We start from the raw sequence: 72089 nt of genomic DNA on the forward strand, positions 1-72089 counted from the left end.
ATACTTGCCGGGGTCTGGGTTGGAGACGTACGGAACGTTGCAGGTACTATTAGCCGGGGTCTGGGTTGGAGCGACGAGAATGGTCGTTGTACGGATGCCGAGGTCAGGGTTGGAGAGGTGCGGATTGTCATAGTTAGCCGGGGTCAGGAGTACAGAAGAGCGGAGTCCAAAGCAAGCCGGGTCAATAACAGAGAGCTGCGAACAAGAGGACAAGACAGGACTGCGAAGCTAGGAAGCAATTAACACAACGGCACAGTGAATTAAGTAGGAGCGAGCAACCAATGAGGAACCTGCAGTGTGGAGGTGCGTCAGCAGCAAGGAACATGGTTTGAGAATCCGGAGCAGGAATCAGGTGAGGTGAGTATTCCTGATAGTTTCCTGAGGAGGAGGGACCCGCATGCGTTGAACGCGCGCCTCGCCCCCGACGCCGGCGCGAGAATGCGAATCAGTAGTGGAAGCATAAAGCCTGGAGCGGGATGCGTGCACGCGAGTCGCCTGCGGAACAGTCCCCGACGGAGCGGCATCAGTGCCAGCGGCGGGAACGGAGAGCGGAGGTGAGTGGGGAGCGTGCTGAGGGCGGCGTGACTCCCTGATCCTTACACAGGTACAATATAGGGTGATTTTATATGCTGCGGTTTTTTAATTGTCTGTGTATTATACCTTCACTTTACAATCTCACAAGTGGTAGGTTGTTTAACCGGCAAGCTACACCTGTCCTCAGCTCAGTTACACATCTCCAGTGTTCATATATGATAGCATCTCTTTTTATACATTACATCGTTTTGCTCTGTATATTGGTCTTTAGCACTACGCAATTTTTTTTATTTAGTTCACTATATAAAAAGCATTCGTAAGAAGACACCTTGAATATGGAGTACTGTTTTGGGCACCGCTCCATAAAAAAAACATTATGGAACTAGAAAAAGTGCAGAGAAAAGCCACCAATTTAATAAAGGGGATGGAAAATCTTACTTATGCGCAGAGGCTAGCTAAGTTAGATGTATTTACATTAGAGAAGAGGCATTTAAGAGGGGATATGATAGCTATATAGAAATATATACAGGGTCAATACAAAGAGCTTTTAAAAGAACTAATCATCACAATGGCAAACGACATGGAGTTAAGGTTGGGGGAAAGGAGCAGCAACAAAGGAAAGGGTTCTTTACAGTAAGGGCAGTTACAATGTGGAATTCATTACCCATGGAGACTGTGATGGCAAATACAATAAATATCTTCAAAAAAGGTTGGACGTCTGTTTAGATAGGAAAGGTATACAGGGATATACCAAATAAGGAAACATGGGAAGGATGTTGATCCAGAGAGTAATCTGATTGCCAGTATTTGGAGTGAGGAAAGAATTTATTTTCCCCTTATGAGACATCATTGTTTGCCTTCCTCTGGATCAACATACTGTAAATACAAATATAGGATAATTATCTGTCGTCTAAATTTAGCATAGGTTGAACTCTATGGACACATGTACTGTATGTAACTATGTAACTATGTAGCTATGGATCAAGATAGCACACAAATAAGAACATACATCTTTACTCTCACTAGAAGATAATTAAGTTCAACTTTCTCATTTTCATATACACATATCCTTTTTGGGCTAATTATCAGCTTATCTGTATGAAGCTGTCAGAGCTCAAATTGCAGTGAAATATGCTTCTTTACAGTCCTTTTTCAAAACCGATGGATCAATTTACTTGTTTAAAAAAAAAATAATCTAACCTTTTTTCTCATCTTATAAAAAGTGAAACATTCTTTTTCTGTAGTGTTACAGCTGTCTTGAAATATTAGAAACAGCCTCTACTACGGTATGATGTGTTCCCAGGCATAAAATTGCCGCTTGGTCAGGCCTCGCTCGTGATGGCGTTGCAGCTTTCTATTGGTGACGCCATTGGCCACGTTTGTAGTTTTTTTTCTTAAACTACAAAAAAATAAGTCTTGCCACTCAGGAACTGTGAGGACTCCGGACATCGGGAAAGGGCAGGTGAGCCCTGTGAGACATGCTTCAGGTAAGCTTTATTTGTTTGTTTTTTACAGAGGGGGTGGGGGGCTGCTACCAATAGTACACTAAATACAGTATATACACCTGCTTCCTTCCTTATTGGGGTGTATGGACAAGACCAGCAATATACCCCTTCCTTCCACGATAAGTGAAAACTTTTGGTACTGATTTAGACTTTAAAGGAGAAATTCAAGGTGGTGATTTTTTTGGGGCGAATTTTTTTTTTTTTACCCTGGATTGAAGCTGGGGGTCTCCAAAGTTAGTGCTACTATGAGGCAGAGAATAGAAACAAAATTGATGGCCTATAATCAGTTTTTTTGGTTTTGTATCCAAAGTGGCTGCACTTGTATGAAATTTACAGTTAGGTCCGGAAATAATTGGACACTGATATAAGTTTTGTTATTTTGGCTGTGTACCAAAATAAATTCAAGTTACAGTTAAATAATGAATATGGGCTTAAAGTGCAGTCTATCAGCTTTAATTTGAGGGTATTCACATCCAAATTGGAGGAAGGGTTTAGGAATGACATCTCTTTAATATGTATAAGAGTAAACAACACTGTATAGTGCTCTAACACAGACCTGACCATTTGCTGGATAATGTATATGAAGACATAATTCCAAATCCTTGAAGTGTCCCACGATTAATAACCCTTTAAAGCATCACACCACTTCCATTGCATCAATAAGCTGGAAGAGCAACATCCCTTGATTGATGAATACTCACACTTGCTTGTGTCCAGTCTCATACATTGAATAGGATTTCTGTGGTGTGAAAGGAGCAAATCACTCACTGTTAGATGGGTCTTCTGTGGGTCTTTTCTTCCATGGACGTGTGCTGCCTGTTCTCCAGGATATTCAGAGGTTTGATGAGGAGAGATGGAGCACTACAGGAAAAAACTGCTAGAGAGTGTGTTCCCAATAAAAAGGTTTATTGGATCAGAGCATAGCACACAAAAAATGAGCCCTGGGGCCCCCACCAACGCGTTTCGAGCTTGCGCTCTTTCTCAAGGTGCACCTTGAGAAAGAGCGCAAGCTCGAAACGCGTTGGTGGGGGCCCCAGGGCTCATTTTTTGTGTGCTATGCTCTGATCCAATAAACCTTTTTATTGGGAACACACTCTCTAGCAGTTTTTTCCTGTAGTGCTCCATCTCTCCTCATCAAACCTCTCTTTAATATGTAGCCTCCTCTTTTTCAAGGGACCAAAAGTAATTGGACAATTGACTCAAAAGCTGTTTCATGGACAGGTGTGGGCTATTCCTTTGTTATTTCATCATCAATTAAGCAAGTAAAAGGTCTGGAGTTGATTCCAGGTGTGGCATTCACATTTGGAAGCTGTTGCTGTGAATCCACAACATGCGGTCAAAAGAGTTCTCAATGCAAGTGAAACAGGGCATCCTTAGGCTGCAAAAAAAAAATCCATCAGAGAGATAGCAGGAACATTAGGAGTGGCCAAATCAACAGTTTGGTACATTCTGAGAAAAAAAGAACGCACTGGTGAGCTCTGCAACACAAAAAGGCCTGGATGTCCACGGAAGACAACAGTGGTGGATGATCATAGGATGCTTTCCATGGTAAGGAAAAGCTCCTTCACAACATCCAGCCAAGTGAAGAACACTCTCCAGGAGGTAGGCATATCATTATCCAAGTCTACCATAAAGAGAAGACTTCACGAGAGCAAATACAGAGGGTTCACCACAGGGTGCAAACCATTCATAAGCCTCGAGAATAGAAAGGCCAGATTAGACTTTGCCAAACAATATCTAAAAAAGCCAGCCCAGTTCTGGAACAGCATTCTTTGGACATATGAAACTAAGATTAACCTGTACCAGAATGATGGGAAGAAAAAAGTATGGAGAAGGCTTGAAACAGCTCATGATCCGAAACATACCACATAATCTGTAAAATATGGTGGAGGCAGTGTGATAACATGGGCATGCATGGCTTACAATGGCACAGGGTCACTAGAGTTTATTGATGATGTGACAGAAGACAGAAGCAGCCGGATGAATTCTGAAGTGTATAGGGATATATTGTCTGCTCAGATTCAGCCAAATTCAGCAAAGTTAATTGGACGGCGCTTCACTTTACAGATGGACAATGACCCAAAACATACTGCGAAAGCAACCCAGGAGTTTTTTAAGGCAAAGAAGTGGAATATTCTGCAATGGCCGAGTCAATCACCTGATCTGAACCCGATCGAGCATGCATTTCACTTGCTGAAGACTAAACTTAAGGCAGAAAGACCCACGAACAAACAACAACTGAAGACAGCTGCAGTAAAGGCATGGCAAAGCATCACAAAGGAGGAAACGCAGCGTTTGGTGATGTCCATACATTCCAGACTTCATGCAGTCATTGCCTGCAAAGGATTCTCGACAAAGTATTACAAATTAACATTTTATTTATGATTGTGTTAATTTATCCAATTACATATGAGCCCCTGAAATAAGGGGACTGTGTATGAAAATGGTTGCAATTCCTAAACGTTTCATACGATATTTTTGTTCAACCCCTTGAATTAAAGCTGAAAGTCTGCACTTCTATTGCATATCGGTTGTTTAATTTCAAATCCATTGTGGTGGCGTACAGAGCCAAAATTATGAGAATTGTGTCAGTGTCCAATTATTTCCGGACCTAACTGTACATTCAGTTCCCAGTGACAGAGACGAAGCAGTAAAATAGCACTTCTAAGTGTTTAGCTTTTGTTTTTGCCCTGGAGGACAAGGGGTGGTATGAGTAATTCTGCATTTGATTGGCAGGACCATCTGTTGGAGAGGGTGCGTGAGACTGGACCTGTGATTTTGGCAGCTTAGCCCAGCACTGCCAGAAATATCTTAGATAAGGTCCCAGCAGTGGAGAGAGCTATGCCAGCCGTAGAAAATGCACAGAGATATGAAAAAGACAAGGGGCTGGGAAAACATTAGCATGGAATCTAGCACTCAACCTCACTGGGACAACTCTTGGTGACCTTTGACACGTCACCTCACACACCATTGACACAAGAGTAAACATTTAGATTTTAGGCTGCTTAGGGAAATAATTGATTATATCTGTATAATTCTGTGATGTGCATCCCTGCAGCACTATATAACTGATAACATTTCAGGTCTTGTAGATTTCAAATACCGTTCTTGTGACTTAATGATAGAGCTTGAAATAAAACTGGTGTGACTTTTCTATTGTTAAAACAAACCTGCAACATATATCAGGCTCTGGCAGGACTGACCAGTGATGGATTTCCCATTATACCCGTTAAACCCAGGCCTAGGGCGGCAAACTTTGGGGGCGGCAAAAATGTCCAACCAATATACATTTGCCGCGCTCTCGGGCCTAATGGGAATGCACTTATATGTGGTGGCCGCCTCCTGAGTGCCGCCCTCCTTCTCCATTTGAATCCCAGAGTCATAGGACGCCACAGCCGTCACCAACGTGATTTCACACGGCGTCTCGCTGCCATGGCAATGTGACATCGCGTCGTCAAATGACATCATGACGTCACCATGGCAACGCCCGCCGTCACGTTTGTGACATCCGCGGCGTCATTTGATGCTGTGATTCGAATGGAGAAGGAGGGCGGCACCAAGGAGGGGGCTGGCACATGTTATAGTGCCATAGGGCGGCGGATTTTCAAATAAGACTATTGTTTCTGAGAAGGTACAAGAGGTAGCAACATTTCTAGGTGGAAAGATATTTTAGTTATACAGTATTGAAATATACATATAAATACAGTATGGTACTTATACTTATACCAATACCAGTGCTTTTTTTGTAAGAAAATAGGTGCCGGTACCCTGGGAAAGTGCGGTGTCTCTTGTCTTCTCTTGCAGTGATGTTGCGTTGTCGTTGCGCCACGTGATTCCGCATTGTCATGGTGACACGTCAGCAGAAGGAGAACATGCATAAAGAGCAGGAAGAGAAGGTAGGAGGCACCCAGAAAATAAAAGGTTGCAGTATGCCGCACCGGCACTTACCGTCACAAAAAAAGCCCTGGTACCTGTATTCTTTATATGTGACTAGGCGGAGAAGGTGGATATATAAGCGCAGATCCCTTAGAGGGTGATAAGCTTTAGCACGTCTCAATTCCCATTAAATCAGCAGAATGTGTTTTCTTTTTAAATTGATGGGAAGCAGGGGGTCTTCGGAGCTGAACCGTATTCATTTCAGCTCCGGGGACCCCTGTATCGAGTGCTTTAGCAGCTCCGCAGGTTTAAAGCTACCAGTCAGGTGGACCAATAGGAAGCCACAAGGGATGACACCACGGCTTCCTATTGGCCCGCGTCACGTGGGAGCTTTAAATCTGTCATTTCGATAGCCCCACACAGTCCAACCAGAGCTGCTACCGGAACCCCATATGGAGGTAAATATCTCCGAAAGCAAGGGGTTCCCGGAGGTGAAATTAACATAGTTCAGCTCCAGAGCCCCCTGCTACATACCTATAATGCTAAAAACAATGAAAGCAGCATTGCTGCATTAAAATGAGCAGGAGTTAAGATGGGATTAAGTTTAGCCCCCTTCAGTGAATCTGGACCAATCCATATACCATACATCACACGTTACAAAGAGTCTGATTTCTTACAGAACTAATACAGGTATATCTAACCCCCACACTATTCATCTCACTGATGAGGTATATAAATGCACACAGGTGGACAAAATGACAAATGACAATATCTATTACTATTAGTGCTAACCATTGGGGGGAGAAATGCTGACGAAGTTGATTTATCTCATGTAATTATTGGTTAGGTAGGCAGCTCCCTTTTCAATTCTCCTTTACCCTGTAAACTCGTATATGCAGCTTCTGGAAGGATACAGCAACCCTTTTCAAGCTACTGTCCTGATTGCAATCGAAATAATGAAGACACTGCATTATCCATGACACATCATGCAGATTACCCATTGAGGACCATATTTACTAAGCAGTGCTAAGCTTTAAGACACCTTAGTGCTCATTCATGGGAGCGGTATGATTCACTATACTTACTTTATATCACCTATAAATAACTCGCACACATAAAACATACGGTGGTGGAAAGGCTGCAGCACATTTATTACGTCCGTCATTCACATGAAAACATCCACACATTGTATAAATGATGGTGTGTATAAAAGTTACACAACCCTCCACCGCACAGTGTGCAGCAAATACAAACACCACCTGTGGGCACATTCGCATGTCTCAGACAGGTCTGCGACCCTGTCTTTCCCCCATTATCTCTAAGCATACAATGTTTCCACTGCAGCCAGGGATTCTGGGTAATGACATGCAAATGAGCACAGTGTCACATTTTACATCATGTCCATTTTAACATGGACTCCTATAAGCATCTAAAACATCACATTATACAACTAACCTCTCGCCTCCCAGCCCCAGACCCATACATTTAACATAGAAAAACAATTAACTGCTCACCGAATGGAACTACTAATAGTGTTATGTGCAAATATCAACCCAATAGAAAGTGATAAAGTTAAAGTGCACTTAAAGGTTTAAGGGAACACAGACTTGTATTCCCCAAAAAAGTGATAATTAGTGAAATATAAAATATTAAAATAAGATACACAAAGCTTTAACATTCATGGCGTCTGCAGCCTGTTAGAGTGGATGGCTCAACATCACACAGGAGACATGTCAAAGAGAAAAAACACAGCGCACGACTCTCATAGTGTAAAAAAGTAATTATATTGTGACAATATTAAAGTGTAAATGATTGCACGTACAAGAAGATTTAGTCATAAAAGCAGGGCATGTTTAAGGTACATGTTACCACTCTAGAAGTTGATGACTTGCTTCGTGAGGATCCCTCAGCATACACTCCTTCTCGTCCGGGCAGGAAACCTTAACCTCAGTTGCAGCAAGAGTATCCAGTCCCGATATGTAGTAATGTACATTACATAGTACCCACAGGGTTACAATGAAGAAAGCAATGGAGCAAACTCTCCTACCCCGCTAGACCCACTCCAGCTGGGACCCGTCAATGAGCAGCAAACCTCCGCCCTGTTGCGATCGTAAATCGTGATGCTGACATCACTTCGGTAAGCCGCGAGTCCGCGACGGCCAATTCAGTGATCAGCGAAGGAGACAAGATCCCGCAGGCAGTGTATATAGGGTCAAAAGGACGGTGGTGATTGCAGGAGAGTGTCCAATATAAAACAAATAATCCTACGCATTTCGTACCGAACTACTTCGTCAGGGACGAAGTAGTTTGCTTCAAAATGCGTAGGCTTGTCAGGGATGAAGTAGTTCGCTATGAAACGCGTAGGATTGTTTGTTTTATACTGGACACTCTCCTGCAATCACCATCATGCTTTAGACCCTTTATACGCTGCCTGCGGGATCTTGTTTCCTTCGACAATCACTGATTTGGCCGTCGCGGACTCGCGGCTTACCGCAGTGACGTCAGCATCCCGATTTACGATCGCAACGGGGCGGAGGTTTGCTGTTCATTGACGGGTCCCAGCTGGAGTGGGTCTAGCGGGGTAGGAGCGTTTGCTCCATTGCTTTCTTCATTGTAATCCTGCGGGTACTATGTAACGGACAGTACTACAATCGTGACTGGATACTCTTGCTGCAACTGAGGTTAAGGTTTCCTGCCCGGACCAGAAGGAGTGTATGCTGAGGGATCCTCACGAAGCAAGCCATACATTTTACAAACTATTGCTCCGCCCCCGAGCCAGGAACCTAAAACTAACGGGGTGGGGTGGGGGGTGGGCAGTGATGTGGGGGGATGCTGCTGCTATTGAGGCTCTGCACTCTTCCCCACAAGAATTAAACCGATTGCTGGTTGAGAGCACGAGGCCTCTGTAAAGGTCTCTTACCTCCTCCTTCAGCATCGTGGCGTCATTTGGTGACGCATTGGCTGACAATGTGATGTCACTTGGCATCGCGTTATCATAGCAATGCGTCACCATGTGACATCACAACATGGCAGGAGGTGGAGGCCCGGGCCGATGGCTGTCCACAATCCGCCCCTGACAGCCTCCTTTGTTATCGCCACCTTTGATAATAATAACCCCTCCTGGGCAAAACCTTCTTGTCGATACCAATTCGCTTACTCTTAGAGCAGGAAGAAACAAAAACGTGGAAAAAACTGCTTTGAACAGAATACATTTAAAATCTGAGAAACAAACTTTGTTCATTATACCGAACATCTTCAGGATTGCATTTTAAAACTGATAGCCTTTCTTGTATCCTACTAAATATAATGCACACCAGGATCCCTTGTCTGATTTTCTCTATTTCTGCAAACACTGACTTTTAAAAATGTACCAACTGCAACATGCACAGACATAAGCTGCCAGAGAGCCTGGGATACACATCCTTGAATAAATTACCTATTGCGGGAAAATGAAATCCCACAGGAATTGGGGGCAACTGTATCACTGCTTGTCTGCCTGCAATGCTACATTCCAAAATGCTTCCCACTAAACAAGATGATTTGTCTGCTATTAGATTAGTTACCCCTGGGATAGGCTTTGCTCTGCACGACATGTTAAAGTTCAAGCATTTGAGAAGCAGATGCCTCAGCAGTCGTATCACTCATAGGAAATTGGTGGTCAAATTGTTCATTGGCATCACAACCTCCATATTGTCACAGTTGAAAAGTACCGTTTTCTCTTTCAATTGATCACACCATATCTCAAGAGATACTGTACTACAATGGGAAAGAATTCTAAAAAGAACCACATTTGTTGTAAAGCTTATCAAAATAATAAGACCACTCCCCAAACTGAAAACCCAACATACTAAAACATTCTGGGAGAATGTGAAGCAACTTAAATGCTCACTCAATGTCCACCTTTGCTAGACGTGCCCTGTGACCGCATTGCCTAACTACAGTAGAGGCAACTCTTATTCGAACAAAAACCAGTGGCAATTCCCCAAAAAACCCAGGAAACACCCAGGTACATTCTGAATACATGCCTTAAACTTTAATTAAACTAGCCCCAGCATTTCTGCATTGATTAATGACCTATCAGATTAACAGCGGGGGTCCCTGGCAGTCCCATTCAAACTGAATTGGACTGCCAGGGATCCCTGCTGTGTTAATCCTATGGGTCGTTAGTCAATGCAGAAATGCCTTAAACGTGCCTCAAACTAGCCCAGAACATACCCAGCACATACCCAGCACATACCCAGCACATACCCAGCACATACCCAGAATGTAACCCGGCTAGTTTACGGCAAATGTTAGAATAAACGTTGCCTCTACTGTAAATCAAATCGCCTGATCAAATGATGCATATGATACTAAAATTCCATATCAATGCCCTCATTCAGCGAACCTCCTGCTGGATATAACAAGTGGTGAATGAGTCAAAAAACACTAAATCCAAAGGTAACAAATGAAAATTCATAAAAGGCGGGATTTCGAATGTCCCTGCTACCCTCTCTCATATCAATTTTGTTCTCAGTTGTTTGTTTTACTATACTTTGATATTCATCCTCCAATTTAAAAAAATTCTCTACCCACTCTAAATTTCAGTGTTCCCACTGATGGAAATTAAAACCCTTCTGCAAAACCGGACCCAATTAGCCTTGCTTTCTGGCGCCGAGAGGCGGTGATCTCTTGTAACTGGGATATCCTGAGATGGACGGATCATGGAGACACCATGGGAAACCTCGCTTCGGCAGGGCCCAGTAAGCAAATAGTCCCCTGTTACACCCATTTCTTGGTACGTTCTAATCGTGTTTTTCGTCTGTGTTACTTCCTGTTGGCTCCGGTCGCAATAATTTATTTAACCTCCTTGTTCTGTCTGGTTTTTGCGATCCTGGTGGAAATCGCCTGGCCTCCCGTGACAGACACAAACACAAAATAACAAAAGAATTTCAGGAACCAGGGGGTCCTCAAAGGACGGGTGACCGCGAATCTGCAAAATTAACAGCAACAAATTATTTTGGGGGGGGGGGGGAATTGCTGCTATAACAACTGTTACTTATATTTTTATGAATCGTTTTGCAGGGTTTGGGGGGGGAAATACATAAAAGAAAAGGGAGTGCATTACTGATACTTATAATTGGGTGAAGTCACAAGAGGGGCAGGAGTTAGGGGAAGAGCGAAGGATACAGCATTTGTATGTTAAACATCAGTTTTAATATAGTATAGATCACAATGTTCGGAATATTTTAATCTAGATATGGAGATATAGCAGCGTGTAGGAGCTAAGGGGCGCAAGTCTGCGAGAACAGGGCGGTGGAACCATTTCGATAAGCAGTGTTTTTCCATGTTTACCATATGCCAAATGTTATTGTTTATTTGGTGTAGAGAGGGAGGGGCAGATTGTTTCCAAATCTTAGCAATAGTACATCTAGTGGCATTTACAATTTGGGAAAGGATTTTAGCTTCCTTTTTATTTTGATTGTCCTTAGGTTTCCCTAACAATATTATTCTGGAACCAGGGTCACGTGTAGGATGTGAATGAGGCCAGATAGCTTAACTCATCCCTCTTTGAAAGCACAACAAGTCCTTATGTATTTTCTTAACTTTATTGGAAAAGTCACAGCAAATAAAGGGTACTTGTAGATGTTGTGGAGTGGTAAGAGAGTGCTTCTCTGTGTGGAATGCTTTATATCAAGGGAAGGTAAAAACAGAATGGCCTTGCCAGGGGGTAGATAGCATGACAGGTACTCACTCAGCCTGCTTAGGATGGAAAAGGAAGTGAGTAATCTTTGTCACACAGGAATAGTGACAGGACTATGCTACCTGTGAATACAGACAGGGGAGTATGGAAAAGTCCACTTAGCCAGGGGGATTAAAGAGGTTGGCAATGCAACCAGCTACTGGCAGTGTAAGAAGGGAATGTGTAACAATAATGTATCGAATACACAGGCACTGTAACTTTTCAGAGCAGGGAAAACATGTAACTGAAATATAAAGGGCTAGCAGGCAGAGCTGCAAAGGGGGGAACAGAAATGAACAATCCTGTTCCATGACACTCCCCGTCTGGTATCTGGAGATACCACTATAACTAAATTATGTAGAACATATGTAAATACATAACAACAATGCATAACATCACATTCACATAACGATGTGATACCGGCCGGTACCACTGGCTCCAAGGTCCCCTTTGGCAAGGGATGCCGCGTGGGCGCGCCAGCCCAGGATGGCTGGGTGCTCCACAATGTCTTTTTGTGAAAGTCTCTGCAATTGTTTCTTTTTAAACGTGTGAGAGAACAGTCTTTTTGCCTCTGTAGTTTTATCTACAGGGTGCAACATTTGTAGATATGCCAGCCGGTCGTTTTACCACCTGGCGTTTGGCGGAAGGAGATGGCTATGTGTCTGAGATGCGCTACTGCTCACAAGAGGGCTATCCACATTGAGAAGCGATGGAATCGATGTGATCCAAACGCATTCCTGGGCAGTATTTTCGTGAGTAGCACGGATGCTTGAGGCCTTACCTCCGTGTCCTTTTCGGGATCTACAAGTTCAAAGTCGTCGGCTGGGGTTGACGGTGTTTCAGCGGGTTGCATGAGAAACATTGGTCCCGTAAACCACGACGTGCTCTGTAGATTAGCTACGGACACTAATCTGGTAGCATGGTCTGCAGGATTTTGGTCTGTGGGTATGTGGTGCCATTGTTCAGGTTGGGTTGATTTCCTAATTCTTTCTACTCCTTCTTGGGCCGTCCTTCTGAGCCCATAGGCGGCTACTGCAGGTGATGGGCTGTTGCAGAAGACGTGTACTTTCATTCTATACTCTATGACTTCGTCATCTGTGTCGTCATTCTGGTACCACAGGAACCTTAGGTAATTTCTGGTGTCTTCTCGCACAAGGAAGCAGTGGAACATCTGTTGGATGTCTGCTGTTATGGCAATTTGCTCCTTGCGGAAGCGGATCAACACTCCTAGAAGACTGTTTGTAAGGTCTGGTCCTGTGAGGAGGACGTCGTTTAGAGAGACTCCCTGGTGCTGAGCACTTGAATCGAACACTACCCGGATTTGATCGGGTTTCTGTGGGTGGTAGACACCAAATGATGGGAGGTACCAGCATTCTTCGCCTTCCTTCAGTGGGGGCGCCAGCTCTGCGTGACCACTAAGGAATATCTCCTGCATAAAGGCCACAAAGTGATTCTTGGTCTCCGGTTTCCTTTGTAAATTTTCGGCGAAGCAAAGTGAGCCTAGAGATGGCATGTTCTCTGTTATTTGGGAGGTACCTTGTAGGTGAACGGAATGGTAGCGGGGCCACCCAACTGCCTGATTCGTCTTTTTGGAGCTCCTTATCCATCAACCTTATGAATTCTCTGTCTTCCATTGATGGTGCTTGCTTTTTATTGTCCTTTGTCGTCAGGAACGCTGTGCACCCTAGGTCATTGTCACATTCCCCTGATGCGAAGGTGTTTTTGTTGTTCTCAGGGGTATGAGCTTGTCTCTTCTCCTCGCTAGGCCTTCCTGTCACTTGGATATGGCCAAGACATGGTTTGGAGAGGGATATGTGTCCAGGTTCCGTTACCACTGTTCTGCGGGCGTCAACATAGTCTGGCTTGTGCCCTTTGCCAATGCACACGTTGCCTACTATCACCCATCCTAAGTCAAGCTTTACACTCTTCTGCCCCTCCTTACATCTCAGCCCTAATTTCTCGTTATGCACCATCCAGACTCTTGCGTTCTTCTCAAGGATGTCTTTTTTCTACCCCCTTTGTATCTAAAGCCCTCTCCCGTCTTAAACCTTTTTCACTGACTGCCCCACACCTCTGGAATGCCCTTCTCCTCAGTACCCGACTAGCACCCTCTCTATCCACCTTTAAGACCCACCTTAAGACACACTTGCTTAAAGAAGCATACGAATAGCACTGTGAACATTCTGAACACATGATACATAAAGCTTGGCCCCCTGCAGACGCACTTACCAGAACTCCCTCCAACTGTCTCTGTACGTTCTCCCTACCTACCAATTAGACTGTAAGCTCCTCGGGGCAGGGACTCCTCTTCCTTAATGTTACTTTTATGTCTAAAGCACTTATTCCCATGATCTGTTATTTATATTATTTATATTATCTGTTATTTATTTGATTACCACATGTATTACTGCTGTGAAGCGCTATGTACATTAATGGTGCTATACAAATAAAGACATACAATACAATACAAGTCTTTGAGCAAATGGGGCATTGTGGGGTCCGTTACGCAGTTCGCAGACTTTGTGCACCCTCAGGAAGTCCCTTCCGAGCAGCAGCAAGATCTTAGCACCTTGCTCTATCGGCGGGATACGGTCGGCTATTCCCCTGAGGTGTTGGTGATGGCGTGCCACGTCTGGTGTGGGAATCTCGTTCCTGTTTGCCGCCATGTGATTACACTCTATGCGTGTAGGGAGAGTCATTTTTACTCTGTTGTGCACTGAACATATGGTGTAACCATTTGCTCTCCTCCCTGTTGCCTCAGTTAGTCCTGCGCAGGTTCTGAGTGTATAGGGTGAGGCATTGTCTTGTGCGTTGAACAAGCTGAAGAATTCCATCTTCACCAATGATCTGTTGCTTTGATCATCGATGATTGCGTACATCCTAATAGCCCTCTCAGGTTTTCCCTGGGGGTGTGCTGCGACAAGGCATATTTTGGAGCAGGACCTTTTGTCACATCCTTCTCCGCAAACCTCGGTACACTGGGACGTGACAGATGTTGGCTCTTCCTCTCCTGCTTTGCCATGGAGGAAGGGTTGTTGAGTTGGTGAAGTGTCAGCGTCTCTGGATGCAGCGATGTTACGTGCTTGTCACTGTTGTGCACTGCACATTTGATGGCTTCTCAGGAAAGGAGCTGGGTGAAGTCTCAGGATCTTCATGCTTCAACTCTAGTCAAGGCGTTCCATCGTCGTCAGCCAGAAAAACCAGGACCTGGTCGGCCCGGAGTTCGACCCTGAAGGGGAGGATACTATAAGGGATCTGTCTGAACATCCAGGAACATCCAGGAACTGACATCATCTGGTCCGAAGCTACCACGGCCATCCTGCTTCCTGGCAAATCCTGCCCTTACTCCTCTGACAGGAATCAGCCTCTCATTGCCAGTAGCTGCCTCTGGCTTTAAATAGCAGGCAGTTGCTACTAGTCTTTGCTCGTTGAAAGTACTGGTTACCGTGTCCTGTTTGAGCTCTCCCATGCCTTCATTTTGCTTTCTGCCTGCCTCGACCTCGGAACCGAACCTGACTACCCTTTGCCTGCCGCCTGCCTCGACTTCGGAACCAGACCTGACAACCCCTGGCCAGGCCAAGGTCGGTGTATTACTCCCTACCTCTGCCCTGTGGGTCCGTATCCTGTTTTGCAGTCAGCAACTTTACACCGCCACTGGAAGCCTGGTGTGATCTCTTGTTCACCTCGGTGCAGCACCTCCACCTGCGAGGGATCCCAGCGTAGTGGGATAAACCCCTCACAGGAACCAATACCAATAGTAAACACAGACATGGTGTATATATCAACTGGTTTACTAAACATAGGATACGGCAACCTGTACCACATAGTATATCACACACAATACAATAACTCAGGGTGAGTGTCCCCAAAGTACATAGGGTGCGTGGCACCAATATCCCTGGTATCCTTTCCCCAATGTCAGTCCCCACACAAAGTGTAGAGAGTAGCGCTACCCCTGTGGACCGTTGGTGCACATAGATGTGATACCTCCCCGGGCACTCTAGAAGCCGGGAACCGCCGAATAACACAAAGGATCCGTCTGATCCATCGACGGTCTGTCCACGAAGGCGTCCGCCTCTGCGTGGGGTGAACTCCCGCTAGAGGGTCTCACCGTAAAGTCTCTTAGTTCAGTGGTGGTCTAGTCCCAGACCACAGGCCGCAAGTCACCGCGCTGCGTCTTGTCGCTGATGCCTAAAACTGATAAGGCTACTGTGGAAATTTCCCTATCTGGGGGCTTTCCCTGTAGCAGCCACACACTGTAAATGGTCGGGGCATAAGTGGGGCCTAAGGGGCAAATCTAGGCCTAGTCCAGAGGAGCACTGCCCTCTGGATACTACCTCTGTCTTTGCCTTCCTCCTTCCGACTGCCCGCGAGGTGCTAGAGCGCCAAATGTAACAATCTTGCCTCAGGGGAGCCCTATTGGCTGTGCTGCGCCTCGTGATATCCCCCAGAGTACTCTGGGAAGTGTAGTTCCCCAGCGGATCCTATTATAAGATGGCCACCACAACATATGCCTTCTGTGCATGCGCACCGTATGCCACTGCCCTGCTGCAGAGCTCCTTAACGCCGCAGTAGCTGTAGCCATTGGAGGTAAGGGAGGGACAGAGGGACCTGGCTACAATATATTTGTGGCAGGGTCTACACTGGCATTGAACACAATAACCACATTTGTAATTACCTAACACTGTTGTTGCTAAGGATTGAGTTGATGCTGTTTTTTAAGTGAAACTTCTTTGCTGGCACCTACAGAGTTTTGATGGGAAAAATCTCTTGGCTGGTAATGAAAAAGCATCACGAAAGTGATGTCACGCTATTGATGGGCGTGTGGACGCGCATGCGCATAACTCACCATTCTAGGCTGCACGGAGGTTGTAGGCAGAGTATGCGCAGAAGAGGAGGTTGTAGGCCGCGTCGCACATGTGCAGAAGCCGACATTGAACACCACGCATGCGCAATACCACCTACTGCGCACAAGTACCCTCCCACCATGCGCATGCACCCAGCCGTACATCTTCACATGCGCATGCGCACATACTGTGTCCGACGAGTGCGCATGGGCCCATGCTGCCCTCGCCGTAACGGCAGCTGTCAGAGCCTGGCCATCCACCAAGTCCTCCCTCGCTACCCCCTCACATGCGCAGACACTGCCTCCTGTTTCCACACACTGTTCCCTGGTGCTCATGCTTGCACACACAGAGAGATACACAGAGACCCACAGTGACACACAGAGACACACACACAAACACACACACAAGGAATTCACAGTTAGTATAAATATAGAAGTGCAAATAGCACACGTGTTCAGACTTCTTTGCGTTTTGTCACTGAAATGGTGTTTTGATTTTTAATTAAAAACATCAATATCACAAATACAATTTCTGTGACAAAACAGTGAGCAAAGACAAAGAAGTTTCACTTAAAATGCGTGTGCACACAACCCCTTTTTTTCCCGGAGATTGAAACATGGACTGAGACAATACATCTCCCAAATTGTGACTACTATGATTTGTAAACCGTGGAAAAGAGGAAACAGCATGCTGTCATTTTGATTCCTGTTGTGAAATAAACAAAATTTTCTTGAAAATATTTTTTATAGCTTGTGAATTTCTTGAATATGTAGTGATAGAAATCAATGCGTAATGCTAAAGACCAATGCCAGAAAGAGATAATGGAGAATAAAAGATACTTGTGAAGGGACCCCCAAATAATTGCTTGATTGAAGACAGGTACTGGGTACGTGTTCCTAGATAGTGAACTCCCCACCGAAGTAGGTAAGTAAACACAACAACACCAGGAACCCAAAGCATTTAAAGTACCCTAGAGTACCAAAAGTCCTAAGATCCATAATGTGGAAAACATGTAGCAAGCAAATTACTCACTTATGAAGCTGCAACGTCCATGTGATCCTGGAATGGGGGCCCTTGCGTGTGCATCCATCCGGTGAATCAATGCAGCAAGGAGGAAGAGAAATAGTAATACAATTTATACGCTTATTGCTCTCAGACAATAAAGCAGAGCGATCAGTCTGGCAGGGAAGGTGTTAAAATGTAATGTATTACAGCTCTGGGTTTGTGTTTCCTTAGGCCTAGGACATAGTGAAATCAGCGTCGCTGAGGCGGGCTGAGCCGCGCTGAACAGATGCACAAAGCCCCTGCATCTGTAATCTGCGCGGCTATAGTTTCTCCCTCCGCATGTGTGCTGATGCGTGCGGAGGCTGAGAAAATCAGAAGAGACATGCAAGTTTGAAATTTTGCCGCTTGGGGGAGCGGAGGATCGGTCACATGACCGCTCCCATCCAATGGGCTGCAGCCTTTTTTTTCCTACTGTGTCGGTGAGATAGCAGAGCCACCAGACGAGACAGAGTACAGGCAGCACAGAGGTGTGTGTATGTGTATGGGTGTGTGTGTATGTATGTGTATGTGTGTGTGTGTATGTGTGTGTGTGTGTGTGTGTGTGTGTGTGTGTGTGTGTGTGTGTGTGTGTGTGTGTGTGTGTGTGTATGTGTGTATGTATGTGTATGTATGTGTGTATGTATGTGTGTGTGTGTTTATGTGTGTGTGTGTGTGTGTGTGTGTGTATATGTGTGGGTATGTGTGTATGTTTGTGTGAGATGTGTGTGTTTGTGTGATGTCTGTGTATGTGTGTGTGTGTGTGTGTGTGTGTGTGTGTGTGTGTGTGTGTGTGTGTGTGTGTGTGTGTGTGTGTGTGTGTGTGTATGTGTGTATGTATGTGTATGTATGTGTGTATGTATGTGTGTGTGTGTGTGTATATGTGTGTGTGTGTGTGTGTGTGTGTGTGTGTGTGTGTGTGTGTGTGTATATGTGTGGGTATGTGTGTATGTGTGTGTGAGATGTGTGTGTGTGATGTCTGTGTATGTGTGTGTGGGGGGGGATGTGTGTGTGTGTGTGTGTGGGGGGGGCGGGGGAGGGTGTGTGGGATGTGTGTGTGTGTGTGATGTGTGTGATGTGTGTGATGTGTGTGTGTGGGATGTGTGTGTGGGATGTGTGTGTGGGATGTGTGTGTGGGGTGTGTGTGGGTGTAGTATGTGTGTGTGGGATGTGTGTGTGGGATGTGTGTGTGTGTGTGTGTGTGTGGTGTGTGTGTGTGTGTGTGTGTGTGTGTGTGTGTGTGTGTGTGTGTGTGTGTGTGTGTGTGTGTGTGTGTGTGTGTGTGTGTGTGTGTGTGTGTGTAGTATGTGTGTGTAGTATGTGTGTGAATATATTTATCAAAGTTGCACAATGTTAATAAATAATTTATTCTCACAACATGTCTTTTTTTTTTTTTTTTAAATATTATATAATATACACACACACATATATACACACCCACAGGTTCCCCAGTGACACACAAACACACAGACCACTTCAAAGTGACACACACACTGACAGCTACCAAGTGACACACACACACAGTGATACCCGCCTCCCAAGCGCGCTTGCTGTCTCCTCTGCCAGGACAGCAAAAAGCTCCTGGTAGAGCGAGCGGCAGCAAGCAACAGCGAGCAGCAGCACCAAATTCTGTACTATGTCCCAGGCCTTAGAGTAAGAAAAATGTATCAAGCACTAAAATAGACAGAAACATAGTCACTGATATGGCTTCATTCTGTCCCAGACAGGCTAAATCGAGAGGTCTCAGGTGTCGTCACTAAATAGACTTGGATATTGCCGGCTGTAAGGTTTTAGCGACTGATACTCTGGGCCACGCCATTAACATTATGTTCCTGTTAGTTAAAAAATAATAATAATAACACAAACAGTTGACCCTCATTACATGAAGCATGTGTATGTCACGCTGAGCAGAGTTATGTTTAGAGAATGGTAAATAACTAATTTTAAATGCAGCTCTGTCATAGACGGCATTCTTGCAAGCTCCCACACACCCTAATTATACTGCTTGTGAGAGCCAGCACCCTTTAGGCTACGGCCCCTGTTCTCCCTGCCGCACGTGCGCCTGGCGGCACAGCGTCGCGTGCGGGGACTGCAGTCTGTAGGGGAGATCTAACATGACGGGGGGCATGGCCACGAAGGGGCATATCTGCCCTGCCATTGGTGCGCGTGGCCACGTGACCGCGTCGCAGCACGGGAAGACAGTCTCAGCACATACGTGTCCGGTATTACCTCCAATTTTATACCGGACAGGCATCAGAATTACCGGCCCGGCAGGGTGAAAACCGGACACCTGGCAACCCTAGCTGGGGGAGAGCTGCGGCCCTGCGGCAACTACTTTGTCCGGCCACCGGGCTCCCCCGCAGCCACCGGGCTCCCCCGCAGCCACCGGGCGCCCCCGCAGCCACCGGGCTCCCCCGCAGCCACCGAGCCCAGTCTGAGACCATCCGCAAGGTAAGTCTGTTTTTTTAATATGTGTTAGGGGTGTATTTCTTTTAAATGTATAGGGAGGTGGGGAGGGGGTGTATTTTTTTATATGTATTGGGGGGGGGTTTGGTATGTATTTAGGGGGTGTGTGAAGGTTTTTGTATTTGGGGGGGCGTTTGGTATGTATTTTGTGGGGGGGATTGTGTGAGTGGGGTAATTGACAGAGGGTGGGGGCGAGTGAGAGGAGAGAGGGAATGTAAGAGAGGGTGAGAGAGTGAATGAGGAAAAGAGGAAGTAGGAGTGAGACACAGGGGAGAGAAATACATGCGAGGCTGGAGGGGATTGAGTGAGAGTTGGGTATTGGATGGAGGGGGGAGAGTGAGAGGGTGTGAGTGAGGAAGAGGGAGAAATACATGGGAAGAGGGGGCGGGGGCACGTGCTCACAAGTATGGTGCTCGTGACAGATGGTATATGGGCACGGATTGGGGGGAGATATTGTTCATTTGAGGGACCTTTGTGGAAAGTGAAAGTGGGTCAGCTAGAGAGCTGTATATTGACCCTTGTCCGTATGCAGGTCACGTGCTCACAGGGGTGCCGTATGTGACACAGGTGTGTCCCACTCCTGAGGAGGGACACATCTACATATCAGAAGTACTGCATTTTTTATCTATATGTTGGAACGAGCCAGAAGAACGGATCTTGTATCCTGAAACATTGCCCCCCTTCATTTGCCTGTTAATCTGATCTTTTGCCTGATGCTTAGTACCTGCTTACGATTTTTTGATTTGTGCCCAGCGGCGGATTTCCAGCTCCGCCGCCCCTCAGCACTTACCCGGTGCCGCCTCCTCGAGCTGCCGCCCTTCGCCTTCTTCGAAATCACGAACTTCACAAATGTGACGTCACACGGCGTCTTTTTGCCGTGGCAACATGACATCATGACGCCATTTGACGCCACGACATCATGTCATTTGACGCTGCAGAAAGAAGGCAGAGGCAGCAGGTAAGGAACTTCCCACCAGGCCGAAGAGCGCCGCCTCTGTGTATGGGGGTGGGACATTTTGCTGCCCTAGGCGCGGGCCTATTGGGCCTGATGGGAAATCCACCACTGTGTGTGCCCCACTGGTTGACGTCATTTACTATATTTCTGGCATACTGCCAATGGATTTGTTCTCCTCCTGGTTATTTGTTTTTTTTCCCTCTATAGTTTCCTTTTTCTGGACATTTGACTTACCTTGTGCTCTCGGAAGGAAAGAAACATTTTTCTAAGATACCTGTTTTCCGTGCTGTCTTTTTACTAAGTTTTTCTACCTTGTATATTTTTTCTACCTTATGAGCAGTAAATTATCTCTGATTGGATTCATCCTACTGTCTTTTACAAATTTTTTTTTTACTTATGAGTGCGGGGGGACATTTGTTCAATACAGGCATACCCCGCATTAACGTACGCAATGGGACCGGAGCATGTATGTAAAGCGAAAATGTACTTAAAGTGAAGCACTCCCTTTTTCCACTTATCGATGCATGTACTGTACTGCAATCGTTATATACGTGCATAACTGATGTAAATAACGCTTTTCTAACAGGCTCTATAGTCTCCCCGCTTGCGCACAGCTTCGGTACAGGTAAGGAGCCAGTATTGCTGTTCAGGACGTGCTGACAGGCGCATGTGCGAGCTGCCGTTTGCCTATTGGGCGATATGTACTTACTCGCGAGTGTACTTAAAGTGAGTGTACTTAAAGCGGGGTATGCCTGTAAACTGTATTACAAATATAGCAGATGTTATAACCCCCATTAGCGCTGGTTAACGCAAGAAATAACGCAGAAAATATCTCCTGCGTCAGAGATAAGGCACGCGCTAATATTCTTTTCAAATGAGGGGCCGTATTTGTTGCGCCAAATATCGCAGTAGGATTAACCAATCACATTCCGTTTAATATGTGCATCTGCTTCATCTGTATTGTTTTTATTCTATTCTTGGGTAATTCTTTAGCCCACACCTCTCTCACCCCACAGGAAGAGGCCTAAAACACTGCAGCTCCCTACAACCAGAACTCGTATACCGCTGGTAACGAGAGCTCCTTGCAACCAGACCTATAGCCCCTCTTCTTGCAGCACTCTCACCCAACTCTGTGCTGCACACCCTTTATAACCACAGCCCAAACTCATTGCACAGTTTCTTGCAGCTAACACAAGCTAGCACGCTCTCTCAAATCCACGTCTCTTACACCACTTTCCATCCTGTGTCACTCCTGCAGGAAGCATTCTGCGCATGCACAGTATAAAGGAACCAGATCCCTCTGCTCTGGAGAAGGTCTCTGGGAGCAAACAACAGAGAGATTTTCACAGGGTCCCAAGCACAGTAACATTTTCCTAAGCGGCTATTTTTAACCGCTCTGGTTCTCTAAAAACTTGAGGACATGGAATTGTTGGCAGGACACCTCAGTTCTGCTGGAACTATTCCAGACAATACAGAGGAATTATTAACAAATTTGTGTGGGGTTGTTACAACAGCGGGAGGTCATCAAGTAGTCTAGTCTTGAGCTGTGCCACAAATCTTTATCTACCCTATTATATAATAAGCTTCATCTTTCAGATGGCAGAGGTGCAGCTTCAATATTATGGAGAGTGAAACCACCCTAGGACTAAAGTGGATACTACAGTGAAGGGGTTAACATTATGAAATCTGTGTCATCTCTGCAACAACTCACACCACACCTTTAACAGTAGACGTGTGCTGGTACTTCTTGGTACTGAGTATTTTCCTTTTTTTTTTAATTCCTAAACTTTTATTTCATTTTAAAAGAAAAAGATAATTTCTACTAATATAGTTATATAAAAATAGCACATCCTTTTTGGTTCTTATATCATAGATGCAGCATAAACCTTCTAAGAATACTCAAGGCTATTTATCCAATAGATTGGTAAGAACAGTGACTGAGCCACTGATTGAGATACCCGTGCTTGGCCGGTGTGTGGCCCTTGAGGACTGGAGTTGGGCACTCCTGCTGCATAGCAATCTTCTGCTATTTATGTTCACCAGGGTTGCTGTGGGTTTTGCAGGTGAAAATACCCCGGAGAGCCTCAAAATCTTTGCCTCAATAATTACAATCAAGCACAGTAACTGCACTTTTAAATGCTCTTCAAGAACTAAACACAATGGTAAGAATAAATCTATCACATATGTAGCCTAGTGCCCCTGGCTATGTGTTCCCTGGCCCTAGCATGTAAGTACAGGAAGTGCTGGGGTTAAATCCCTTTCACATGGACCTGGATGCGAGTCAGTTGGCACGCTGGATAAATTGTTGCCATAGCCAGGTGCAGCCTAGATGGCATATAAGAGGCTCCTGACACAAATTTAGAGAGATGGATTCCAGGATGTAACCTGCTCCTCAGAGTGAAGCGGCATCAGCCTTACCCCACCAGGGGGTGGAAACTAGCCTCAAGGGCCTCAAGCCCTTGGGGCGCCTGGTCAGGGAATAACAGTAATGCAAGATGCGAGGGAAGATGTTCCATGACTGTCGGGTGTAAGAAGTACCTTTTTTGCAAGAGAAAAAATCAGGTAACTGACCTGCCAAATAAAAGGTGAACCGTTCCTAGCCAGTCTTTACTGGAAAAGGGGGTTCCTGTAGGGAATACTCTGTGCCTCCGGCAGCTACCCTACAGGATGGGGGCGCTGCACTGATGAACCACCAGCCTGTCCCGTTGCTACTCCCACTACCAGCTTCTCTAAGAGGGGAAAAAGGGTGTTACATTTGGAGGCGCTGCTGAGATCAGCAATCGGGACAGCCAAAGAAGGTGACATATGCTGAAGGAGAAGCGAGGATCAGTCGCTGTATCCAAGCCACGTATTCCCACTGCTTGCAAGCGTGGTTGCTCTCTAAGGCCATACAGCCTTCACCCATGCGGAGGCGTGCGAAGGCTGTGACGTCATCCGCGTGAAGTGGGTGCGTTTTCCGTCCACGGGGCGTGCGTAGGGGCATCACAGAGCAGGTTTGCCCTCATTGGGTGAACCGCTCATGTGACCTTCCTGTCATGCCAAGAAATCAATTTCAACTGTGTCCGCGCGGTCTATGTGCGCGCACGCACACACACTGAGCACATGCTTATCGAATAACATTGATTCGATTGTGCCAACTGCGCGTCGCTGAACTGTGGCCGCAGACTTATATCCACAGGGTGGGGGTGCAGCACATATATATTATATATATATATATATATATATATATATATATACAGTGTTCGACAAACCTATACATTTGCTCGCCCCGGGCGAGTGGATTTAACCCCCGGGCGAGTAAATATTGGCCCAAGCAGCACACGTTTGGTACTAGGTGGCGAGTAGATTTTTTGGTGATTTGTCAACCACTGTATATATATATATATAAATAAATACTGTATATACTTAGGGTTATTACATACAGATTAAGGGAGTACATTAAAATGAGATTGTGCCAAAAGAACATTAGTGCACAGAAACTCATTTTCAACAAATAATATAAACAAACAGCGTACATATATGTTCATGGGTAACAGGAAAAGGGTGGGAAGACAAAAAAAAGAAATAAGAGAGGAGGAGGGAAGAAGGCGCAATGAACATAGAGGCAATTCCATTCATATAGATATTATATATAGAACATACTGTAGTTACACATTTAGGACTTTTATGTCCTGTAGTATTACTGTTTATCTTCGAATATCAGCCTAATATTTTCTATTTCCAGATTTTAAGTCAATACAGGTTCCCATATTTTATAAACAAACTCGTTTTCCCATTAAAGAAAGCCTACTGTATGACTATTACTGTATATTTTCCAGTTTTATTTTGTCTTACCCCCGTTTGTATGACATTCAAGTTGTCATGTGTGCTGGTTTATGAGTACACTTCTTTTGAATTTTTGCTAATATTAAATAAATAATACTTTCGCAAATCAGTTCAACCAGACCATGATATGCCATATCTTTCCTGCTATCCCTGCGCTCAAATGTCTTGCCACCCGTGTGTACTCTGTGCTGTGCAAGGACATCCTTCGGGGCTGAATAGGTTTTCTAAACTTGGCTGATGCTTTAAAATACATTTTCCAGAGACACAGGCTGGGCTTTTCACATAACATGCAAAGTATTTACAGGGTGCTAGTTATAGCATCTGAAGTAGGTTCTCTCTCTATTAACCTCATGCCTTCTGAAAACATTTATGCGGGTTCACATGTTCTGTGATGACAACGCTGTACTTTGTTTCTGCAACTGTATATGGTCCCCGCCGAAAAAGTCCTTACCAGTGCCTCAAAGAATTTCTTACGCGGCCCATCAATTTGGGGATTTACGCAACGGTAATCCATCTCCTGCGGTGCCTAAAAAAATGAAAATCAAATGTGCTAGATGCAGAGATGCCTGGATGACAGAACTGCCTTTGGAACAGAGCTGTGTGACTTGAAATCCCATAGGAAACGGAAACAGTTTTGAGTTTACAATTTAGTTTGCTCACAAGGGCTGGACATGAGGTTCAAAACCATCCACAGCAGCATTAAGGCCTCGTTCAGGGTGTCAGCTGCAGGACTCGGAGGGAGGGCGTGAGGGAGGCAGTGCTGCAGTTTGCTGGGCGACATGTGTTTATCCCCCAGCAGACTTTTCAGCGTTGGGGAGGGGGCGGGGTTACACACGGCAGGGTAAGTATCCAAGTTGCAGTCATGAAATCATGCTGCCTTGGTCCCTGTGACGCTGCTGCAGTTCCAAAAAACGAAATTTTCGTTTATTGAAACTGTAGTCAGCTTCAACTCCTGGCTTCGGAGACAGGGCAGTTGCTACCCTGACAACCAGTATTCAAATTGAATACTTTGTTTCTCACGGCAGCACGCACGGCAGCACGCCCTCCCTCCGAAGCCAGCACCCTGAACGAGGCCTTAGGCTTATTCGTGAGCTGCCTGTCAGGAGGAGATAGGTATAAAATAAAAAGGGGGTGGGGGGTTGTGAGTGAGCATGTGCGTCAGTTTGTAAAGCAGGTTAAGAAATGAACAACATGGCTAATGTCACTTAACCTCCTCACCCCTAGAGTACTTTGCTGGCTCCATTTTCCCAAGCCATAGCTGTTACTAAAGTGTGAGGCAAGTGGAGAGGATTAGAGAGTTGGTTGTACAGAAAGGATACTTTTTTAGATTAACGGTTCAAAAAAACGAAGAAAAACAGACATGGGTGGTCAGAGAAGCTTTACTCTTTAAATATTAGTTCTTAGACGTCATTGCTACTCACACAAGCATTTTTAATATCTATTATTATATTTTAAACAAGACAATGACAAGTGTTTATTATAAAGGAAGCATACCATGGGGATTGTATGGTAAGCCAATTTCTGCGGTACATTGTAAAAAATATAGCACTCGGAGATTAAGGGTTAAGATAAATGAATTATCTGTAAACAGAATATCTATTTCATGGCAGGGACAATTATGGTTATGTTTAGCAGTAGCCAGAAACACTTTCCTTCAGTTATTTATTGTATTGTATTGAATGTATTGTATGTCTTTATTTATATAGGGCCATTAATGTACATAGCGCTTCACAGTAGTAATACACGTGGCAATCAAATAAATAACAGATAATATAAATAACTGGTCATGGGAATAAGTGCTTCAGACATAAGAGTGACATTAAGGAAGAGGAGTCCCTGCCCCGAGGATCTTACAATCTAATTGGTAGGTAGGAAGAACGTACAGAGACAGTAGGAGGGAGTTCTGGTAAGTGCATCTGCAGGGGGCCAAGCTTTATGTATCATGTGTCCAGTATTATCCACAGTGCTATCTCGATTTATCTGAACACGTCACAAACTCTACCTATACTGTAGGTTCTGCATTTGTATCCAGTTCCCCAGTAATCCCTGATGTTTAAAGCGATGAAGAATCCTGGAATAAGACTACAATCCGATTTTATGAAACACCCCTGCAGTACGTAACTATTCACAACTGCTATTGCGTGTACACTCCGCACACCCGCACTACAGGTGTCACCTTCCGAGGCTCGGCCTGTTATAGTTCTTCTTTAGTTCGTCTTCCAACTTTGAGACCACAAATCTCATCAAAGCATATTTTGCATTTAATCCATTTGGTGACGTGAGTCGATTGCTTTGAGTTCAATGATGTGAAATGATCACAGAGCATAAAGCTTTGTCTGTTGAGTTGTTCAGAAGCAATTGCAGCAAGTTGAGCTTTTGGCAGCAACTAAATGCTTGTACTTCCTATATCATTTTATTGAGCAAACAAAGGACCCTTAAAGAGTCTTGGGGCCTTGGATGGCTGGTACCACAAACCACAATCACACTCCTCTTCAGTGTTAATACATACATGTAGCCAGGTCCCCCCTGCCTATCAGCACCCCCCTCACCTAGCTGGCGATCGCGGGTGCCGCCGAGTCCAATGGCGGCACCGCGCGGCGATCGCAGGCGTGAGGGCGGTCAGGCCCCGGCTCGGGGGTTGCCGGGGACGCGTGCGGCCGGTTGTCAAGGCCGCGATCGCGTTGCAAGACTCCCGGCGCTCCCGAAGCCGGGTGGCGAGGGCGCCGCCATCTTCTTGCATCTCACGCATGCGCAGAGTAGAGCTAGGTGCGGTGGCTAGCAGGAGAGCTCGCGCATGCGCCGTAAGACGCATGCGAACCCTAGCCTACCAGGGAAGGCTCTTGGAAGGGACTATAAGTCCCATGAGCCTCTGCAGCCCCCCCCATGACACCAGGGAGCCAATAGGGCTAGAGGATGACCCTGCAGCAGGAGATAGATACATTTCGCGGGCTTGGAGCACGCAGTTCAGTCCGACCCAGGAGCAGCCAAGGGAAGGAGGTAGGGTGCAGGAGTCAGTGACTCCCTGCACTAGGCCAGCAGCCCCCAAGGTCCAAAATAGCCCTGAGTCGCCCAGTAGAGTGAGTGTTGCCAGGGACAGCCCTCAGGATAGGGGCCCTGTCACTTACGTCAGTCAGAGCTGGGAGCGGAAGGGGAAGGAAGGGTGTAGGGAGCGAGTGAAGCTCCTGCCCCACGTAAGGTCCCCCATATCCCAGGTAGGCCCCAACTCCCCACCAGGCTAGTGGGTAATTGACAAGGGACGGCCCAAGGTTAGGGACGCTGCCCTTAGGGTCGTGAGGTGCCTTATTGTCCGGCCACAGCGGTAAGTGCTGTGAGGGCGGACAAGAGGGCCTAGTGTTAAGTTGCCGTGCGTTGAGGCCAGGGTTAGGATATGCTACCCCGTAGGCCCTAGGAGTTTTCCCTTAAGCCATTCAAGGTTGCTGTGCTGTAGGGACGGCCTATAGTACAGCGAGTGTCACGTTAGTTCACGGAGCCAGTTAGGGACTCCCTTGAGCTGCGCATCCGTGCAGAAGGTTGGGCGCAGTTCTCCGCTGCGGCTGCAGCAGTCATCCGGCTGGGATCGCCCTGGATGGTGGTTCCGGTGTCGTCGCTCATCGGATCCTTTGTGAAGCCAGTTGCAGATCCGAGCACTGGAGTGCTCGGCAGGTACTCTAAATCTACAAGTGCACCAACTGGCCCATTAGCTTTAATAGTGACTGCGCAGTCACCCATATCCTCTCTCTGCAAGAGTGCGGGACATTGGGTGGGGATCATATGGACACGGGGTGGGATCACCCGGTGTTGGGAAAGCGTCCTGCGCGGCGCCGTAGTCAGTATCGCCTCTAGAGAGGGACACCTGTTATTATGTGTATGGTATTGTGTCTTATATTCCCAAGTAAAGACCTTAGTTATTATACATAAGTGTGCAAGTTATTTTGTATGTGTCCTGAGAGCAACAATTCCTGCTCTGCTAGGAACCATCGCAGGTGGAGGCGCTGCACCGAGTACAGGGTTACTCATAATATAATTGCCCCAGGTTCCCGGTGGTGGAAGCTCAGCCCTCCTGTGAGCATAACAGGTAAAGCACCACACCTGGTAACACGGAGTTCCCCCGCACCCACACTATATCTGCGATTGGGTGGGGTGGAATACCCGTTACATACAGATGTAGCAGGGGTTACTGAACCTTCATTAGTTCCGGTCCTTTTTTGCACACGGCTAATTCATTTTCAATGGTGTCTGCTCCCAATAGCTCATTGTGTATGTCCTGCTACAACCCACTAGTGGGAGCTACATCTGTATGTCAGCTTTAGGTCCTCACTCACGAAATTGCAGAATGCTACCACGTGCTCAGCCACTGAGTTTAGTGAATGAGGATGAGGTCTTAAATGTACCAGAACATTGTTTGCACGCATTCCATTTGCTACTTTTCTGCATTGTGTACCTCTAATATTCTCCTGTCTCTCTAATGTGGCCATCGTTACAAAGCAGGGTGGTGCTATTGTAACCTCCTTTTGGGATTACTAGTGTATGATGGCCTTAAAGAGTTAATTGTGTGAGCTCACACAGAGTAACTTTACTTCCCCATTACATGGTTCTGGGTGATTAGACAGAATCATAGCCCCACCTACTTCTAGGATATATATAGGAGGGAATGGTTTCTAGAAGGTCAGGTCCCAGGAGGAGTCGCAGTTGATCTCACTGTGTATAGTGTATATGGGTTTATAATATAGATATGTCTAGTATATGGTAAAGATCCCTTTTATTATGTTATAGTTAGGGACAGTGCCCTGTTAAGATAGCATTCCCAGGAATGGCTCCACACTACTCATATGATTCCCCTAGAGGCAGTCTTTGCCCTGAGGGGGCTTCCCAAGCCACAGCCACGAGGCATAGTTGGACTAGCCCTATCGGAGGGTCCATCCAGTGACTGTCACCCAGAAGGCCACGAGGTGGCATTCAGTACACAAGACGGGGAAATTGACAACAGACAGTGAAAGAGAAGTACAAGACCCAAAAGGGGCCCAACGGAGATGGAGCACCACCGACGCTACACAGCAGAGGGGTCACTTGGGTAACAGTGATTAGTCAAGCCTCTGCACCTTGCTAGCGGGCCGAGATAGGGGGCAGCTACGGAAGGGGATACAGACAGCATACACAGAGAACAGTGATGCGACTATACACAAAGTAATGTATACTATGTAAATTAAACTTTAATGATGGTGATTAATAAAGCTCGTGTTTGTATGAAGAAAGTTGCTGGCGCCCATCATTGCATTGCCAATACCCAGCCCGCATGAATCCAGCACCCTGACAAGGTAAATAACACTGAGCAAGTCAAGTTAAGAGACGTTTGATGTAAACAACCTTGGGAAAGTTACATTTGCATTCGCACGGTTTAAGTGAATTGCAATAGCGCACTGCTTAGTAGATCTGGCCCAATGTCTGCTATCTCTACATCCCACTTACCATCAATGTCAGCCAGTCTTCACCTTTCACAGTCTTCAAACCTCCACTGACTGCACTTACACTTCCCTTCCCTGCTACTCCTAATGCACAGTATATATTGATTTGTTATTTATTTCAACATTTAAAGCAAGAGAGATAAATAGAATTACACAGCTTGTTTTCAAGTATGTCCTAAGGAAGCTTAGGGAGATACAATGATTTCAAGATTAAAGACCAACACCCTAACCGCATTAAAAGTCTCCCTTACAAGGAAGCACTTCCATAGTGTGGTTAAATGACCCCATGACCCACTGCATATGCACTTATCCTCTAAATCAGGGGTGCGCAAACTTTTCCCCGTGCGCACCCCTGCCTGCTCTCCTCGGCGCCTCGTACCCCCCCTCTCTCGACCCTGGCGTCAAAAGCCACACCGGGTCATGTGATGTCACGTCGCCATGGTAACATGACGTCATGTGACCCCCTGCGTCATTTGACGCCAGGTTACCAGGACGACGCGTCGCTGGAAGGGAAGGTTTTGTGTATTATAGAGACCTCGCACGGCCCCCCGGCATTTAATTTAAATGCCTGGGGGGAGAGCGTAGGACCTCTATAACTGCCGCCCCCCTTCCCCCCAGAAAATCCAGCATGCCCCCCAGTTTCCGAATCGCTGCTCCAAATCCCTATACTATTTGCATGTCCATGTACTCCTTTTTTCTCTCTCCCAGTCTACCAGTTAGATTGTAAGCTCTTCAGGGCATTAAGCCATATCCCCCAATGTTTATGTTCATGTATTATGCGCTTATACCTAATTGTAATATTCTCCCCTGTCTTATGTCTTGTATTGTATTGTATTGTATGTCTTTATTTATATAGCGCCATTAATGTACATAGCGCTTCACAGTAGTAATACATATCATATAAATAACAAATAATATAAATAACAGATCATGGGAATAAGTGCTTCAGACATACTGTAAAAGTAACATTAAGGAAGGAGTCCCTGCTCCGAGGAGCTTACAATCTAATTGGTAGGTAGGGAGAACGTATAGAGACAGTAGGAGGGAATTCTGGTAAGTGCGTCTGCAGGGGGCCAAGCTTTATGTATCATGTGTCCATGATTATCCAGTGCTATTCATATGCTTCTTTAAGCAGATGTGTCTTAAGGTGAGTCTTAAAGGTGGATAGCGAGGGGGCTAGTCGGGTATTGAGGGGAAGGGCATTCCAGAGGTGTGGGGCAGAAAGTGAGAAAGGTTTAAGGCGGGAGAGAGCTTTAGATACAAAGGGGGTAGAAAGAAGACATCCTTGAGAAGAACGCAAGAGTCGGGATAGTGCATAGCGAGAAATTAGGGCTGAGATGTAAGGAGGGGCAGAAGAGTGTAAAGCTTTAAAAGTGAGCAGGAGAATTGAGTGTGAGATACGGGATTTAATCGGAAGCCAGGAGAGGGATTTCAGGAGGGGAGATGCGGAGACAGATTTAGGAAAGAGTAGAGTGATTCTGGCAGCAGCGTTTAGGATAGATTGTAGGGGAGACAGGTGAGAGGCAGGAAGGCCGGACAGCAGGAAGTTGCAGTAATCGAGACGTGAGAGAATGAGGGCCTGAGTCAGAGTTTTAGCAGTTGAGTAACAGAGGAAAGGGCGTATCTTTGTTATATTGCGGAGGAAAAAGCGACAAGTTTAGAAACGTTTTGAATATGAGAGGAGAATGAGAGAGAGGAATCAAGTGTAACCCCTAGGCAGCGTGCTTGGGCTACTGGGTGAATGATCGTATTTCCAATAGCAATGTGGAAGGAGGTAGTAGGGCCAGGTTTGGGAGGAAGTATAAGGAGCTCTGTTTTTGCCATGTTAAGTTTCAGTCGGCGGATGGCCATCCAGGATGATATTCCAGAGAGGCATTCAGAAACTTTGGTCTGTATAGCAGGTTTAAGGTCAGGGGTTGAAAGGTAAATTTGTGTGTCGTCAGCATAGAGGTGATATTTAAACCCAAAAGATGTGATTAGGTCACCTAGAGAGAGTGTGTAAAGAGAAAAGAGAAGGGGTCCCAGGACAGAGCCCTGGGGTACCCCCACAGAGAGATCAATAGAGGAGGAGGAGGTGTTAGCAAAAGAGACACTGAAAGTATGATGGGAGAGGTAAGAGGAGATCCAGGATAAAGCTTTATTCCGAATACCAAGAGTATGGAGAATGTGAAGGAGAAGAGGGTGGTCCACGGTATCGAATGCTGCAGAGAGGTCGAGTAATATGAGCAGAGTGTAATGACCTCTGTCTTTGGCAGCATGGAGGTCGTCAGTTATTTTAGTGAGGGCTGTTTCAGTAGAGTGAGCAGTGCGGAAGCCAGATTGTAGAGGGTCTAGTACAGAATAGGTGTTGAGAAAGTGTAGCAATCGAGAGAATACAAGACGTTCAAGGAGTTTGGAGGCAAAAGGCAGGAGGGAGACAGGTCGATAGTTAGAAGGACAGGTAGGGTCAAGCTTGCTGTTTTTGAATAATGGTATAACGGTTGCATGCTTGAAGGAGGATGGAAAGGTACCAGAGTAGAGGGAAGAGTTAAAGATCTGTGTGAGCATAGGGATTATAGAAGGAGCAAGAGGTTTTAGGATATGGGAGGGAATGGGATCAAGAGGGCAAGTGGTAGAGGGAGAAGAGGAGATCAGCAGTGACACATCCTCCTCCGAGATAGCGGAAAAAGAGTCAAGAAAGGCAGGAGGCGAGTTGGGAAGCATTGTGGGATGGGAGGATACAGATGGGATGTTCTGCCGTATGGATTCCACCTTTTCCTTAAAAAAGTCATCAAAGTCCTGAGGTGAGATGGAGGAAGAAGAGGAGGCAGCTGAGGGTGGTCTGAGTAGAGAGTCAAAGACAGAAAAGAGACGGCATGGGTTAGACTTGTGTGTGTTGATTAGTGATGAAAAGTAAGTTTGTTTAGCCTGAGAGAGGGCAGAGTTGAAACAGGATAGCATAAATTTGTAGTGAATGAAGTCTGCGAGCGTATGAGATTTCCTCCAGAGGCGTTCAGAGGAACGAGTGGAGAAACGCAGCATGCGTGTGTGGGAGTTTAGCCAGGGTCTGGGGTTAGAAGGGCGAGGACGGCAGAGAGAAAGCGGGGCATGAAGATCAAGAGAGGAAGATAAGGCAGAGTTTGAGTTCCTGACCAGGTTGTCGGGGTCTGAAGCAGAACTGAGAGAGGAGAGGGAGGAGCGTAAAGTGGAATCAAGAGCTGGTAGGTTAATAGAGCACAGGTTTCTGCAAAAATGAGGGCGAGATGGAGATGGAGAGAAGCGAGAGAGCGAAAATGAGATGAGGTGATGGTCAGAGAGAGGAAAAGGGGAAATGGATAAATCGGAGAGAGAGAAGTTTTTAGTGAAAACCAGGTCTAGGTAGTGCCCATCCTTGTGGGTGCTGGCTTCAGTCCACTGTTGAAGGCCAAAAGAACAGGTTAGAGAAAGAAAGCGGGAAGCCCAAGGGACAGATGGGTCATCAATGTGGCAATTGAAGTCCCCAAGGAGAAGTCTGAGGAGAGAAAGAAAGAGAGCCAGGATTCAAAGTGAGAGAGAAAGGCAGAAGGGGGATGAGTAGAGGAAGGTGGGCGATAGATGACCACCACATGGACCGGGAGAGGAGAGAAGATCTGGACTGTGTGAACCTCAAAGGAGGGAAAAGCAAGAGAGGGAGGAATAGGAACGGTTCGGTAGCGGCATAGAGAGGAGAGCAGGAGCCCCACGCCTCCACCCCTGCCATCAGGGCGCAGAGTGTGGGAGAAGGAAAGGCCACCATAAGAGAAGGCAGCTTCCAGAGCAGAGTCAGACTGAGTGAACCAGGTCTCAGTTATGGTAAATAGGAGCAGAGAGTGAGAGAGAAAGAAGTCATGCACAGAGAGGAACTTGTTAGAGAGGGAGCGAGCATTCCAAAGGGTACAGGAGAAAGGGAGAGAGGAGGGAGGGTGGCAGGGGATGGGTATGAGGTTGGAGGGGTTGACACCAGAAGGAGTAGAAGTTGCATGTGGGAGGCGAGGATGAGAGCAAGTAGAAATAAGGCAGGGACCAGGATTGGGAGAGATATCCCCAGAAGCGAGGAGGAGAAGCATGGACAGAAAGAGAATGTGTGAGGATGATTTGTAGGGGTGTGTTTTAGTGCAGGAGGTATAGCTGTATGGTGACAGAGGGCACAGGTAAGAGAGGAGTTCATGTGAACTGAGAAGTGGTGAAGTAAAGAGAGATGGCGAAATATGAATAGAGTTAGAGACATGATGAGGCTGGTGGAAGGAAATGCATAATTTGAAAATAAGTGAGGTTACAGCAAATATAAAAAGTAAAGGCGGCATCACAGCAATATGTTGAGATGTGCAGTCTGGGATGATTTACTCCTTTCCAGCGTAGTTCAAATGCAGGAATCAGAAGCAGTAGATGGGGTCCACTTATTCCACTTCTTTTTGAACTTCCTTTTTTAAAATTCCACACTACTTTAAAGATTTCTACTTAGAAGCAACTGCTGCAGGCAGCAATGGCTGTTGTGAGTTTACTTATATACTCTTACACAGTCACCTGGCTGGACTAAACAACTTAATTAGCACATGTGAGGGACATTACAGCAAATGGTTTGAAAGACGAATTAAATTAAGACACAGCAGGGTATGATGATTGCAGGACAGACAGACAATTTGAGATGTTTTTACCTGAGAAAAGACAAGAGATGAGATGAGAAGCAGATCAATTGTCCCAACTTCCTGTATAACATCTCTGTAAGGATCTGAGTACACTGGCTGGCACTAGATAAATCAAAATATAATTCCACATCTCATCTAGGGCTACCGAAATGCAGACAAGTCACAAAACCTCCAACTGTACCTACTCAGCATGTACTGTACCTATTTCTATGTCCCGTACATAAGAAAACCAGTTGTACCTATATCTGCCTGTGCATTAGAGCAATATAGAGCTCTCATTGGCTGAAGCTCAGAATTTCCATCTTTAAGATCAATGAATGAATGTCTCTGTAAGTTCCCCATCAAACCTCTTAGGCTGCATCCATAGGACTGCAGCCGTGCGGAGGCGTGCGGAGGCTGAGGGAAAGCGGGTGCTTTCCCTGGCCTTGGTCCGCGCGCCGTCCGGGGGCGTGTCGGGGGTAGGGGGGCTGTGACGTCACGGAGCTGGTTCACCCTCATGTGACCGGCACTGCGCTTGCGGAAGCGTGCGCGAGCCCCTGCTAAAGCCGCTCTCATTGCGGCTGCAGGGGCTCACTGAGAAGCATCAGCGCACCTCAGCACGAGTCAGTGCCTAAGCGCTGACCCTGGATGCAGCCTTAGATTGTAAGCTCTTTGGGGCAGGGATTTCCTTTCCTATTGTCTGATTTTGCTGCACTTACTGTATTATTATAATTCCCTGTACTGTATTCTTTGTGAAGCGCTGAGTACACTTTTGGCGCTATATAAATAAAGACATACAATACAATACAATGATATGATAAATGATCAGCAGTTTATAGAGAAGTTATCCCTACTTCTGTTATGTATATATATGTAGCCCTTGTACCCCCGGAGTATAGAAACTACCTGTGCTGCTGTCACCTGTTCGGTTACCAGGAGGCCTGAGCCTCTGCCACTGGGAGCCTGGGGTATGCTTACCGTCTAAGTGCAGCGCCTCCACTGGCGAGGGATCCCAACGTGGTGGGAGGAGCCCCTCACTGGAACTAATACACACAGTGCTTACACACAGGTATATGATAACAGTATTTACTATATACACAGATTATACACCATCCACATAACACAACCCCGCAGGGTTTCACCCCACAATAACAACTCCCGGTTGGAACCCCCAGGGCACTTAACTCCTGAGTGTCCACCAGCTGTACCCTCCCCCATAGAGTGTGTGTGGGATAGCGCGTTTCCCTGATGTGTTGGGGCCCGTTGGTGCACGTGTTTAATACCTCCCTGGTCTCAGTCCAGACTAGGACAATTAGTAGAACTCCATAGATCTGTGGCGTGATTCCGTGCCGCAATCTTCCGGATGGATCCTCAGGCTGATGCTTCTGGAGGGGCCTCCAGCTGGATAGTACCCCTTTAAATAGTCTCTCTTTTTAGAGCCTTGGCTTGCTCACTGGCAACAGGCCTCACTTCTCTCCCAGTCAAGGCCCTGCAGCATATCTCTCTCTCTTACTACTGGGAAAGGGTCCCGATCTGAGGCCTTTCCCTACAGTATGCACAGCTCACAGTATCTACTGGGAATCAGGGGATCTATCTGGGACCTCGGGGGATATCTGGCCTAGTCCAAGAGAGCACTGCTCCCTGGACCCTACCTGTACCCTCTCTGTCCGGATCCCGATTGCCTCTGACCTCCCAGCGCGCAAACTGTATCTTTTCTGGAGCAAGAGGTCCTTGCAGCTCTATTGGCTGTGTGTCGTCAGCTGACTGCCTGCCCCTATGCATTATGGGGCTTGTAGTCCCCGCAGAGCCTCTATTCTATTGCAGCCGCGTGTCTACTGTATTGCGTATGCACGACACAACTCTTCTGCGCATGCGCGACCTCTGCGAGTGCGCGCGCACAACCAAACATGGCGGCGCCCTGCAGAGGGTGCCGCCGGCGAGCCCGTCGCCTCCTATACCTCCCCGCAACATCCCTCGCGGCAGCGGAGGTAATGGGGGGGAAGCGGGAGACCGGGGGACCGGGTTACATATAGTATAATGTGTATTTTATGTATATACGTAATAACCCTCCTTTGGGATTATTAGGGCCTTTAGGGGTTAACTGTGTGGGTTCACACAGAGTAATGCCCCTTGTTTATCACACGGTGCTTGGGTGACTCAGTAGAAGGTAATCCCCGCCCCTTTCTGCCTTGATACAGTGACGTCATGCTAGGCTATAAATAGATGGGGAGGAGGCTTCTGGAGTAGGTCCCTGGAGGAGCAGAAGAAGTGGGATCTCATTGTGAATAGTTATGTAAGCCCCTATGTATAGGATAGGTTCCCCATCCTCTTTATTATTTTCAGTTAGGGAAAGTACCCCGAGTAGTTGGTCCCACTAACATGGTCTGGCGTTACTCCCAAGATACGATGAGAGACACGCTATGCCAAGAGGGAGCTTCACAAGCCACAGTCCCAACGTATAGGGGGACCCACCCCACAGGTGGGTCCCTTACTGGCTGCCATTGAGAAGGCCACACAGTGGCATGCCGCTCTGATGAGAGGGGGCCCATCCCAGAGGGCATAGTACTTGGCCCGCCATGAGCTCCATGGATATGGAGCAGTACCAGTGCTATAGAGAAGAGGGATTCTACAAACAGATCACGCCATGCAAAACCTCAGCACCTTCCTAGCGGGCCAATATGGGGGCAGCTAGGGAAGCCGCGCACACAGCATAAGCCAAAGACATGTCTCTGGAAATACAAGATGACCTTTGTATATCACATGTGTGACTGTACATGCCAGATAATACACTACTGTTTGAATGAATAAAGTTCCTGGTGCCCATCATTGTGTACCAACGCCCAGCCTGCACTATCCTGCACCCTGACTAAGGTAATGCATCTTAAGTAGCACTAACACCGACATTGATGTAAACTCCCTAGGAGCCCTCTCTGGCCCAGCTCCTAGGGAGTTTTCATCAGTGTCGGTGTTAGTGCTGCTCAGGATGCATTACCGTATTTATGAGTGCAGGCCTTGTGCAGGCTGGGCGTTGCTTTACAATGATGAGCTCCAGGAACTTTATTCATTCAAACAGCAGTTTTATTATCTTGTAGGCCCAAAGTGAACTAATTATGCTGCCATGTTTAAAGGGTATCATCTGGGTAATGGATACCATTTGTAATCCAAATCTGACACCTATAAGAATTTCCAATAATGTTTTATTGTTAGACTTGGGAGTGGTGCGATTTCCTCTGGCTGCTCCCTTTGTGTGATGTCACTGTGTGTACAGCCAGAGTCCCCTCTCCCCAACACCTACACGTTATTAGTTCTCTGATAAGGACAGGGTAGGATACGGGCAGCGCTGAGCTGACACACCTTTGCTCTTAGATGTGTTTAGGGAAGCCAGTAACTCTGCTAAAAGTATGCTTTCTGGCCAACTATGTGAGATTGCACCTTTAAGTTCGGGGTAGTGCCTAACCCTGATATCCTTTTAAATACACTTACCCTTCTTTATTGATATACTTATTCTGCTGGAATTATGTGATCTTGAGGACAAAGAGTCTCAACACAAAAGCAAAACAAATGACAGTTACAGCACTCAATTGATTAAAACATCAACGTTAATACACCTTTAATACAAATCAATACAATAACGAAAGAAATATCTTAAAAATAAACACATTAGTGTTCTGCAAGATCAAAATGCACCCAACCGCCTTTGCTGACGCTACTGCTTTATCAGGGTTTCAGTGTTATTCTCAATTATTTATACCGTATTTGAAGTTTTAATTGATTGGATACTATCCCTGCTTTTTTGTTCTCCTATTAGATATGTAATTGACATCAACCAGTGTTTACGCCGATGATCATACTCTTTGGGGTCTATATGCTTAGAGGCAGTTTTAGCGTTCACACGTACATGCCACAGCACGCTTCTTTGTGACATAACATAAGCAGCGCACTTATCTCTATTTATGTTTCAATTAATAAATGCAGTCGTTACTTTTAACTGTTGCCATGAATGCAGGTGGCTAATCTGATGCATTGGGGAATATTGAACCACTATCGCCATCTCTGAGGGTGGCGGAGAAAAAAAAGGCATAAAATAGGTGTGAACGTTAACTGATTATGTAACAATTTACTATGTTGTTTTTTAATTGCTGCGACAGGGTAAAAGTGTAGACATGCCCCTTTTCCGTGATGCAAATACCTTAATGATATTAGGAGCGTTACGTGATGCAACACAAACACAGAGGTGAGTTAGAAGCAGCTTCACAAATGTTTGAAGTCAATTTCCGTCACAAAATTTGCTTTCATGTTTGGGGCACTTAGCTCTCACATGATAACTGTATTTCCTCAGTAAGTATGTTTTTTTTTTTACATGGTAAAGCTATGAAAGCACAGGAAGTAAAACAATTCACTACAAAAAGCAGGAAGTGGAATTATGGCTTACAGCAGGGGCAGTTCCCCCTGCATGGTTTATTGTATTATTTTAACCCTTTGGGTGCCCCAGGACATAGTGACTATGGCATGGGGACTTGCACTCAGGTGGCCAATGACGTAATAATTACATCATGCCCAAGGAGGGTGTTTTTCTTTAGCTTAGATCGAGTCCTGCAGGACTCGATCTAACCAGTAAGGTAATGGAGGAGAAGGATACCGCCTCCTCCGTTTCCTCCAAAAGGGCCACCTTTGTCATGTGACCGCACTGTGCCGGAAGAGTCATGGCATTCGGGCACCACAACCTCTATGTCGCTCAGAGGGTTCACTTTCTTCAGAATACTGTACAATATGGTGTCTGTTTTCACACCTAAATTAATGTGGCTGCTAAATTCCTCTCACTCATTGGCATCAGTAGACATTAAAGAAACCCCCTGACTCTGGCAGCCATACTGTTTGCCCAGTTTACCTGATGGACCCGTGGTGCACCCTGGGATAGCTAGTTTAGGCTTTGGGAACCCCCCTCCCCCTCGATTTAAGTAAGATTTAACAAATGGAATCTTTGTACCTGAAATTCGTGCTTTAGGTTACTTTACCTGATCTGTTACATTGAGATATACAGCCGAGAAGGCACAGGGAAGCTGGGTTATTGGCCAAAGAGCACACAGAAGAGTCCAGAAAAACATGCGGTGCTCAGAACTATGAGTGCCAGACATACCGTAAATGAGAAACATATAGTGGGTTGTATACAACCGTTTTTTTTAATGGGATCCAATACATTTTTCATTTTTATGGGAGCGCACCTCTCTGCATTACTTTTTCTCTACTTATTCCACTTGTAGTGCTCTGCTTATTTCATACACTTTTGAGCACAGCTTGTATATTGAAGACTAACACCATAACCACTGTGCCCTGTACGCTGCTATACTTTATAAGTGACCTACAATTAATCATTGCATTTTTCAGAGGCATACATACCCTTTTGTGTTAGTACTCCAACCATAAAAAACCTATGCCATTAAAATACTGAGGCTTCACATCAAGCATTTGCAAATTGTGGTTTTGCCGAGAAATGTAATCTGAATCAGTTCTATGTTTTGTCTCCTTGCCCCAATGTGTAAAGTCACTTCGCTGAAGAGAAACAATTTATTGTAGCAATTTATTTATATATTTTGCTTCCCTTTCTTGGAATCTATTGAATCTGTCTTGTCTGAGGTGACTTTAACTACTGCACGTAACAGACTGGGATCAGTATTTCAGTAAGCATCTTGTATAGTCGATGTTATTGCTCCTTACTGCTAGAGGACATTGGTGTACCATGTAAAGTCAGACATTTCATCCGCTTGTGGCTTGTTATTACAAACCACATGATCTATAAACACAAAGTTTAATATATGTTTCTGTACTTCTGGGTGCATTTCTTAGTAGCTATACCCCTAAAAGGAACATAGAACCAGAAAACATTGATTTGGGTAATATACTACACAGCAGTTCTGCACTATGTACTGGAAGTGATTCATGTTAAGAAGCCAAACATTAGCATTTGATATGCAATGAATCATATTTTAATCATCTGTAATGCTTTTCACTGGGATTGGGTGCCATTTGTGTATGCCTACTCTATATCACTCAAGAGATATCAGGTTGCTACTTTCTTTTTATAGATATTTCTGAGTTTATTTGCATTTGAAACAATTTTTTTGTTGTCTTTCAATTACATTTTGATTCAATACTATTTCAGACATATCCACAGCTAGGGTTATCAGGTGTCCGGTATTGAACCGGACTGTCCTGTATTTGGATACTGTCCAAAGAGGTAATACTGGACATGCATGTGTCTGGTATTACCTCTCTGGACATAGTGACCTGACAGGCTTGTGGGTCCACAGTATTTTCCCGAGCAGGGTTGTTGCTAGGGGGCTGGGCAGCTTCCTCCATTCTGACTGGATGCATTGCCCAGCAACAGCCAATCAGGAGGAGGTGTCAAGCGCCCATGGGTGGGGCCTAGATGAAGAGGTAACAACATGAAGCAGAGAGAGGTGAGTGGGGTGTGTGTCTCTCGAGCATGTCGCACCTTTCACCATTGTGTCCAGTATTTTTGGAGAAGCCACCTGGCAACCCTATCCATAGCTACCAATCCATCGCCCTGATTTTTAGCTGAAAATGTATGTTTCTGCCGTCTACCTGAAAGTGATACCCTATTACCAATGCGCGTAATTGCAAGTTTTAGAGATATATCCCACATTTGCATCGCAAATCTTCCTGGGAAAAAAAGTTTGCACGTGTTGGACAGCACGGAAATATAAATGCTCACTGATTTTGGGTCAATTTCGCTGATTTTTAGCATTAGCGTCTCATTTCTCTTCCATTGCAATATTTCGGTCACTGATTTCGGCCATGGCAGATTAATTTTGCAGTCGGTTTCCGAAATCTAAGTGTACAGTAAATAAAAACACCACTTTTTGGTGCATTTGCATGTCTCACACGGATCTGCAACCGTCTTTTCTCATTATCCCTTGGCATAAAATGTTTATACTGCAGCCAGGGATTCTGGGCAATGACAAGCAAAGGAGCCCAACAGTGGACCGGCCCTGGGCTTTCTGGGGCCCAAGGTGGCACGCTCACAGCGGGGCCCCACTGTAAAAAAGTTAAGGACACTTGCCTTACATTGACGTGACTTCATGATGGCATGTGACATCACGTTGTCATGGCAACGTGTCGTCATATGACGTCAGTCACCATAGCAATGTGACGCTTCAGGAAGAGCCCCACTCCGCAAAAGATAGGACCACCCGCACAAAGGAACACACACACCTCTCTGCCGGTCCGGGAGCCCCGCGCTTCCTCCTCCTGTCGGCGCCGGGATCCAACTAACGCCCGATCAGAGGGGGGAGCTGGAGGAGGGAGGCCCTGCGGGTCACAATGTCACCTTTTACTTCATGTACATTTTAACACAGAGCCCTATAAATGTATGCCTGCCGTATTACAGCTTTCTCGAAGCAAAACACTGAATATGCACTTTTTGATGTGCTTAGATTTCTGTTTTCTAAAACTGTTTTTAGAAGCATTGCTATTTTGAATAATTTGAAAATGGCAACACCAAGAAACGCATGTACCTATGGTACATTATCTGTATAGCTCACAGATTAGGATATTACCATATCTACATCCCGAGGGCGATCCGGACAGCCCCATATTTCATGCAGAATAAAATCCAGTGAGTCCATAACATTCCTGCAAAGGGTCTTTATTCCCAAGTAGATTGTGAATAACAAGCTACTGTATACGGTTTGCTAAAATATCGAGGCCTGAAAATCAACAGAGCCCTGATAAATTTAACCAAGATCTGCGGATTGATGTGAAAATAAGAAACCAAAACAAAGATAATTGAAAATGATGAATTTAATATCATACAAAAAAACACAAATGACAATGATTATCATGATAATTATCATGATAATTATGATAATTATGATAATAGTAACTGCTGCTGTCATGCAGGTTGATGGCCCAGTGAGTAACTAATGATGGCGCTGGTGCTGTCATATTGTGAAGTGACAGCCTCTGTATGATCTCTACCCGCACTTCCGCTCTCTGCTTCTTCCTCTCTCGGGACTCGATACTCCTCTCTCCTCTGCTGCTGCTGGACGGACAGCGCATTACTCTGCCCCTCTCCGGTTATCCCGCCCTCCAAACATGCTCTCCCGGCTGCTCAAGGAGCACCAGGCCAAGCAGAACGAGAGGAAGGAGCTGCAAGGTGAGCGCCGTCATTTTCCTCTGTCAGGCCTAGCTGGCGGGGCGAAAGCCGCGGGCTAGAGTAATTGTTCGGCCCATCGCGAGAGCTCGGCGGAGAACGGTCCCCATGGTAACGCTCGGTTGTGAGACCCCGCCCTTTGCAGCCGGGTACGGCCGCTGATTAGTTACAGGTTTGCGTAAGCAGTTGCTGGGAAGCTTTGTACCTGTGAGCAGATAATATTAGCCCATGAGTAAGAGAACTGGGATCGTGATGAGGAAGATGCGGGTTCATTCATGCCATGTCCCGCTTAGAAATATGCATATTAAAATATTAAAATAAAAAATATTAAAAAGGGTAATAAACTTAACATTTTGGTCATTTCATTTTTGTGTCTTATTATTTAAAAATGTTCCATCTGCATTTATATTTATAGATCTGTAAGCAGATGCAAATGCATCTAACTAGAAAACGCACCAACATTTGTGCACATACAAATAGTGTATCACTGTCACCCCCTCTCTACTAGTGCTGGGTGGAGGTACTTCCAGGCAATCCCTATGGCAGACCTCTAATCTAGACATTTTACCACACACAGAAAGCTTTCTGTGTAATAAGTACAGGAGTCACAATATGTATTGTAGCTGCTAAATAGGTGCAGTTGGAGTGGATGTCTGTCCAATACATAACTGCTTTTACTGTGCACTACATGAAGGCCAAACTGTAGCAAGGATTCTGCAGAAATGTCACAATTGCAGTGTTCACGGCAGTTTCTAGGTAATGATGAAGGAATCCTACGAAGCCATTAGCTTATCAAGAGCAGAAACTTCATTAGGCTAAGTCCCCGCTGGTGCTGAGTGCGCTCATGCTTGGAGAGCGCTCCAAGCATGAGCGCCGGGTGTCCTGCTTGTACACGTGAGGATGGGGGGCATTGCGGGTAGTTGAGCGCACGGGTAAGTATAGTTTTTTGTTTATCTAAGCGCCAATCGCGGCTGAGCGTGTGGGCACGCGCACGAGCGCCGCGCACTCTGCGTGAGCGGGGACTTACATATATCTATATATGTAAGTAACCGCCGCAAGCGCCGCCCGCTCAGCGTTAGCGGGGACTCAGCCTTAGGTTGCGTCCATAGGACTGCAGCCGTGCGGAGGCTGAGGGAAAGCGGGTGCTTTCCGTGGCCTTGGTCCACGCGCCGTCCTGGAGCGTGTCGGGGGGGGGGGCTGTGACGTCACGGAGCTTGTTCGCCCTTATTGGGCGAACCGCTCACGTGACCGGCCCTGCGCTCCCGTGAGCGCCAAATCTAAAAATTTAATAAGACACACGCTTCCGCATGCTTGCGGAAGCGTGCGCGAGCCCCTGCTAAAGCCACTCTCATTGCGGCTGCAGGGGCTCACTGCCGAGCAGCAGCGCGCCTCAGGCGCTGACCATGCCCGAGGCCTTATTCTGAAGTTATGTGATCAGGTTAAGAACTGAAATTCAAGGCAATTTGCAATAATTGGGACTGAGTATGTGATCATGTATGTATGTACATCCTTATTTATGTAGCGCTTCACAGCAGTAATACACGTGACATAATATTATAACACATAGTGGGAATAAGTGCTTCAGACATGAAAGGGAGTCCCTGCCCCGAAGAGTTTACAATCTAAGTGATCTTGCAACTTTAAACAGCTTTATAAACAAATACATAACTCCAGTATCTTTCAAGGGCTGAAGATAAACACTGGAAAAATATGGAGGCCCAGATGCAAAAATCTGATTTTATTGTTAGTGGTCTGGCTTAAGTGAATGGCTTAATTGAAATCCATAGTACATTTACAAAGTGCGGGGAAACAGTTTGAGGCGAGGAGAATTCTGCTTGTGCAGCCAACACAACATAGACAAACAAGTGCCTCAAAGTGCAGGTCTCCTCTAGGACAGAGGTACGAAGCAGAGTTCTACTCACAAGTTCACAATGCAATTCTTCATTTATTGTGACAGCCAAGAACAGAGGAGAAACAATGTTTCAGGTCCCATATGGACTTTTTATCAGGTGAAAGGTCCATATAGGACCAGAAATGTTGTTTCTCTGTTCTTGGCTGTCACAATAAATGAAGAATTGCATTGTGAACTTGTGAGTAGAGCAGTACTTTGTACCTCTGTCCTAGAGGAGACCTGCATTTTGAGGAATATGTTTAATTGAAATCCAGACAAAGACCTCTCCCTCATTCCCCTTCTATATGTTCATGACCTCATGTTGCACATGCCTTAGGAGAACTATACATTTGTGAGGCTTTTAATGCCAAGTATGAGATGAGGCCAGGGCCAGCTTGGAAAATTGCAGGACAGTGGTGCTGGGCCTCTTACCTTCTTCTGCGTTATCTCTTCCGGTCACTGTCCCTCCTCATGGCGTCGCATAGCCATGTCAACGTGCCGTAGCATAGTCATGCGGCGTCCCATTGTCATGGCAACATTTGACGTTGCTGCGCCATGAGGAGGGATACTGACAGCAAGAGATCGCGCAGGAGAAGGTAAGAAAGTTACAGAGGCCCCACGCTCTCCCCCGACAATCAGTTTGATTGTTGTGTTGAAAGAGAACGGGGCCTCTGTAACCGCGGGGGCTTGGTGCAGTGGCACTGATAGCACCGCCATCAGGCTGTCTATTCCAGTGAGCGGCGCTCTAAAGGAATGAGAGGTCTTTGATCCATGTAGATTAGCCCATAAAGCAGTCGCCCATGCTGATTTGCATTTCTATTTATTTAATTTAAATCTGATGCTCCATTAAGGAGATATAAGCGATTCAAATATTAAGGATGTCAAAATGAAGCTCTCCCCATAGCCCAGCGCAGTCTAAGTGTTACCTCCTTAAGCTAGAGATTAAGAAAATCATGATTGTTAATAGAAAAAATATATATATTGTTTTAAAGAGCAGGATATGCTCAAGGGGCAAGGATCTAACATTATATAAGTTAAACTCATAGGCTTCTGGGGGAGGGATTGCTGCTTTAAACGTCTGATTTAGGTACAGCAAGTGAATTATCAATGAATATTATAATTGACTCTGAAATCGCACAATGGGGATAACTCATTAAAGGCTGAGATTGCCAATCGGACATTACTGCACAGTAACGTCAATTACCTTAAATGGGAGTATGCGTGGTCGTGCCTAATCAGCGTTATCGCCCGTTAATGAATAACCCCCAATGAGCCTTGCAGACTTTACTTAATGGACCGCATTAATTGTACACTGGGGTTTTCTATGGCAGCAATATTTCACCAACTTGGTTCTTGCATGGAGTGAGATTGATAGCCATAGAAGTACATGTTGCAGTTGCATAAAGTACATTGAACTATTGGAATCTGTTCTCTGAAAAGAAAGAGACCCAGGAATTTGTATAAAATAAAAAAACAAGAGCAAGACCCGTATAAAAACACAACAGCAGTCGTGGGTAAATACCTTACATTAAATATAACTAAAACTAACAAAAAAAAACGTGCAACGACCGGCATTTCTACCTAAATGGAATAATCAATTTAAAATACTATAATCCTATATTCACTGAGGAATTCCCACAGTATTACCAAGGCTCCCAAAGTTGTATTTTTTAAGGACAAGGCCACCCTTGATATAAGCTGTAAGCTGTTCCATTACGCAGAATACCATAGTTTACGTTGTACTGTAGAATATCATTTATTCGTATTAAAATCCGTGACATTTCATAGAATCAGGTGTGACTATATCATGGGTATATCATTGCTAACAAATATGCCACATTCTTCCATGTCACTGATTTGATGGCATGACATTTTTTTCCCCCCACAGAGAAGAAAAGGAAAGATGCTATTGCTGCAGCTACAACTTTAACAGAGGCATTGGTAGATCATCTAAATGTGGGGTGAGTGACTGACGGCAGGTACGTCTGTGGAGTGAGGAGCACTGAAGATTTTTTTGTTGGACAGGAGTTTTTTTTTATTAAGTTTGACGGATATGCAGATAGTGCAAATCATGGCTTGCTACACATCTCAGTCCTGGGTGCACTGTAAAGAGAAAAATAGGGAACCTCCTATTTCGGACGAATCTCATATTGTGCATATTTGAACAAACCTCTAGTTTCTACAGTTCTGACCCTGTCCTTCAGTTTGACCGTGGGGTTGGAGCTGTGCTGATGCATCAGATTAGGTTTATTTATTTATTAAATGTTTTACCAGGAAGTAATACATCTCGTTTTCAAGTATGTCCTGGAAGAATGTTTATGATTGCTAGCACTAGATCTTCAATATGCAGCATATTTTGATGACTTCGAATTTAAATGTATGATTCATCCAGAGCTGAGGGCATCTGAGGATGAGGTGCAGTACCAGGGCTGCTCAATTCTATCAATATAAATATGCTCCATACCTGCGTTGTTGCTTCCAATTTTGCTTTTCAATCAATTGCTGAAAATGACCTCTGTAGAGAAGAAGAGAAAAAGAACTCTGAGGCACGTCTCATCCAATGCCTCATCCATACTGGATTCAATCCAGAGGATGAGTGAGACTTTAATGCCTGATGGTACCTTGGTACTTCTGGGAATGAAGTCAATAGATTTCACTTATTTCCTTCCTATGAAGAAAGGGGAGAAGTGTGTGAATTATGTTTATGTACAGTAGAGATAAGAATGAAATTCCCTTGAGAGCCCTTGTTCCTAAAGAAATGTCTGCATGGAGTTGCCTGTCTATAAGTAGATGCAGATTTCTGGTTCTAGTTGTAGCGAGTTTGCAAGATAATGTTGTACCAGTAATCACTGCAAATATATGAGCTAAATGAATGTGGAAAAAAAACTACCAATTGATATTTCTCTTTTGAACTACTTGAACCAGGACAACTGGCACTTCTGCTAAGATGAGGTTGTAGTCACCAGTGCAAAACCTCAATCAAAAGAGCAGTCTTCTTTCAAATTCCCAAAGAAAGCAGAATTAACCCCTATTACTAGCGTGGTCTGCAATACATTGTATTGTAGGTCCCCCAGACAGGAAACTGGTGAAAGAAAATGAAATGAGTGCTTTGCTTGATGACGTATTTATATTTCAGAGGATTGTGCTCTAAATTCAATATGCATTATCCAAACATGGATGCACTTAAAGGGTTACATATAGGAGGCTGGAGTCCACTCCAAACCACGATATTGCAACACGTATTTACCAAGTGAGAAGTTTGTGTAGCAATTCTTTATTGTTAAAGTAAAACATTGCAGCGAGTGGCAGGTTGCCTGATCCTCCTCCCCAGTAGGAGAAAGGGTTTTAGGAGAGCGTTGTGGACATTTCTAGTGTAACCCTTACGCACAGATGTTGATACTGAGAGTATAGTGGTGACACCCAAGTGGCAGCACATGGCACCTATTAACACAGACTGCTGCACTGCGCTCGCCTTGCAGCCTTGTGCGCACACAGTCTAACGGTTCCTGGCTTCAGCAGCCCACGCTGGCAGGACTCAGTAGTAAAAGGTGGGGCAGCTGTGTTTCTTTCCACTTGGATTCTGGTATTTTGAATAGACAAGCCTGAGCATTTGACGTTATGCACCACTCCCTCCTTCATTAGTCATTCCTTTTGCACTCCATTGATATTGAAAGAGTTTTCTGTTGAGTACAAAAAACGGTACAATACTGATACACATCGAAGACAAAACAAATACACAATCTGTAGTGTATGAAAGAGAGAGATTGGTGATAAAGCAAGAAAAGAAAGGGGGTTACTGTTCAATATTCTGTTTAATTGTAGAAAGCCTCATGTAAGAATGCATGAGTAAATCAGCTTGTGCTATAAAATTCATTTTTGTAAGAATAAATATAATCCAGAACCACTTTAGTTCTGCAATGCCTCTATAGTCATGATAATGTGATCAAACGTTATAGTATTTTGGAGTTTGGCTTTTTAAGGAGCAGCTGAGTTTTTTTCATTGCCCTTCTAAAATTGACCCATTCCAGCCACTCGTCTATGGTTGGTGTTGAGGTTTCTTTTTAGGTGTAAGTTATTATTATTTGTGACGGCAACATTATTAGTTATTCTAATGAAGACTTTAGTAGCCCTTGGGGTCTATAATGCATCATATTTTACCATCCTTTGTTTATGACTGGCTTTATGACTCCATGTATCTGTAAAGAGAGACATTGCATTTAGGTGATGGGAGGTACATCATTCTCTTTGTTTGCTCAGGTATTTAATCATTTAAGGACAGATGAGTCATTAGTGATGCTGGTTAGTAGCTGGATGTTTGTGTGTCAACAGAGAACATATATTGGGTACCACAATATTAGAGGTTTTTTTTTAAGGCCAATAGGATTTATAGCTGTTATTGTCACGATAGCTAGAACAGACCGAAGAGAAGTAGTGTATTTGATGCCAATCAAACTTCTTCAGTGCTATAAAGCTGAAATCATTTTTAAGGGCCATCACATTAAAAAAATTGACCTAGTTGTAACAAAGTTTTATAAAGGACAACACACCAAACTGAAACTGGCATGTGTTTCTTCTATTGATGGAATTTGAGAACAAACATCCAATTTGAGAATGACATCCACTGGTTCCTTACATCCTTTTAAACCAGATTAAGAATCCTTAAATTTAATACTCTCCATGTGTCACGCTTCTCTACATCCCGGATCTCCTCTCCACTTTGACCCCCAGATGAATTTGGCCTCTGTGTGCATTACGCTGTCCCTCCTGTGATCCCCCATTTATTAATCATTGTTTAATAAGCCTGCGGCCCACAACTGTAAAGAAGCCTTCCTAACACTGCCAGCCTGATCACATGGCCTGCTGTCCCATGCAGCTGACTGTAACAAGTAAACTCCTACTGCTGGCAGCTAAGGCCTCGGCCAGGGTAGCGCTGAGCGGGCGGGCTCACGCCGGCCGCTCTGAAACATATTGAGGCAATGCGTGTGGCCAGCGTGAGCGAGCACCTGCGCATGCTCTGCGCTTAGATGCTTGCAGTGCAAGCAAATTTGATTTTGCCGCTCGCAAGCGCGTCACCTGAGAGGATCCCCAATGAGGACGAACCAGCTCCGTGATGTCATGGCCGCGCCCCCAATCAAGTGTGCACCTAGCCAGCCACAAATCGCCTGGCCGAGCAGGACACAGCGCACGAGCGCCTGCGTGCACGCTCCCTGCCTGGCTGCTCCCTGCCTGGCCGCAGCCTTATTGAGCTCTCCTTGCTGTTATTGAGCTCTCCTGGTACGGGTTAGTGCAGCCGATCCAGTGTCAACTCCTATTGACTTGACTGGAGAATGGAAAACCTTTCTCTTATTTGTCTACACTTACATTTTTTTCACTGTAACTCCCTCCTGCACGGCATTTATTCCACTTGTACTACACCACTGACTGCCATCCTTCCTCATTCTGCACTGTGTTTATATGTTGCCATTTTATAGATGACAATGCCAATCATGCTTTCAGTTTCAAGTTAACAACTGCCACTTGATAAAGCAGAGCTTGCCAGCTGGTGGGTTGTACAGCCGAGGCGGACACGCAATGCTTATGGGACTTGTGCTTCTAGAGGAAAACACTCCGTTCCCCAACCGGTGTGATGTCACTGCTTCCTCCAGGAGCTCCCAGTGAAGACTAGGGGAGGAAGACATGTTTGTTTGGGTGAGACCAAATGGGAAGGAAATGAGCGGAACATATGACGCTGCCTTACTCAAATTGCTGCCCAATAATTGGCGCTGAGCTCACTTCTGGATTGGACACGCAAGCTATAACCCCTTGACTCCCAAAATATGCTTGTGTGCCCGGTTTTACACATAACGCAGAAATGTACAGAATGAACTTAAAATATTTGAATTGGGACACTACAAGGATTGAGTTTACATAAGGTATTTCATCCTCTAGGAACCAGATAAGCCAGGAACAGCGGGTTATCTGAAAGTAACGATGCGTCATGCCAGGGTTAAATGGGCTGCATACATAGCTGCGTGTTGAATATGTTGCTTGTATTTTCAGCTGTCGTTGTAAATTATGTAACCCACCCCCCTTAAAACCTCTTTGCCTTATGTTATTTCTCCATTTCCTAGCTCTCTGATCAATCCGGTGCGTGTGTTTCAGTTGACGCATCTTTCTGACATATTCGTGGTTTTACTGCTGCAATGTAGCTCGATCTTTTCATTTTGCAGGGTGGTGATTATCGCGGACACATTAACAGAGCTGTGGCCTATCAAGATCACACCTCACACAGTGCTACTCTATTGCTGTATATCATTATGCAAAGTAACAGCATGGAAAGAACACATGCCCTATAGCTCTATGAATATTCCACTAAAAATTGAGCATTGCAAGGGAACTGACCCAATATCTATTTCAATGGACTTCCCATCACACACACACACACACACACACACACACACACACACACACACACACACACACACACACACACACACACACACACACACACACACACACACACACACACACACACACACACACACACACACACACACACACACACACACACACACACACACACACACACACACACTATGGGTTCCAGCAATGTATTCCCTACCACCATAAGGGTGTTTTTCCATGTTGGGTGGATGTTACGTGTTTTATTGACGGGAAGAATAAAACATTTACTGCCAGTGCCTTTTTGTATGTCAAATCTTTCAGACTCTCTCATTGTTTTTTTTTTTCAACCCAGTGTGGCACAAGCTTATGTGAACCAAAGAAAGCTGGACCACGAGGTGAAGACCCTGCAGACCCAGGCCGCACAGTTTGCAAAGCAGACCACACAGTGGATCAGTCTGGTGGAGAACTTTAACCAGGCCCTGAAAGTGAGTTCTGTCTCCCAATGCCTTTATCCATGAGTTCCTTTATCATGGTCGGTGAACTTGTACTGGTTCTGCAACCTCTCCTCCGGGTTCTGAGGCAGACTGCGGTTTTCGGACAATTAATTTGCTGGGGCACCACAAAGAGAAGACATTTGCAGTCGTTTAATCATACCACTGCTTTAGAGTGCTGTCTTAGGGCCCCACCTGCAGGTCATTGCTAGAAATGCGTGTAGATTATTCATCACAGAGACCTACTGTACAACTTTATTTATTTATTTATAAAAAAGGGTTTACCAGGAAGTAATACATTGAGAGTTACCTCTCGTTTTCAAGTATGTCCTGGGCATAAAGTTATGATGACAAATAATACATGGTTACAAATACATAGTTACATTAAGTGAACAGGGTATACATTATATACAATACATTGCATGCACAGTTAAAGATAATATATATTATATGCGTATATAACAGTTACAGACCTGATTAAAATGTGAGAAAGCTTTAGTTTTGAAAGAACTTAGACTGGTGGCGGATGTGAGACTCTCCGGGAAATTTGTCTTGGTATAGTAATCGCTTAATTGGGAGTGAACACATTTTTCCATGACTTTGGATAGTATTGGGAGAAGAGCGATTAACCTGTAGTTTGAGACAGTATTTTTGTCCCCACTTTTGAAGATTGGGACAACTCTGGCAGTTTTCCAGATCTTAGGCATATGGCCTGCAGACAGGATAGAGTTGGCAATGGAAGCAATTGGTTTGGCAATGGCTGGGGCACCAAGTCTTAGGAACCTAGATTGCAGTAAGTCGGGTCCACATTGGCCAGTTACTTTGTAGCTTTTCCTCAAGGCATCCCTGAAATGGTAGAGCGCTTTAAGGTCAGTTGTAACCCATGGAAGGTGGGCCCCCCGTACTCTTATTCTGCGTAGTGGAGCATGAGTATCACAGAGTTTTCTGAACTCGGATTGCAAATAGTCGAGCGCAGAATCGGGGTCGGGAATTAAGTCAATTCTGTACCAAGGGCAGTTGGTAAGGTCAGCCAGAAACTCTGGTGGGTTAAAGTTTCTAAATGTTCTAGTAAGTAGAACTTTAGGGCTTGATTGGGGTTGTTTAATTTTCCTTACACAGTACACTATTGCATGAAAATGTCTGGAAGGATAACAGAGGATTGGATTCTGCTGGGATTTGGGGAGAGAATCCAGTCTAGCAAGGAATGGTTGTGAGATTTCAGGTTTGTCCGTGTGGGTTGGGAAATGAGTTGCGTTAGGTTAAGTGACTTGAGTTGTATCTGGATTTCGTGGTTTTTAGGGTCGAGCCAATTGTAGTTGAAATCCCCAAGAACTAGCAGCTCACTCTTCTCATTCAGGGAGGAAATGGAGCCAAGAAACTGGGTGATATCAGGCAGGGATTGTAGAGGAGCTTTAGGGGGGCGGTAGATGCCAGCAACCAAGATAGGCTTAGAAAATTGGAGGCGGACTTTGCCAACTAGGATTTCAAAAGAGGGTGGGCTTGGGGTGCAATTTAACAGTGTAAATTGTAAGGTGAAGAATGTAAAATGAAGAAAGTGCGCTACTAAATTAAATAAATTAAAATACAGTAACAACTGTGATGTTAACCCAAAAATCCTCAACAATCAAAAGTGCTAATACACAAATATAAATCAATGTGATGTTGAAGAAATACGTGACCTGAATAAGGTATGCAATGAGAGCATCTGCAGCTGTTTAACAAGGGGGTGGCTTAACACCTCCCAACAACTAGAGAGAAAAAAAACAAGGAAACAGCGCACAACGCTCATTGTGTAGTATTATTAATTAAATATATTGTGTAAAAAAAGGGGGTAATATATCTGCGTACATCACAATAAATGGTAAAAGCAGATCATGTTACAAGACATGAGTTACCGCACAGCAGGCCCACGTGTAGATGGAAGCGTGGATGTCACAAACGCCTTCAAGGTACATACAGGATGAAATCACCTCCTTCAGATAGATGGCACCTCGTATAATTTCACAGGAGTTCTTGTAAGTAGTGGTACTGGTCCTGTTTACTGTGTCCTAGGTGTCCCAGCGCCAGCATTACCGGTGTAAGACCCGATGTGTGGGACTCTGATCCGTGCTCCAGCACCCGTGTGTATGCCACTCTACAAGGATCCCCCTCCGTTTTGACGCAAAGAAGTTGAGGAAGTGAGGGAACCCATTCGGCACTACCAAGGAGGTGCTCTGAGTGACTCTTTAATACACTATGTTCCGCTACCTAGGACACAGTAAACAGGACCAGTACCACTACTTACAAGAACTCCTGTGAAATTATACAAGGTGCAGGGTGATTTCATCCTTTATGTACCTTGAAGGCGTTTGAGACATCCACGCTTCCATCTACACGTGGGCCTGCTGTGCGGTAACTCATGTCTTGTAACATGATCTGCTTTTACCATTTGTTCTGATGTACGCAGATACAACCCCCTTTTTTTACACAATATATTTAATTAATAATACTACACAATGAGCGCTGTGCGCTGTTTTCGTGTCTTTTTCTCTCCCTAAATTGTAAGGTGTCTGCAATATAAAATAACACCCCTCTTCTAAAATAACAAATAATAATTAATAATAAAATAACACCCCTCAACATACAGTATGTGTAGCTAGATGTTTCACCATCTACAATATTTAAGTGGATTGTCATTGGCTGCCCATCAATACTGTAGTGACTGAGAAGCCCATCAAGTTTATTTTAAAACCATCACGCTAATTGATTGATTAATTCTGATTATTCCACTCAATGAAGCTCACTTATTTTTTTTTTTTAGTTAGAGGAATCACTACTTTACACACTTAATAGCAAGAGACTTAAGTAAAATATTTACATTTCTGTATTTAGAGCCTATAGTGTCTAATAATATTTCAAATACAATTGAAATAGCCTTGCCTCTACGTTTTAATAAAGTTAGGATTTTTTTTTTTTAATTGGTCAGAAAATCAATTCTTTTTATGCCAATCTGAGTCCTGATTGCATATGATGGGAAGTATAATATGAGAGATCCTGCAGTGCTGGCATTAAATTTTACAAGAGAGGGAACAGCGCGTGGAGTGAAAAATTAATGCAATTATTGCTTTTTGTACCTGCTCTATTATAAAGAAGCTTTCAGAATCTCGGGGATGCAACTTTGCAAAATGGATGCAAATTATGTTAATGGATTGGTAAATACACACACAATCCCAGCAAGGTCAAAACCCAAACCCACTATAATTGTGTGTGTGTGTGTGTGTGTGTCTCTCAATAAGAGTGCTACTGGGATAGTGACCTCATGTAATATAACAAAAGCCCCAGTGCTAAATCCAAGCTGACAAGTTATCAATTACTATCAGTTTTCTTCTTATAAGTACGGGACGTTTAGTTAAATTCTTCGGCCGAAGCATTATAATCCTGCAGCCACGTCACGGTGACGCCTTTCTGCAGGTCCTACACGGCCTGAACATGCTCTCTTCACCTGTCTGTCTAATGGAGGAAGATATGTTTCTATAGACTGGTCATTCACAAGTATATGACAGGACCAGCTAATAAAAGTGGGCTGGGTGATCTTAAAACCAAGGAGGAGGGTCACAGACCTCCCAGCAACTCTTACCAATTAACATTTAAACACACAATCCCAGAAAGCTCAAAACCCAAACCCACTACACTATATGGTATTGTGTTTAAATGTTAATTGGTAAGAGTTGCTGGGAGGTCTGTGACCCTCCTCCTTGGTTTTAAGATCACCCAGCCCACTTTTATTAGCTGGTCCTGTCATATACTTGTGAATGACCAGTCTATAGAAACATACAGTATCTTCCTCCATTAGACAGACAGGTGAAGAGAGCATGTTCAGGCCGTGTAGGACCTGCAGAAAGGCGTCACCGTGACGTGGCTGCAGGATTATAATGCTTCGGCCGAAGAATTTAACTAAACGTCCCGTACTTATAAGAAGAAAAACTGATACGTATTTAACTATATAACTTGTTAGATTAGAGTTAGCATTGGAGCTTTTTTTGTCTTTTGTCGAGTTGGTAAATGGGTTGAGATAACGGGGGAGAGGCACCAAGTTCTGACGCGCGGCATTGTGCTATGATCTGGCACGCAATGCCATTCAACTGATTGGCAGTTAACGCCGGATCACAGTGCAAGATACCCCACATCGGCACTCGGTGAATCCCGGCCAATGTGTTTCTGTGCCAGATCTCCATTTCTCTTTGTAGTAAATGGGGTTTGCAACGGTCAGGGTAATGGCAATTGTCTGTCCCGTCTGTGGCGCCCCAGCTTTTATGCAAAAAGTCCAACATCGCTTTAAATACGGACAAACATTACTAGAAGAAATATATACAATATTTAGGGTCTAATTCAAGACACTCCCAAACTGCTATTTAAGTCAATGGTGATGTTTGTCGAGCTTCAGAGTTTATTGATTCAGCCTCTTAGGCTGTTAATTCACGACAGACCTATTTAAAAATGCATCTTCTCTCTGCAGAAGAATTGAAACTGCAAATGTGTGCATAAAAAGCTCAGGTGTACAAAGTACCAGAATATCACAACCCCATTATTCAGAATATGTTATGACAGTGGCGTTCCATTGCAGAGGTGCGGGCAATCGACATAATGACCATAATACTGTATATCACCTTTTATTCTGTAAACAGCACATGTTGTCCCATCGCTGCATGCTGCTTTTTTTTTTTTTCTTGTAGGAGATCGGCGACGTGGAGAATTGGGCCAGGAGCATTGAAAAGGACATGCGCATTATAGCCACTGCTTTGGAGTATGTGTACAAAGGGCAGCTGCAGCCTTCTGCCTCATGAACAGCACAATCCCTGGGTGATTGGTGATTGTGGAGCAGAGGCATAACCAGGCTAAGCTTCTGGTACAGTGTGGCCTGTTTCTAAGTAATTGGGACCTTACATTATTTGCATGTAAAATGCTAACCTTCCGCTGGAATCCTTGGCTGGGTTACCATTGGATGTTTTCATTTGAAGGGCCTAGAAACAGTGTTGCCAAATGGTAACTACAGTAAATTCCTGGCTGTCTCCTTGCTATTGTAGTTATATTAAGCCTTGGTTCAGCTCCGTCCCATAGTCTTGGTAACGGGGCATTGCTAATGGGTAGACAGGTCGTAGCTTGCCTTCTTCCAGCTCCCACTTGCCACCTACTAACTTCTGTTTAACCTGGATGCATCGTGGTGGGGCTTCAAGCAAAGCCTGGTGTGGAGATGTTCCTATCCAGGCAGCACTGAAGACAACTTTAAACTGTACTTGTATAAAGATATGAATAATAAATGTGTAAATACGTGTCGGTTACATGAGTCTTTTATCGGCAGAAGTACTTGCTAACTTGAGTAGACCAACTGGCAAAGAGAAGTTGTTTAGCTGCTCAACTGGAATACGGGGGTCATTAAGGCCTTCGCTGATATAGGGGCCTGCAACGCAATGCTTTACTTTGATGGGAACTAAATGCTTTGGAAAGTTTTTACACTGTCATCCTTTGCGATAAGACTGTTTATGAGCCTCATTATCTATCAGGGACAATTCAGGGTTTTTTATTTGTGAAGTAGGTGTGAGGCCATCATTACCAGATAAAACATGAGCTTATTTTTTTGTAGGAATCAAAGAAGTAGAACTGATACTTGTATTCATTAATTCATTGTTTAAATTACACCACTTAGTGCGCAGCTGAGGAACCCCAAGAAGCTCCTCAAACCTACATTCTAAACATAAAAAAAGTCCTATTACACACAAGGGTTGTGTCTTCACAGTACACTATATAAACAAAACACAGATCTTCAATGGTCACTCCCTCCCTGTATCAAATTGAACTAATGATAGTGACATGTTTAATAGGTCATCTGTAAGTAGAAAAGTACAATTTTAATTAAAAAAAATATATATAGTTTTACACTCACCTGGTGTTAATAAATAAAAGCCGTCACACTTTTAAGGGGAAGTGTTGCGCCCGCTCTGAGGGTCCTCTCAGGTCAGCTGGTGTCCGGCTCCTTGTGTTTGCTGCTGTGTGCTCCATCGATGCAGGCGCTGATGTGACGTCACCCAGTGTGCGATCGATCTCCGCAGCGTTTTGAGACAGCTAGAGTCCACCTGATGAAGTGATTGATATCATGAAACTCGTAGGGCTGAAGTTTGGCTGATAGCCCTGTTCCTGAGGAGAAGTCCTTGTCCCCTTGGCTGTCTCAAACCGCTGCGGAGATCGATCGCACAGTGAGCGACATCACACCAGCGACTGCATCGATGGAGCACACAGCAGCAGACAAACACAAGGATCTGGACACTACAAGACCTGACAGGACCCTCCGAGCCGACGCCACACTTCCCCTTAAAAGTATAAAGGCTTTTATTTATGGACACCATGTGAATGTAAAACTATATATTTTCTATACATATATTTTAGTAAAACTGCACTTCTCTATGGGCGCTTTGTGCACTGTCTCTTTTTTTTCTTTTCATATACATGCACTAAAGGAGGAGTGGAAAACCTGCCTCGGAGAACAGCACACGCCTGAGATCACCGGTTCTTCCTCAAATTTGGAACAATCTCTTTCATCACAGATAAGATCTATCACCATTGGCTTATTTTTAATTTTCTATAGGTTATTAGGAACAGTTTAATACTTCTGTTTATTGATATTCACTGTTACTATTGATATACTTTTAAGATAACTTATCCCTTAATTGTGTATTCACTTTTGTTACATATTTCTCCATACTTATTGTATTTTTACCAAGACTTTAGTAGCGCACTATGATCTTTTCTGTAAGTGATAAGTGCCTGAGGAAGAAAATCACACAGATAATTTATTTTTCAAAGCATATGAATAGTTAAAAAAATAAAAGGTGACTAAATCTTTCTAAGGAAGCCAGTTACACTGCTATCTCCTATTTTTTTTTGTCCTGCTAGGATGTAGGACTTCCCCTTTAAGTAATTTAGGAAAGAGATAAGCAACATCAGAGGGTGAAAAATTCTTCACATAACGATCGATCCACATTGTATATCCAACTTAAACAATAGGCCCTCTAAAAGTGTATGTCAGAAGGGACGTGTCGCCTCTCCCGTTGCATAAATATATAGGTAACATCCACGTGCTAGCTGCGGAGGTGGGCAGTAAAGTGTTGCCCGAAGGCGGGTCTATTTGTAGAGCTTCAGACATGTCATTCTGAGCCTTCAAGTACTGTTTGTCTTGGAGCAGCTGGTTAGTGCTGCCCTATAAACATTTTATCAGCTCTTCTGTTTTACATTTAACTTAAGGAGGAGTCGGGTGACATCATTAGGTGATTTATTTGATACCACCTGCTGTTGCCTGCCTGCATGGTTTTAAAGGCCTGTTTTACTCCTCATCTTATGCCCTCATTTCAGGGAAATTATCCGCTGATAAGAGTCAGCTGCCAGTGCCAGCATTGTGTGGGGAGCCCGTTCCAGCCATCTGTTCGGAAGCGCTTCTCCCCCCACAGACCAGGCAGAGCTCATTACAACATCACATAATAACAGGCTTGTCCTGCTCCCTGTTCTGTTGCCTACATTATTGATGCTCTGTTCACAGTCAAAATAACTCACTTTTACCTTAAGAAGGAGCCTTAACCCCTGTGCTGCCAGCAATGAGTTGGAAAGCAATGCGTTCAGGGTTGTTGTTCCCCACGGCCGCAGAGAGTTTATTGGGGATACCCGACTTGGCACGCAAACAAATGTGTGCACCTCTTCATGTGGTGATCACGTCACATTTAAATGAATGGTTTGTTTTTTCCTCCCTCGCTGCAGCAAAGTACAGACACTGTAAGGCCGGGGCCATAGAGGCTTCAGGAGAGCGGAGGCGCGCTAACGCTGAGGCTCGCCTGCTTAAGTCAGCGCGATTCCACGGACTTGCAGGCGAGCCAGCGTATGCGAAGGGAGCCGGGGGGAGGTTGTTGGAGGCGGGGCAGTGACGTCGCGGGCGGGCCGTGACGTTGACGCTGCTTCAGGCTGATTGGATGTTTTCAGCCGACAGCGCGCTGAAAAACAGCTTGGCTGGCGGCTGAAAAATCCAGCGCCTCAGCACGCCTGCGGACGCTCGCGTGAGCCCCCTCTCAAGGCATCCTCATTGAGGATGCAGGGGCTCAGGGCGGAGCGTCCGCACGGCTCAGCGCGGCTTGTCCTTCTATGGACTCGGCCTAATAGTAGAAGAGCCGTGTACTGTAGAACGGCTGGTATTCTGGTAGTTATTGTGAGTGCTGCTAGAATGCACGCTGCCCGAGACGTCCCAGTATCTGACCATGTATGGTAGGCCTGCAGTGAGCAATAAGAGCTCTGGCTTGAAAAATCTGAGCATGTCAAATATTACAGGGTTTTTATTTTAATTCTAATAAGAACGCAAAAGCAGAGAGACTTTCAGATCATGACTCGCGGCAAAGATATAAAATTGGTGTAGGACCTGTCTACTTTGGCAGACCTGGATTTACATTTTTAGCATGAAATGTGTTATTTAAAAAATATATATATATATATATACACAGTATATATTATTTTGAACTCTGGCTCAGATCCACAAGGATTCATTAAGTCTCCTAACGTGGAGTTTAAACTAAATTAACGCCATGTTAAAACTGAAGGTATATTCAAAGGACAACAATCTAATGTTCAGACTTGTTTTTTCCCCCGTGAAGAGCATAGCGTTAACTACAGTATAATGGACATTAGTCACCATGACATGCAATAGATATTCAAATGAGGCGTTATCATAACATTGCATATGCAATCAAGCCCGTTAAGGTTAACTTGGGGAGTTAACGTTAATTGATTTCAGTTATACCTAAACCTGCTGTTACTACAATGCAGAACCTGATACAGGGTGTTTGCAGTGTCTGGATGGGTGTTGCACCCAGCAGAGTTAGTCATAATTAAAATAAGATAGCATTATTTCTAGGCATTATTTTCCTCTCCTCTTTCTTTCCACTTCAGCAAAAGCCCTATTTCGGGGTCTGGACAGGAGTAGCGCCAATTCTGACACAACATCACGTTGTTGGAAGATAGCGCAATATTATGCTACAATAACACGCCTTATATCCTATGCAAATGAGATGTAGTTTGCAAGTTGTTTTTGCATTACAATTAGCTTTGAGGATACCGTGTTAACTCAGGAACAGAACATCCTTTCCTGTTTTAGGTAATGTCATGTTATAAGCCCTGATTTTTTGAATTGTGGATTTAGCCCTAAGAAACAAGTGGCTAATGATTTAAAAAAAATATATCTGCAAAGTGTTATATATTATTGAAAAATAAGAGAGATTGGGAGATTTTAAAAAATAGTTGTGTTTTGTAACAACTTTTCAATGTATTCATTGTTAATCAACCTTAACGTAACATTTTCACTTATTTGTGTATGTGTAAAAATAGGTAGATTTAAAAAGTCCCTTCTGCGCAGAACGCTTTCCATGGTCCCGCGTCTCAATACAACAGGCTTCTTGAATTGTTACACTTGCAGCTTTTACTCCCGTATATTGGCGATCCGCCTCCATGTTTTCAGGCCTCCAAAGGACAGGAATAAATGAGACAAGGGCACCAAAGTATCAATATTAGAAGGATAAAAAGTGCAACATGTTTACATATAGATAAAAAAAAAAAAACAATAACACGTAATGGAGTCCACAAACACCACGCCGATGCAATAGGTGACGGCAGTGGTGGGGTTCAGAAATTTTAGCAACTGGTTCTCGCCGTTCTGCCTTTTCATAGTGATAAATCGCCATCATCAGCTTCTCCCCCTCATCATCAGATCTCACCCAGTCCCTCTCATCAGATTTCCCCCACCCCCTATCATCCTCCCCAGTCCCCCTCACATCTCCCAAATCCCCCTCAGCATACCCAGATCTCCCCCTCACATCTCCCCCAGATCTCCCCCTCACAGCTCCCCCAGGTCTTCCCTCATATCTTCCCCTCACAGCTCCCCCAGATCTTCCCCTCACAGCTCCCCCAGATCTTCCCCTCACAGCTCCCCCAGATCTTCCCCTCACAGCTCCCCCAGATCTTCACTGCACATGTTTCTCTCACAGCTCCTCCAGATCTCCCCCACACAGCTCCCAGAGAGCTCCCCCACATAGCTCCCCCAGATCTCCCCCTCACAGCTCCCCCAGATCTCCCCCTTACAGCTCCCCCAGACCTCAAAGTACAAAGTGGGGCGGCCTCTCCCAGCATGCTCCAGCATTGCATGCTCCCCCTGCAAATCTTCTCAATATGGCCATGCTGCATCACATGGTGCCGCGATGCGTCGTGATGTCACGTAGCGTCCAGTATCGGCAACAGGGGTCCCGTGATGAGGTTACATCACGTGGCGTCCCTGTTGGCATGGCAACGTGGCGCTATTTGACGCCACACGGCCATATTGAGAAGAGATGCAGGGGAAAGATGCCGGGAGCCCGCCACCCGCACAGGTGAGAGAATTAAGCACCGGTTCGGCAAACTTGTGACATTTTAGGAACAGGTTTGCACGAACCGGCTGAATCCCACCACTGGATGACGGACGGCCCACGATATTGGCCTTTCAACCCTCGTGGATAACACAATCACATGAATGTGCAATGAGGTCAACATGGAGCCCCAACGTGTTTTATACTAATGTCCTTCGTTAGGGTGAGTGTGGCCTCACAATCCAAGCTTTATAAACTCCTCCATTTCATTATCAATTAATAAAACAAATTACAATATTTGAGATTGCATCAGTTTCAAAGAAAGCATATAGATACAAACTCAAATAAAACGTAGACAACACTTAATAAAATTAATAATGTGAATGATCTAGTAATAACCATTAATTAGGTTATTTTTTTTCTTTAATCTGTAGAAATTATGCAAAATGTTATATTGATAATGTTTCTAAATATGAATTATTTTTATAAATCTGTTTAAATTATATATTTATGAATCCAAACACGTTTCATACTAATATACTTGATTAGGTTGTTACATATACATATGATATATTTATAATATAAAATTCAATTATTTATTTTGAATACTATCAATAAACATATTTGCATAATTGTCACTGAAAAAAATTGATAAAGGGATGATAACTTAATTAATATCGGTATTACTAAATAATTCACATATGTTAAATCATCTTATTAAAAGTGTTCTTTATATTTAATTTTTGTTTATATCTGCATGCTGGTTTTGAAAAAATCTCAAATATAGTCATTTTATTGATTGTTTATAAAATGGAGAGGTTGGATTGTGATGTTAAACGTGACCCCCTGAGCAATTTAGTTGAAACGCGTTAGGGCTACCGTTGTATTGTATTGTATGTCTTTATTTATATAGCGCCATTAATGTACATAGCGCTTCACAGTAGTAATACATGTGGTAATCAAATAAATAACAGATAATATAAATAACAGATCATGGGAATAAGTGCTTTAGACAAACATAACATTAAGGAAGAGGAGTCCCTGCCCCGAGGAGCTTACAGTCTAATTGGTAGGTAGGGATAACGTACAGAGACAGTAGGAGGGAGTTCTGGTAAGTGCGTCTGCAGGGGGCCAAGCTTTATGTATCATGTGTTCAGAATGTTCACAGTGCTATTCGTATGCTTCTTTAAGCAAGTGTGTCTTAAGGTGGGTCTTAAAGGTGGATAGAGAGGGTGCTAGTCGGGTACTGAGGGGAAGGGCATTCCAGAGGTGTGGGGCAGTCAGTGAAAAAGGTTTAAGGCGGGAGAGGGCTTTAGATAAAAAGGGGGTAGAAAGAAGAAATCCTTGAGCAGAACGCAAGAGTCGGGATGGTGCATAGCGAGAAATTAGGGCTGAGATGTAAGGAGGGGCAGAAGAGTGTAAAGCTTTAAAAGTGAGGAGGAGAATGGAGTGTGAGATGCGGGATTTGATTGGAAGCCGGGAGAGGGATTTCAGGAGGGGAGATGTAATTGCACGTTCCTGTGATGTGTCGTCCAAGTGGGTTGCTTGGAGTGGTGTTATGTAACCTCCATTACATGTGTACATTTTTTTTTATCTATACGGTATGTGTGTGTTACACTTTTTTTTCCCTTCTTACCTATGTAATACAATATTGATACTTATCGTGTGTACTTTTATTTATTTCCCAAAAATAGTATGATTCTATTTTCTTAGGGTCATTTCCTTGTTACCTGGTAATTACTGTTTTCCCCAAACAACTGAAGAGGAACAGTCTGCATTAACAAATTACAGTTTAATCACAAAAGTAATTGGGTAAAGGTCGTAAAACTTCAAAACATTTGATCAATTTGGACATGTCAAATGTTAAAATGTTATTTAATTTTTTTAATGTCTAATCCGATTAATTTACAAATAGTGTTCTTCACATACATTAAACCTATAAAACATGTCACTTTGGTCTTTGTAGGGACTTCAAGTTTTATGACAATTGATTGCAGCATTAAATAAAAACAATAAAAAAAGGATGTGTTTAGGCGTTGTGTTTTCTGCTGTTTCTTTTTCATATATGGTAACCCAAGTGATTCAGAACGGCGCTAAGGAACACAGTGCTTAATATAAATGGGATTCAAAAACATGAATATTTAGTGTATGGTGAAATAACAACATTCTCAACCTTCAGAGGGAATTGTACGGATTCCCTATAGCAATAGTACACGTACAGGGTATGAAGGCAGCAATAAGTCATGGAACACCCAAAAAAAACAAGAAAAATATGATGGTGCAATAAAATCACACAAGGAATGATGGAAGGAATCTTGGCTCGTGCGAATCACCTACTTACAAGAAGTATATGATAAGCCAGCAATGTCGGGGAACAAGGCAGCAGGAACTCTGGAGGGCTCTCATGCGAGATGGAACAACACAACGGAGAGAACCAAATAGTGCAGACCAGTATGTTGTTTATAAGAATGAAATAAAGCTACAATATGTACTCGCATTGTGTACAAAATATACAGGCACGGCAAATTAAGTTGAGCAGTGAATCTCACGACAGAAAGGTAGTGCCCGGGCCGTCTGTCTTCGATACTCCCGCAACTGAGTGGCATCAGATGGCCTTTTTCATATATATCTTTTTCATATATCACACACACTAAGATCACCCTTAGAAATTGTAACATTTCTAATTACTATATGTGCTGATGGGATTAGCAGACTGGGCTAGGTTGAGTGTTCGTTTAGAGCAGGGGTTCCCAACTCCAGTTCTCAAGAACCCCCCAACAAATCAGGTTTTAAGGATATCCCTGCTTCAGCACAGGTGGTTTAGTCAAAATGGCTGAGCCACCTGTGCAGAAGCAGGGATATCCTGAAAACCTGACCTGTTGGGGGTTCTTGATAAGTGGAGTTGGAAACCATTGGAATCGGGAATAATTTTCAGTGCAATCTGCTCAGCTCCCAGTAGTTGCTCCAAATGAAGCCTTAGCGATGGTGACACTTTGTTGAAGTTCTTTTTCAGTGTGTTTTGCTGTCACCTGAACGGCAGATTTGCTGTTTGTTTTATATCTGATTATGTAGAGGTATAACAATCCCCTTCCATTTCAAAACAATGGGCCCTTTCTCAGTCCTAATCCCTTTCACCACGTATCACCGGTAACCATGGCAACGTTCTCCGAGCAGCAGCAGGAAACTGCACAGGGTATAAACCCTGCATCGTGGCTTAATGCAGAGGTAGCCATCTCCAGTCCTCAAGAGCTACCACCAGGTCAGGTTTTCAGGATATCCCTGCTTCAGCACAGGTGGTGGAGTCTTCAACGGAGTCACCTGTGCTGAAGCAGGGATATCCTGAAAACCTGACCTGGTGGTAGCTCTTGAGGACTGGAGATGGCTACCCCTGGCTTAGTGAATCCCAGCCTCTGGCGGATGTATCAGGTCTAGAGTTCTACCTGGCAGGGCCGTCCTAACAGCATTACAGGCCCCCGGGCAAAGCAGTGCACTGGGCCCCGCCAACTCTCCGCTACAACTCGTAATTTTTCTCCTGCTACCGAGTTAGCGGGAGATTTGAATGTTGAGGCGGGTGATCGGAAAATTAGTGTTAAATTCTGGTCTGTGCATAGATTAGCATGGGGCCCCTATGCTCGTGGGGCCCCCGGGCAACTGCCCAGCGTGCCCATGCGTTAAGACGGCACTGCTACCTGGCACACTCTGGTGGGCTATTAATTGAAGTGCAATAAAACTAAAAAGGGCACTATTGCACAGAAACGCCTACGGATTACAATATGAGTTTCTGTGCGATAGGGCCCCAATCTGCACTATCGCAGTGCAAGGAATAACCCCTACGTCTCTAACTGAGCCCTCTCCAAGCGTTAAGCTGATGCCGATACTATTATTCTGAACACTGCAATCCTCTATTCCTTGACTGAATGTACTTTAAGAACCACAGGTGCTAGAAGGTGTGTTCCATATCAATAGATTCTTTGTAGGTTGTGAAACTGGTTAGGAAACATCCATTAGGGTTCTTCATAGATTGAATCAGAGTTCACAGAGCTTTTGAAACCTCATAAGTGTATTTTTCAAGGGTGCTATTGAAACCTATGATGCTTTGTAAAATCCATACACTAGAAGTCCATCTACCGAATGAAGATCCCTAATGTTTGACTCATAAAAGGTATTACAGCTTACAACAAATCTACATTGGTCCAGCTAACGGAACTTTGAACTACTCATGTCTACATAGGAGTTATCACGTTGTATAATCGCCTCGCTCCCCCTCTTCTCTGATCTTCCTCTTGACTGGCTCAGAGGTGTCACCTTTTGCCTTAATGCCATGAGACCGTAGGGAAAAAAGTGTTAAAATGATTCAGGGCATAACGTTATCTGAAAAGTCCCTGTGGAGAATCTTGCTGGTGCATTTCAAGGGCACTGCGAAGAGAAATGCACATGCTTTACAACACATAGATATATAAAGGTTGACAACATATAAGCCACTTGGCACTCTAAGGCAGCTATTCAGTGCAGTGAGAGGTGGGGTAACACTTGGCTAACCATGCACCAACTCAAGTAAATGGAACCAAATGCATTATTAATTGTGTTACACCACTTTTCACTATCTTCAATAAGGGGTTAAAGCAGCAATACTGCACTTCTCTGCCCATATTTTTTTCTTCTTATTTGTATATATAAAGCATGTAGCAATGTATAATTCTACAGTCTTACTTAAGCTGGCAATCGTTTACTGCTCCTGTTATAAATCTGTAACAATCCTGATTGTGTGCCTAACATAATGGCTGCTTCAGTCTGTGTAACTCAGCACCTACAATGTATCCTGATATTACTAAGGTAACAGTTTCAAGCTCACTGGGAATATTGGCAACAAATTATCCCAAACAGGAAAGTGTTACAAAGATCTTGCACTGTTTTGTAGGTGGGCTAAAGCCCACTATAGAAATCAAAGGATGCTTTAAAACTCATGACAAATGGCATTGAAACAGCAACTCAAGCTGTTTTATTTAAACTGTACGTGCATCTATACAATCCACACAATGATAAGTAATTAGCTAAGCTGCCGATTGATCAGCAAAGATTCGGCTCGTGGGTTGACAAAATGGCTGTCAGTGCAGCAGAAAGGGACCCAAGATGCACAGTTCTGTGGGGAAGATCATGTGACCAGGCAGTGACCAGATACAATTGGTGCACTGCTAGAGAGAGGGCAGGGCTCAAAAAGGGGTGTGCCAGAGCCTATTTCAGAAGAGGAAGGGGATGTGACTTTGTAAATTGTTGCTATAGAAGCAAAAAATGCTTGTTACATTATAATACATTAAAAATGTAATTCAGAGGTTTTTTTAATGCTACAAGTATTTTATCATAGTACAGAACTGATTTATTTAAAAACAAAACACATGTAGGATATTGTTTGTTCTGCAGCTTTGAGAGTTAAATAATATTTTTTAAAAAGACAGTATTATCTAATACTACAGAAAAAAGAGGTACTGTAAGGTTGAGCACTGTAGAAAAGCCCCCTACTTGCTTGTAAAACACATTTTATGGAGCCTTTTAAGGGTCATTTTAACAAGTCCTAGTTTGCTTTCTATTGGGATGCTTTACTTGCATTACAGGCATACCCCGGTTTTAGGACACTCACTTTAAGTACACTCGCGAGTAAGTACATATCGCCCAATAGGCAAACGGAAGCTCACGCATGCGCCTGTCAGCACGTCCTGAACAGCAATACCGGCTCCCTAACTGTACCAAAGCTGTGCGCAAGCGGGGAGACTATAGAGCCTGTTACACATGCGTTATTTACATCAGTTATGCACGTATATGACGATTGCAGTACAGTACATGCATCGATAAGTGGGAGAAAAGGTAGTGCTTCACTTTAAGTACATTTTCGCTTTACATACATGCTCAGGACCTATTGCGTACGTTAATGAGGGGTATGCCTGTATAAGTGTAACACCCTTAAGTATACATTTATATATATGCGCAACTTTCCTCCCACCCCACCCCGTGAGTTATGAGTTAACCTGCTCTGCATACCACAGTGTTGTGTATTGATGGACATACTCTCCGGCCAATGGCTGAGAGCGGTAGAAAGGAATAAGCCCATTGGGTCCTGAGCAGCTGAGATGTCATGGCAACGGGAGTGTGGAGATACACAGGCAGGGAGGAGAAAGCAGAGCGGGAGACCCACGTGAGAGAGAGAAGAGAGAGGACCTGCCCCGAGGAGCCCGGTAGCAGAGACGGCGAGATCGCAGAGCCTGAAAAACCAACAGGACGGCAGGAAGAGAAAGAACCTGTACAAGCTGTGGTTCAAAGCTGAGTCATAATGCCAGAAAGCAGTTAGGCGATCGCTCCTACAACACATCAGTATCCTTTCCAAGTGCACGACATCCATTGTAAAGTAACATGCCAGCAACCATTACAAAAATGAAAAACTTGTGCACCAAGGGTAGTACAAAATAAACAACATGAGGAGTGTAAAAATGTCAGCCAAAAAGCCACTAGTGAATATAAATATAACTAAATACACGACCTGGGTTGGCTGATAATCAATAAGATGTCTCAGCATTTAAACATGAAAATGAAAAAAAACAAGAAAATCGCACAACTCATAGTGTAGTAAGTACAAAATATATATTGAACAAATAGTGAGGGTGAGTATTGCACGTGCAAGATAGTAAATACATTAAGACATGTCATGCAATAACCAGCATGGTACCACAACCGAGCAGGAACTTCAGCAGGTGAAGACTGTCATCAGCCACTGGATCTGAAGAAAGTTGGTCTCTTCTCTCCAGTTAGTACATCAGAGGATAACGTCCAGGTTCCAGCCGATGGGGAATAGAATCACAAGATGGTATCTAGCCACTGTAGGAAAACCTACACTCTGCAACCACATAGTAATGGACCTAATGCAGTATCAGGTCAGCGCACAGGTGATACGCCGCCACACGGTAACAACCGCGAGGCAAGTAGCAGCTAAACACCGAAAATGCAAGGTCTTATACCTTTAATGGTATGTTAGTGAAGCATGAAAGAGTCACATAAAAGGAATACTCTTTAACCATTAACGAAGCAGAGCTCCCTCCTGTATCGGCCTGTAGTGTGGCTCAGATGTTAGGCAGAGGGTAATACCCGAGGATGTCACCTCAAGCGCTGTGGATAGCACAAGGCAGCAGACATCCTGGGAAAGCCCTTTGTAATCTGCACACATACACGCTGGCTGCTAACAAATTGCCATTCAGGGAAAATAAATGTATCGATGGTAAATACTCAAATGCAACATCCAACGCGTTTCGTAGGGGTAAACCTACTTCATCAGGGTTAAATGTAATGAAAAAAGTGCTGATATTTAAATTCCTCAACACAGCCTCATTGGTCACTTAGAATCAGTGGGAGTGAATGAAAGAACCAATCACATTCTAATGCTAAGACACAATGGTGTCACCAATCAAAACATAATTAACACAGACAACAAATCTATTTAATACATCATTAAAAAAACATAAAACATATAGTGTAAAATAGATGTAGGACACATGAACCATAGATACCTGCAATGGCTGATGTAGCTCTAATCAGAGAGCAGAAACATGAATTGATATACTGTAACAGAAAATAAACACTTTGTAACACACAAGAATGTTTCAGCGAACAAAATATATGGAAACATTGTAACAGAGTACAACAAACATTACTCATGCGGACGGTATTCCTTTTACGGGACTCTTTCATGCTTCACTAGCATACCATTGAAGGTATAAGACCTTGCATTTTCGGTGTTGAGCTGTTATTCACCTCGCGGTTGTTACCGTGTACCGGTGTATCACCTGTGCGCTGACCCGATACTGCATAAGGTCTATTACTACGTAATATATATGTTGTACTTACTACACTGCAACCATTACAACTACATAACACACACACTTTCATGGGTTAGGTCCTCTTAGCCACTGTACATTTTATTACTTTCAATATTTATCAGACGGGACAAATAACACTTAGAAGAAGAGGCCGGGTGCACCTTGCCAGAGAAGCAAACATCCAGGCAGCAGGAAGGGCTCCCAAACCCCAAAATCATCAAAATGCATATTACGTACACCAACCTCTAAGTGGCAGAAAATAATATAAAAGTGCATCTCGAGGAGGCGATCAAGAGGAGACGGCGGCTATTTACTCTTATGTGGTGTTACTTAGCCAGGATGTAATTTTTCTGTATGAAGGCTTGGTATTTGTAATACTACTGCATAGAAAGAGTTCTTCAGCTGAATCAAAATAGCCTTACAACAATTACTTTCAGAGATACCTACAATATAAAGTTCAAGTTTAAAAAATGTGTTGACGTGACCATAACAATTAGCATTGTGCAATATATAGCAATACTGAGTATAAATAGGCACAAATACCATCTTAAACATCTTTAGTTTGGAAATCGTCAAAACAAAGACGTTATTGGTTCCTGCTAGCTTCTTACCCCTTACCCCTTACCCCTCTGTCCACGCCTAATGTGCTTCCCTATTCATATCCAAACAAGGTTAGAAAGAATGATAGCCTTGGCAAGAGCAGATAGAACAGGTTTACATACAAACTTGAAGTGACTATTAGGAGGGAAGACGCAGCCGGCACACACTTTCTAAGCCACTATCCCACACCAAACACTGCTCACCAAAAATGAGCTGTCATTTCAGGGTCATTAAGAGCCAGGTGGCAAGTCTACAACAGCACCTCACTGACTGGTTGCCTTGTGGTGACAATTGAAACACCACCTGATTCACCAAGGAACCCTGCTCTTAAATTCACTCCAGCATATGACATACCACTGCTTACCAAATATGGTGCATACATCCCTCCATGATGAATTCTGTATATGTAACTTTCACTAACCAGTGGGGTACTACAGAAATATTTCACCATGCACATAATGAACACTTCTACTCTATGTGCGCACGATCTTCTGTACTACCTTTGCTGCATGCAAGATGGCAAATAATCATATGACTGTAGACCAGGGGTGCACAAACTGGGGGGCGGGAGATTTTGTGGGGGGCGGGAGATTTTGTGGGGGGTTGCGGCGGTTACAACGGTCATGCGTTTCCCCCGAAGGCATTTAAATGAAATGCTGGGGATCGCGCAAGGCCTCTGTAACTTCTCTTACCTCGGCATCCATGGCAATGTGACATAACATGACCCCGCGGCGTCATTCGACGCCGGAGCCAGGCAGGGGGGGGGAGCAGGCATGGGGGGGGGGCGCAGACTGAAAAGTTTGGCACCCGTTACAGGTTTCTCCAATCCTGCAATAGTAGTTCTCTACAGATTAGCGCACACTGTAGTTTCCTCATTGATATGGGAGATTGAATCCCTTCGCTGCCAGATGCGGCATTAATGCAAATTTAGCGCTGTAAGTAAAAAGTAATGCTCTTCTCATGTAGTGTGCCTGGCTCAATAGCAACGTAACAAGCATTAAGGGAGTAAATACTGTACATGTGTGCTTCGTGTGGGGACCATGATGGCAGCAACAGAAACCTCTTCAGTGTACATCAGTGTATATTAACCCTCTCCTCTGGGTAGCCCGGCCAGGCTATGGTTTAGGGACAATAAAACAATACTCTATTAACATGTACACGACGTGAATTTTAATTTGTTGTAATTAATTGGCTCCTTAAGGAGAGGGTTGACAGCCACTTGTGTAATCTATTGTAGGACTGAATGACACTACTCCCACTGCATCGTTGCTGGTAAACATGTACAGTAGTTGTACTATAAACAATGATACAGATAATTTGGCAGAGGGTTAGCTAGTTCTGGATGATCTTGGGATGGTAAATATAAATCCATGATAGAATAAACCACAGGTCACCAGATTTAAAATGTTACTGAAAGTAGATGAATTATTATC

The 72089-nt window shown here is 44.5% G+C and overlaps 1 protein-coding gene across 2 annotated transcripts; it reads left to right on the forward strand.

Annotated features, from left to right (window-relative positions):
- Positions 1 to 26798: 26798 nt before the first annotated feature.
- Positions 26799 to 57103, forward strand: BLOC1S1 (biogenesis of lysosomal organelles complex 1 subunit 1). 2 transcript variants are annotated; one of them, XM_075591284.1, is made up of 4 exons: positions 26799 to 26884; positions 46808 to 46880; positions 51656 to 51788; positions 56507 to 57103. In XM_075591284.1, exons 1-4 carry the CDS (start codon positions 26821 to 26823, stop codon positions 56615 to 56617), a joined length of 381 nt encoding a protein of 126 aa, XP_075447399.1. In that variant the 5' UTR covers positions 26799 to 26820; the 3' UTR covers positions 56618 to 57103. The 2 variants fall into 2 exon arrangements, with proteins under 2 accessions (XP_075447399.1, XP_075447400.1); XM_075591285.1 differs by lacking the exon at positions 26799 to 26884 and adding an exon at positions 42841 to 43031.
- Positions 57104 to 72089: the final 14986 nt, after the last annotated feature.

Source organism: Ascaphus truei, chromosome 3 (assembly GCF_040206685.1).
Source record: "Ascaphus truei isolate aAscTru1 chromosome 3, aAscTru1.hap1, whole genome shotgun sequence".
Taxonomy (NCBI): Eukaryota; Metazoa; Chordata; class Amphibia; order Anura; family Ascaphidae; genus Ascaphus; species Ascaphus truei.

What these genes read in the sequence shown, in the direction of transcription:
- BLOC1S1 (XM_075591284.1), top strand. Translation starts at nt 26,821, where the DNA reads ATGTTTAAAGCGATGAAGAATCCTGGAATAAGACTACAATCCGATTTT. An exon ending in GTAGATCATCTAAATGTGGG is followed by an intron (nt 46,881 to 51,655) that starts GTGAGTGACTGA and finishes TTTTCAACCCAG; the next exon opens with TGTGGCACAAGCTTATGTGA. An exon ending in ACTTTAACCAGGCCCTGAAA is followed by an intron (nt 51,789 to 56,506) that starts GTGAGTTCTGTC and finishes TTTTTCTTGTAG; the next exon opens with GAGATCGGCGACGTGGAGAA.